Source organism: Catharus ustulatus, chromosome 2, assembly GCF_009819885.2.
Source record: "Catharus ustulatus isolate bCatUst1 chromosome 2, bCatUst1.pri.v2, whole genome shotgun sequence".
Classification (NCBI taxonomy): Eukaryota; Metazoa; Chordata; class Aves; order Passeriformes; family Turdidae; genus Catharus; species Catharus ustulatus.
In genome coordinates this window covers 69,617,849-69,689,937 of record NC_046222.1, presented here as the reverse complement: position 1 = coordinate 69,689,937, position 72,089 = coordinate 69,617,849, and positions in this window count along the sequence as shown.

Sequence of the window (72,089 nt, the reverse complement as noted above, 5' to 3'; positions counted from 1 at the left end):
CCAAGATCCCTAAAATTCCAATGTTTTTAGATTTTCCTTCCTCTTTGTGTGCAGCTCACAAGACGACTCATGGTCAGGAGAAGCCTTTTTCTATCAGACAAAACCTCAAAAGGCTCAGGTTTGGGTAAATGGTCCTTGTTCTTGTGGCTCAGCTCCACCATGAGGGTCCTTTGGGGCTTAGAAAGTGCTCAACAAGATGTTAACTGACTGTACATTAAAATATTACCTTCTACCTCAGTGGGCATTGTTCGCATTTCATTTTCATCTCTTTTGAATACTGAACTGTGCATTGCACTCAAAATATAAAACCCGACATTTGTATACTTTTATGATAATGAGTTTAATGCAAATTTTTTGTTACTGCCTTTCATTTCAGTCACCACATCTGAGTCAACAGACGTCATGCTAACCAATTATTTTTGACAACTGAAATCCAGCCCTGTCAATGAAAAAACATGAGAAAACACATTAGGAAAAAAAGATTTTTTAATCAGAGAAAGTACATATTTCTGTTCCTACATTTAAAATACCTTACTTTAAAAAAAAAACCAACTAGAAGAAAAATAGTTGCAGTAATTTCACGATTATAAGCCACACATGATTATAAGCCACACAAGATTATAAACCACACTTCCTGGTGTCGGCAACTTTTCATTCTTTGTCTGTATATAAACCGCACCTGATTATGATCTGCAAGTTACAATACAGAGTATGATAATATAATATAATATATCTATTCTATCACCAGCTGTTGAGGGTGGGGGCAGTGATCCTGATCTCCACGGGAGATATTCTGCTAATGGGCCATCCATTGAAACCAGGGCGGGCATTGTATCTTTTCACAACCCATCCTTCCTCCAGCGAGTCATTTTCTGCTAATGGCCCATTGAGTCCCACTGTGTGACTGATAAAATTACTTCATCCCATTGGAAGTAGCTCCAGTCAGGGGGAAGAGCCCAACATTTCTTACCAAAATAAAAACAGAGGTTTTGGGACACTAAGGGAACTCCTTTCTCCACTGGACTCCAGAGGAAAACCGGATTTCTCCACATCACCACTGGACCTCCGCAGGGAAACTGCACCTTCTACAGGAGCACTGCTCCAACGGAATCACATCTGTCACTGCAGGAGGATGCAGCCACCATTTAATCGAACTACTACCAACACCCTACCTGACGGGGTGTCAGGTTGTACTCTGACTTTGTCAGGGTTTGGGGTTTGTTTCTTTGTAGTACTGTATCTCTATTTTAATTTCCCTAGAAAAGAACTGTTATTACTAATTCCCATATCTTTGCCTGAAAGCCCCTTGATTTCAAAATCATAATAATTTGGAGGGAGGGGGTTTACATTCTCCATTTCAAAGAGAAACTCTTGCCTTTCTCAACAGACATCGGTCCTCCAAACTAAAAGAGCAACTTTTTGTTCTTTGTCCATATATAAGCCGCACCTGATTATAAACCACACTTTGGATTCAGACCAGAATTTTAGTCAAAATGGTGCAGCTTATAATCGTGAAATTACTGTAAGTCTTCAAGTTGAGCAGAATTCACTGAAGGTTCTTCACTATACATGGTGCATTTTATAGTTTAGTTGTGCTTTACTTTGGATAAATTGAAGTATCCTAAAAATGTCTTCTTGATGCTTATTTCTGCAAACAGAATTCTCTGTGGATAAAGACATATTTTTATCCTTAGATACATCTCATGCACTCAACAAAAGCTAAAATTGCTATTTTGCATAATTCTAGAGATGGGAATACTAGAATCCTTAAAGTCCTTTAATCATTTTCCAACAGCCTATTCAGCTTTTCCTTTGAACTGAAGCAACTCTGCACCCTGTTATACCAGGTCTTGTTGAAAAAGTTTAACATTACTGCTAAACTAAATTCCCCCAATTTTGAAGGATTGGGACCTGATATTCCTTATTCTGTGCTCACTATCAGGTTATGAGGTTTTTGAATAATACTTCAGTAGTCTTCAGTAGCACTACTGTGTGAAGTAGCCAGATGGCCTGTCCTTTCTCTTTCCATTTCAACTACAGGAAGTGTAGTTGAGTAGTAGTTTTGCCTAACCAAAAGAGGGAGCCAACAAGACAGTAACATCTCTTTGGATTGACTGATATTCCCCAACTGACTGCCATGAAAACAGAACATAATTTTCTTTAAAAAGGTGCCAGAAAAGGCATGAATGTTAACCATTCCCAAAGCTAACATTCAGTTCTGTAATAGCAATTTGTTTACATGACTTTGTAATTTTTTTAAAATTCATGTATAGTTGAGAAAACAGACTTTTGTCTCAACCAGAGAACCTTGGTTGCAGAAAAGGTCCCACTGCAAGTTGTTTGATGTTCTTTGAAATGTTTTTTTAGGTCTTCTTTCTGTGGTTGAAGTTCTGACATGACTATGTGAGCATCCTAGGTAGGTATTTTTTACAACAACTCTAAACTTAGATTTTTCTTTCAAAACTAGGTTAATATACCAGAAAGCCTTCTGAATTAAACATCTATAGATGTAGTCAAGAATGAGTTAGAACAATTTATGTTTCTAATGATTTACCTTAATGCACAGCATTACTCTTCTGAAGGTTCTTCAGCTTCCATAAGTGTGAAGGGCTGTACTGAAAGCAGTGGGAATAAATTGTAAATGGGATGCAGGTTTCAGCAGAAAGAAGAGTTGAATCTGAGGCCAAATAGCTAAAATGGAATTATCTGATTCTGGAAACAAACCTCTCCTGTTATTGACACAGATTTTGACAAGAAATGCAGAATATATTAGGAAGATGGAATAACAAGTTGCAGATCTATTACATACTGCTTATTGTTCACTGAGGTATCTACATTAGCCAAAATGCCAACAGAGAGATAAAAAAGACATATATCCTTAAAAATCCAAGATCCAGAAAGTAATTGAGTTTATGTGATTTATAAATCTGCCTACGACTGCCGATGATACCCCATTTAGCTTGAGGATAAGATTCCTACAGTTCTTAGAAATGTCTTTCCATTAAGGTAGGTATTAGTCTTTCACTTAACACCAGGGTGCTAGCTGGTAGAGCTGACGCCTGCCTTTTTAATGACAGCATATAAGCAAGATCAGCCTTGACAAAGTGCATGTACTTGTCCTGTACTTTTTGAGAATTGCTGCAGAAAAAACCAGCAACAATTCAGAGAACAAAACATTTTTTTTGCCTGCGTCTATCCTGTATTCGCCATTCCAGAGGAGTAAGCACATCTGACAGTAAAGGGGTAAAACTTCCAAAAGAACTGTGAGGAAAAGTTTTATGCAGAGCAGACTGAACCTTAGACTATTTTTGCAAAGTCCTAAATCTCCTCACTTCCTTAAGAAGTGGTTTGATTATCATCTTGTTACTGTCCTCCTATCTTGGCCCATAGCCCGACAGAGGGAACGTAGTTTAAGTTTGGCTAGATATTTGGACTTTTCCAGCAAGTTATATGAAGGGAAGATTATTTTATGCTTTTCCATAGGAGGAAACTGCTGTTCTAATCTGTGCTCTAGACAGATAGGTGTGAATATTTACTCCAGTACAATTTCAAGTGCCAGAAAAGGGTCAGTTTGAGGCTTGACGCATGATGTGGGGGCAGAGCTATCTTTGGAAGCCAGAGGAGACTCCTACATGGCACTCTTGAACTTCTGAATCCATGGAGTATTTTAAAAGTCTAAGTGCTTTGTTGGAATATCTACCAAGTTATCCATATGCCCTTCATTGTTTTGCAGAGTGTCATAATTGTAACTTTGCCTAAATTTAATTTATATCAGGGTTATACAGAACAAGCCGGAAGCAAAACTATTTGCAGTTTTAGATGTATTCTCCATTCAAGATTGATTTGATGTAGAAGTTCCAAAGGGTGGCTTAAATAATCTAGTTCAGCAGTGACACCTTTAACTTCCTTTTAAGTAGATGCAATCTGGTCTCTGCTCTCAGTTTGGTGAAAAGAATGAAAAATAGTGAAATCTGTATTTTCACTGCAGTTGTCTTCCCCCTCTAAGTGCTGTTCTAAGTGCTGTCACAGAATCTATTTATATCACACACATAGTACTCACTGCAGAAGTAAAACCTTTTCTCCCATGTTTATTGCATAGTTAAATATTAATCACTTTATGTCCCTGGATTGCTTAGAATTCTCCAAATTTTGAAGATACTTTAGGCTTAGACTTTCTGCCTGGTTTGACTTTTCACAATTATGAACCTGGAGGAATTTTTCAACTCAGTGACATGCATTTCTAAGAAATTCTAAATAAGTAATGCACATTTAAAAAGATGGTCTGAGGAAGACAAAATAAAAAAGCTTACACAAACTGACAGCCTCAGAGAATGAAAAACAAACTAGAAAGTCCCTAATTTGTTTCACACTGCAGTGCAGAGCTCTTTCAGGGACAACTGGTCGCTCTTCCTGTAAGTAGTACTTGTAAACAAAGTTCCAAGAAACAGTAGAAAATCTGCAATCTTCTGGTTATGACTTCAGTTGATTTTTTACACTATTGACATAATTTTGAATCTTCGGATACCAAATTACTATGTATGATTTTTTGTTATTTGCTGTTGTTTGTTCATGTAGGGCTTTATGAAGAATTTAAGTTTTTCACCTGATTGTATTATGCAATATATTTTAGGAAAATGCCTTGTTTTGAACATTTGTTTTCCTGAATATCTAATTTCAAATTAGAGAATTACCAACAAAGAAATCTGCTTCTGCCTCTAGGATATTTCATTTTTTGTGCAAAACACAATATCTTGATAAGCAAATTGTTCTTTACAGAAGAGTTGTGCCATGAATGTGAACTGTGTGATGAAAGAAAACTAGAAATCTGTGTCCTGGGTAAATAGGCTACCCTCAACATGTGAGTTAAATAACCTGGATTGTTCCTTCATTTTCATATGATTTTGCATATGGTCTATTTTTCAATATGTGATCAAACTCAAGATGACCAGATCAAGCTTCAGGTCCACACAGATGAAGAAATCAGGTCCACACAGATGAAGAAATACTTAGTTTTTTCATTTCATTAATATATATTGTAGATATTAACAAAAAGTTAATTGTTTTGTCTAATTATGAATAACAGACATCTGAAAATACCAATAAATACTTTGATCCCTAAAGTCCTCCAGTGCTGAAAATGTGAGTTAATAGGTTTTAGCTCCCTTCAAAAAGAAAACTGAAATTTATAGAATAATAATTTTAACTGTAGATACTGAAAGTCAGAACTGATTAGCTCTTGAATGTCCAATATTTTTGCTGAACTAAGTTATAGGGACTGATATATTTTAACATCTCAGACCAGATTCTCTTCCCTTATCCTCTTAAAATTCAAGCCTAACTATAATGCTGCTTCCCCTACTCTAAGCATGACACAATTTTATCAACAGCTATGCAATTACTTATCTTATTCGCATTTGACTATAATAAAAACCTATTCCTAAAGAAGATAGCTGTCCATTTTCACAAACTAAAAATATTTGTGTCTCATAATTGTGCTAAATAAATAATTCTCACAGAAATGTTTATATGACTTATGAAATCAAGTTCTACTTTAGTTTTGTTTTTCTTAGCCATGGGAGTAGTTGTTAAGTACATAATATATCTTAAAGAAAGAATGCTAATATTTTAAGGATTGTTTCTTGTAGCTTCAAAATCAGGACTAAGGCAGGCAGGGGCATCTGCTGTGTCCAAAGAGGTCAGGTGCTGTAATCTCATGGCAGGAGATTGCTATTTCAGTAAGGAAGGATTTTAAAACTAGACTTCTATTTATATTCTATGAGCTCTGTAGGAACGTCTGCATGCTCAGTATTGATTAGTCTCTGGTTGGATTGTGAAGTGTTTGCCCTATCATATGTCCTTGAGACAGTAACGTAGAAATCCATTTGCCTTACGCTTAACCTTTCACATAGCTGCTGAATTTAGTCACTGTGTGTACAGGACTTTGGAAATAACTATATTCCCATGGCAGTAATGGAAATGAAAGAAAACATTGTACCAAGCTTACAAAGCAGTGCCACTTGCCACGTGTTGTAAAATGTTCAGAATTACACCCCTGTTAAAACCCTTAACTTTTCTAATATACTTCAGTTTTTACTAGCACATTCAAATGAAATTATCTACTTCACTGTTCAAAATAACAACTCCATTCTGGGTTACCATGATACCATGGGATATGTATACTTATGTGCCAGTGTGGTGGTCCAGCAGCAACTGTCATGTGTGGTTTAATTCTTGGATCTGGAGTTAGACAAGGCATCCAACAGACTAAGAAACATATCAGCACAGCTAAAATAAACCTTACCATGAGGGAAAAGATGCAATCCCAATAGATTTGCAAAAAAAAAGAGCCATATACTGGATGATTACAAGAGACTGCTGAGAAGTATCTGAGAGCATAAGAAAACAGCAAATAAATAAGTGACAAAGCTAAAATTCAACAAAGTAAATATCCAACCTTTGATTTAGATACGTATTTTTCATCATCTTCTGGGAAAAAGATTGTTTTGATACTTGGATCTAGCACACATGCCTTTGACTAAATTTGAGCTCATATATTTACAAGTTTTAAAATCATCACTCTTCTAATAATCCCCAAATGCAATGCCATTTATGTTTATTAGCACTATTTGATGCTGACAGCACAGCATTAGGAGTAATTGAGTGGCTTAATAGAAGAAGATGTTCAATGTTATAGTACCTATACATGTACGTGTCTGTGTAGGCTTCACCATTTATCAATCTATATGAAATGCAAGAATGGGAAATTTATGTTTTAAAATATATCTTTCTATATCAACAAAATACTTGAAAGGTTTTTTGATTCTATTTATGAAAGGAAATTGTTCATAAAACCCCTTGGAAAGCCTTCAATATTTATTTATGTTGTTCTATGAACTTTTTAGACAAATAGTGGATCAAAGAAAACAAAACTAGAGGAAGGTTAACTGCATGAAAAAAAAGGGGAACAAAGTCACACTTTAGGCTTACATCCTTTGAGCTTCCCAAACCACAGTATTTGTATCCACAAAACACTTCCTTTTAATCTCATTTGCAGTTTCAATCATTTGCTGGTGGTTCTTCCACATGCTACTGCTACTATAATGAGCCAATATAATTGTAAGAAATAATTATCAACTTTTTCCCTGTCATGATAAGGTTTTCATCGTCATCATACATCTCAAGGCAGCTGTGACTTTTTCTCATCTGTTGGTAAACCTTTTGAGTCTATATGGTTTGTCCAGTTTATGGGAGACAAATACATTTGGATCCATTTCTGTATAAGAATAGCGTAAAACTATGTAAAAGGCTTCAATGTATCTCTGGCAATTCACAGTCAGAGAAGAATTTTGTTAGTGCTAAAAAGCCTTGATCCCCAAAAGTTAGCTTTGTACATTATGACACCTTCCAATATGCTCACAAACACAAAAGAAAAAACTCAAAGCATAATGCTCAAGAGGAGGTGGAAATGGAATCTGTTCAGGCACAACAGATGGTGGAGGTAGCAAAATTCTGGAGTCAACAAAGGGGATAAATTTTACTTAACTTTGCATGTTGTACTATGTTACTACCTACACTGAGATGCCTACTACAAACTCCCTTTAAATTTAATGGAGAAAAATCACACCTTTGGAGTAACAATTGTCTGACCTATTTAGATTTGCACTTTAAGATAGGAAAAACTACATACTGAAATTTTATTTTTTATTCTTTTTACCAGTCCTGATACATACATTTGTGTTGTAAATACTCTGAATCATATTCCAAGTTATTAGAAACTTGGTTTTATTTAGAAGAGTATAAATTAAACCATGTTTGTTATCTAGTTGTGAAGTGTCTTCCTTCACCTTGTGGCAGACCATAAAAGAGAAAGTTCTTCCTCTTCCATCCCCAAAAATGACAACATATATATTTCTCAGTCTTCATAACGACGGGAAGAGTTTTTGCTGTCATGGAGGTAGGCAAGAAAATGATTGGGGTTCAGTCCTTTCACAAAGTTCTAATAAAATTTGTCAGAGGTTTTTCTTCATGTCACATCTTTTATATTCTGTAAAGGCAGAATGGACTAAGACATTATATTATTCTATTATTCTAGTAAAAATTCTACCATTTTTAGCTTTGTAGCTATGGTGAATTAAATTATATCTATGGATATCTCCTGTTAATAAATATTTCAACTGTACAGAAAACTTCCTACTAGGTTCTTAATATCTTTTAATAAATTCTATATTTAAACTTTTAATTTCTCGATACATGTGACAATATTAAAACATCCCTGACTTTGTTGTAGGCGCTTCATGGCATTGGCTGGAGCAAGGCCAGGCAAGTGCGGGGTCCAGAGTGGCAAACAGAGAGTTATTAGCTATAAGCAATAAAGCAGGACCCACACCTGCCATGGTTGCAAGGAACAGGGACTAAGCATTCTCTTGACAGTAACTAATACACGGTGTGAATATCTTGCCTTGCCATTCAAAGTCACCACCTGAAAAATTAATTCGGGAAGACCATCAGGAAGCCTTTATTCTGCTAAGATTTAGTATAGTTAGTATAGTTAGTGCAAGGGGAGTTAAACTGCTGATGACATAATAATTTCTAAATCATAAATTATTCAAAATAACCTCACTTTTAGATAGGAGTTGCATACTTAGAAGGTGTACATGACATTAATTCAGGATTGGTTTGTTTTTTTTTTTAAATTGATGAATGCCTGGTGAAATAGAATGCTTAAAATCTTCTTATTCCATTTACCTGAAATGCTGAAACAGGACCCTTTTCTTCTTCTTATATACAAGCATCTCTGCTGTGTCAGATATTTACTTTGCTACAAAGTTCACAGGAGAAACCTTCCTCTCAGAGGAGAAATCTTCATCCATATTGTTGTAAGAAGACTGAACTTGTCAACTGAACATTATCACTTGTGGAATGACACAAATGAATCCCAAAGGCAGCAAAAAACAGCAAGCAAACAAGCATAACCCCTCACTATCCACTCCCCATCCCCCCACCCCCCCAAAAAAACCCCCCAAATAACCAAAACCAAATCCAATCCCTGTACGATTAATTGCAAATAAATAATTTTAACCAATTTAAGGTTAAATACTTAATACTGTTAGCTTTGCCTTGCAAAGGTCTGCATACATATGTTATATATGTTGTTCATACTCCAGTTAAATTGTAGAACTGAATGTCCACAAGTGAAAATTAAACTGCTACATTTTCAACTGGAAAGCAATAGTAGTTTCTAGTTTAGCCCAGGAGAAGATAAGTTTGTGCTTCAAATTCATAACACCATGTGACTATGTTTTTTGGTTTTGTTTCTGTTTTTTCCTTTGGAAGTAAGAACAAAAATGCAGTCATGGTTGCACATGTTTAGGAATCACATATTGCAAGAGCAGTAGGTTAGTGAAATACTTCACGAAGAGAAAGAAGCAGTAAAGTAAGAAGGAAATTCAAGACATGACATATTTATTATTTTCTAGGTCTACTCAGAAGGAATGGAATGGTACTTCGAACGGACTGATGTATTATATGTAGATTATATGTTTCCTTCAAAATTCAGTTATTGTTGTCTAAGACTTAAATTATTTTTCCTCTTTTATTTCTTTCTAAATTTTAAATAGAAATTGAACCCAATATATTTCATAAGGAAGTTTTCTTTCTTATACAGTACTCCATTTTTTCCAGTATAAATATTAATGGTTAATGAATAAAGAGAGGAATAAAGTGTTTGTATGAGATCTGATTTATCTTGGGGAAAAAAAAAAAAGCTATTTAGTGGTAATTGTGTTCTTTTGTGTTCTTTAAAGAAGAATTCTTCTCATCATATATATTTCTTGGTGTATATCTCTATATGTAAAGTTGGTCATCATTGTTTTTTTTTTTTTTAAAGGATATTTGTCACAATCAATTTTATTTATACAAAATATTTCTACTTGAACTATATTCAGCTCTTAAAACCTTTCAACTTCCCGTAACTAGTTTGTCAGGTAAATATTACACAAATATTTAGTGGCTTTACCTGTAGACAAATGGATTTGGAAATACATATATACTGCAGTCTAGAGGAGTAAAGCTCACATATATGCAAAGATGCACATACATGCACCTATATCTCTATATTTATTGTACATGGAATGAAGAAAAAGGGTGCCAACAAAGATATTTCTTTTACCTAAAAGGAAAGTTTGTGTGATTGACAGAACAAGATGAACATTATGCTGTTTGGTTTAGTTTGATAAAAATCAGAATTTGTAGGATAAAGTTTTGGCTATTTGAGTCTCTAACATATCTTAAAACATATTTCTATTGCTAACATTTTTGTTCTTTATATCATGATTCAATTCTGAAGCTCATAAAAGAAGCATAAAGACCCAGTTTTGATCTTAGTCTGGATTTTCACATAAATCTATTTCCATTATATTTAGTTTGATTTAAATCTCATAGATCCTATGTTTTCTTAAGTGATTAGACTGTGGCAAATGCTGTAAAAATATTTTGATGAAGAACTAATATTGCAATATTGTCTTTAAAAATGCAAAAATCTCTGTGAGGAAAATATTATGCAGAGAAATCCAGAGGCATTTTTATTTATCCATGAAAATCATAAAATAGTCATATGAGAACAAGAACTGTACATACACTTCAAGAATTATTCAGCATGAGAGTTTTATCCGCCATCAGAAATTTTGGTTTAGAAACTGACTCATTTCTGTGGTGTAATGTCTTTCCATAGCTGCCCTTAAATACTTGCGAAATTGTGCTCAATATGTGTTCTGGTTTTGGCTGGGACACAGTTAATATTCTTCACAATGGCTGGTACCCCGGGTTGTGTTTATAGTCATTCTGAAAACATTAATTCAGGGATAATTTAGTCACTTCTGGGTAGTGTTTGCACAGAAGTCCTTTTCCACCATTTAGCCTACCCCATCAGGGAGAAGGCTGGGGGTGCAGAAGAAATTATGAGGGGACACGGCTGGGAGAGCTGATCCCAACTGATCAAAGGGGTATCCCAGGCTATAAGGTGTCATGTTCAGCCTGTAAACTTGAGAGAAGAAGGAGGAAAGGGAGTAATTCGGATTGATGATGTTTGTCTTCCCAAGTCACTTGTACAGGCGACAGAGCCCTGTTTTCCTGGAGATGACTGAACATCTCCCTGCCTATGATAAGTGGGGAATGAATTTCTGAATGTTTTGTCCTTTCATGCACTGCTTTTGCTATTAAAATCTTCTTTATCTCTCAATATATAAATAGTTAACTTTTCTCTTTCTGTTTCCATCCTCCACTCATCAGTGCCAGTGAGGGACTGGCTGTGTTGAGCTGAGCCGCTTCTGGGGTTTAAAAACAAAAAAACTTTAAAGATGAAAATGGTATGTGACATCATTTAGAAGACAGAGTGTACAGAAAATTAAAAAAAAAAAAAAAAAGATGGCTTATCATAATCTCTAAATCAGGAAATAATAACCAGGAAGCAGCAGGAATCTAATCTACCTAACAGAAAAAGAATAATCCCTTCCAGACTTTAGCTTCACCTTAATTCAGGTTTATGTTCCAACACTAGATGCAACAAAGGAGAAAAGGTAATGTTTGTTAATGTCATGTAATGGAAACAATTCCTCAAAGATGGATATGGCCTGGAAAGTAAAGTGAGGCATCAGCGATACTGTGGGCAAGAAAGCAGTAAACACTCTCCTATATACAAAATGGGTGAAGGAGCAGGAAAGTTGCAAACAGGTATTGCAGTAGTAGGACCCCTTCATTGACATGACTAAACCACAAAAATCTAATCAAATGCATCACAAATGTGTGTGATATAATCCATCAAGGATGTAAAAATTGTGCACATCAAGTTGCAAGGTAGAGGAAAATGAAGTTTTAGGGTTGGTATGTGCTGCAGAAAAAAAAATCACACAAAAATGTGGGATTTTTTGTAGAAGAGCGGAGAGCAGTTTTGTGTGTGCTTGAATTTGGAAGTGATTATATCTGTTGCAGAAAAATGTATCAGCAATCACCAGAAGGAAAAGTACTTGTTCATGACTAATCTAGAGAGATCACCTTCTTGGGGAATCAGGAAGATAAAACAGAATACCTAGTAACAGAGGTTGATTAAATAGCTTGAAAGAGATCAACAGGAAGATCTTAAGATTTTTCGCTGATACATTGCAGACATATTTCAGAGGCAACACAGATAAGAAGCTGATATATATTTAATGAAGTAGAAAAAGGCAAGGCCTGAAGTTACGGTTAATAAGGCAACAGTAGGTACTAGAGGATAATCTGTCATACAGGAAGGAGCACAATATTGACACAAATGCTGTCAAAATGCCAACATATATCAGTTTATCAAACATATATTCCGGATGAAACAAATTAAGGTCTTGGTAACACTTTTTGGACATGGAACATAAAGGCTGGCATCATCATCAGAATGTTTGGGTAAAATTTAGGCTTATTGGTCATATGAAAATATTCAAAGACTTTTGTGCTACAGAAGGGTAGGAGGGCAGAAGAAAGTAAAGGTAAAAGGAAGAGAAGAGAGAAAAATTCAAAAGATGCTGAGGGAAGACTGGGCAGTTTTCATTGGGGCCAATAGACTAATATGAGAAGTTACCTAGAAGGTTTCATCACCTGAAATAATATAATTCATCAAGGACACAAAAACTGTGCACATCAAGTTGCAAGGTAGAGGAAAATGAAGTTTTAGGGTTGGCATTCGGTTCTCAAAATGTAGACACTATTGGAGTACCTGACAGCTGCCTCTTCAGAAAGGTACATATTTCCACTAATCCAGTGTCATTTCACATGCTGTTAGATATCAATGTTTATGCAAACTAAATTCCCCCTTAGATTATTTAATCTGGCTGTTCACTGTGATACCTTTTTCATGGGGCTATAAAGAAGAAAGATGAAAAAGGTTTTTATTTCTCTTTTGAGAAATTTGCAAAATGAGTTAGGTGACAAAGTAGTTCTGTTGATGGGAGCTAGACTAAGGTTTTTAAGATAATATTACTTTTAATGTGCCTTCAAACAACAAAGAACTGATATCTGAGCCAATAGTCTTTTATCTCATCCTCTAATAAAAATACTTCCTGATGTCCTTTACATTAAATTATCCATCTCTAAGTCTTTCCTATGATAGAAACAGACTAAAACAGGACATACTGGCTAACTCGAATTTCTGTTGCAATCAGCTCATAATTCGTGGCCACTGGGTGAAGATGGATTTCATGCCTGCAAAATTTCCCTTTAACCATCCATATCACACAACCAAAATAGACTAGAGGGAAGGTTGCTACTGTTATATTAATTTTTTTTCTATTTATTATATTGACAAATAAAGTGACTTCTTTTTCTTCATGTTATTGTTCTGGTTTCAGGAAAGAACAGGGCTAATTTTTTGCAATAGCTGAGAAGGAGCATGGCCAGATCCTAACATGTCTTCGTACCATCTCTTGTCATTGTCAGAGGAAGGGTAAAAGGGACTGGTTTCTGAGAGGAGGGGTGTGCGGTCTGCTTGGGTCTTCATGAGGTGGTCAATATTTGTTGCAGGTTTTCCATGGAAAGAGTTCCTTTGTCTTACTTCTTTTGTTATTAATATTGTTGTTGTTACTTTTTGTTTTCTTATCTCACTGTTATTTCTAGTTGCAATTCCCAGTAATGTTATATCTCAATATAGGGTTGGTTGTGCTTAATTTCTAATTATAACAGTTCAACACTATCAGCCTGTATTCAATAAAAACTTTCACAATCATAAATGTGACAATATTGACATTTATTGAAGTACAGGAAATACAAATTTGGAAATTACCATTGATAAATGTGCTTATTGCATTAGTGCTAAATATTCATGTAAAAAAATAAAATTCAATAGGTGATTCATTAATCTTAACTTTGTAATCAATTAATCTTCATTTCATCTGGGTGTCATTTGACTTAGAGACTCAAATCTTATCAAACAGGCATCCCTGCTTTGGGGAGAAGAGAGGAGCAACCTGTTGACTTGTGTGTGAAATGGTGTTGCAGTCTCATCCTCTGCTATGGAGGATTTCAAATGCCAGATTTCTGTCATGATGGTGAGGGGGCAGGGACTTTACCTGTGAATGAGAGATAGGGAGAATTATGTTTACAAAAGCTCTGGGTCTTGTTCGAGGGTGGAACTAAACTGTGACATGTTGCCATTCCTCCCTCTTTGATCCCCTGTGAGGCTGATAAGATAACCTCTGCCTGACAACCTGTCACTTCCATCAGCAGGCTAGCGCACCCACATGAATTCCTTTCTCATGGAAATTTTCTCAGCACATACCTCATGGCTTTAGACCTCATTTCTACAAAAATGTATAATAAAATAAACTGCCTAAACGGTAACTCACTTCAAGTTTATCCTATGGCTTACAGTGAAAGGGATCCATGAATGCAAGACTGTGAATCGGGAATGCTTACCTTCTGTTTTGTCAGTAAAAATATTGTAACTGGCAAATGATGCTAATGGGTGGTTGGGTCAAACCAAACAGAAGGTGGCATGTTCTCATAATGCACAGTCACAGGGGAGTCCATCGCCCATACAACTTGTATGACAGAAAGCTACAGTGATTTAAAAAGCAACTATTCTATCAGACCAAATAGAAAACCTAAGACAAAGATACCCTCTAAATATTGTATTCAAAAGATTCCTTTGTATTACTTATCTGTGATTGATGCATAAAATATTTCCCTTCGCTTAGTTTGTTTTCATCTCTTGAGTTTTGTTGCTATTGTCTTTACAGTTGTATGCCTCTTCATTATTTTCATCATTGCCACTTTCTCTTTGCCATCCTCAAATTCTTACTCATTTCTAAAATGTTTACTGCTCTCAGTATCTCTGTTCAAACAAAGCAACTTCTGTTCTATCTGCAGGATGCAGTTACAAATTTCCTAATGCCTAAAACAATGGTAAATGAGGATTGTTTGTTTTCCTTATGTGGGCTGGAGCTGTGGTATTTTATCAAGAAACCATTATAAGTTTTTAAGTCATCTAGTGATAGAGGTTTTTCACTATTATTTCAAATGCCTGCACTTGGGTCAGTTTTCTTTCAAGAACTCAAGATCTGTATTAATTTTTAATGGTTTTCCTTGTCTATGTTAAATGTCCTTTAGTTACATTTGAGCAAGCATCATTTTTTTCTTAACAAAACAATGGATCTACCCAAAGCAAAGTTCAGACAATTCTCTGTCAAGGGGGTAGACATTCGTTCTTGGTTTTGAGGTCTAATAGTTTTCAGAGAAGACAGCTTTTCCTTTAGCCCTGTATTAAGGTTTCCCAGAAAATCTCACTGCCAGCATTCCTGAAGTATGTTTTTTTTCATTACCTAAAGCTTTTATAGTGATGATTTTGCAGTTATTTTTTTAACACTGTAACTGGAAGGCACTGTCAGCTGAAACTGGTGTCTCATTTGCATCACTCATTTAGCTTAGTAGATAACTGAGATCTTTATGGAATCCAAATGCATACTACAGGAATGCAGGAGGTGTGCATATGGAACCAGAAGGCTGATGCCAGCAAAGAAAATTCTTCACTGGGGACAAGAAAACATTCTGATGCACAGTATGTATGAGCTGATCAATAATGGCTTTGAATTCTTGCTGAAGAATATTTTGTACGCATCTTGGACTTTCGGTTCAAAAATTTCCTTAGTAACTTAGTGACTGTTTTTCCAGCTATTCTTTCAGCACATGTAGAATCTCTAACTAGATTGAACTCTTGAAAATATCCCTCTTTGGGTGCCCTTTTTGTTTATGTGTATTAACATTCTGATAGCTTTTGTCATCACACATTTGCCCCCATCCCCCAGCATTTTTCTAATTACCCCCAAATCCCAGCAGAGAGCACAATTGCATAGCTGAAACATGTAGTTTACCTTTCATTTGTGGGTAGTACTTATTTCATTCCAATTCACTACATTCCTACCTAGAACTCAAAGAAGTGCAAAAATCACAACAAATCTCTGTGAAATACAGACCATTTGATAATTTTTCAAGTTTCCCCTATCCTGACTAGAGGACCCTCCACATAACATTAAATAAGGAAATCCCAGATCTAATCCCCCAATTATGCAGCTCAACTATCTTGAGGAAGAAAATCCTTATCTTTCTTTCACGTAAAGTAAATAAATTCTTAGTGAAAACTCCATTTTATTTCATTTGGTTTTCTATTCATCCATCTGGATGCAAATGCAAAAAATGTGGTGGAAAATAATATTTTACTGAATAAAAAGAACACTATTTTTTAGCCAACTCTACTATGCATATTTATTTTACATTATTATTTCGTTAACTGTCGGGAAGTGCAAAGCTATGAACAGAAGTGAAACCACAATTACTAATTGCATATGTTTTAGAAGCAGCTTTTCATTATCTGTCATAATTTCATCGCATATTAGAGTTATTTTTTTCTGGATACTGTAGTCATTTTCATCATTAGAGAGTATAAGAAACTCATTAATTACCTTGAACTGCCAAGTTACTTTCTTCCTAAATTACATGTCTATTTCCTATTTTATGTTTAAGACTTTTCAAGATAAAATTTAAGCTTTTTTTTTTTCTTTTTTCTTTTTTTTTTTTCTTCTTAGAAGATGTACTAAAGCAACATGATCAGCTTTATAATTAAATGTTTTGACATGAATAAGCTTATCTGTACTCCTGAAGACAGTGGGTGGAGATCACTGGGTTATACAAGAAGTCTTTATCATCAAGTACTGGAATATGAGTGCAGGAGAAGTTATAAATACTAAAATAGCTTTTTAGCATAATTAACAATTTAAATGCTTTTGTAGAGATTTGAAATAATGATGGAAAAGAGAATTTAGTATTTCATTTTTGCTAATCACAAAACCGAGCTCTTGCCCACCAGACAACAATGAACACCACTACCATTAGTACTTGATCTCTTTGTGCCGACAAATATAAAATAGCATCAGGGTAAGGGAAGGGTCATCAACAAAAGAATTTCTAGCTTTGAATCAACCCTTTTAGCTATTCTAAACTTATATCTGGTGTCTGCCTTGACAGAATTATAGTAATCCTGTAAGCTGAGTAAAATGAACAGTGCTTTCACAACTGGTCTAGGTAACTCCAGACATTCATCTATTCTTACGGTTGAATTGTGAGTTATCAAGTCATATTTCAGAGCTGACCAGTTTGCAGTCTCATACAGTTGGGTCTTTCTGGTTCACACTTCCACATTTCCCGGTCAGGTCACTGTACAAGACAGTTTTTCTGTTGCTCAGATTTCTGCTTGTGGAAATGGACTTTTCTGCTCCAGTTTTGTACCAGTGATTTTCATAAAATGCTACTGAAACCCATATATAGCATTACTCCTATATGAGAGATCTGGAATGAATTAAATGTTTGTGCCAAAGAAGCTTTCAGCTATGAGTTTTTGAAACAGTTCTGTTCTCTGCTATTCTTTCTAAAGGGTAGGTGTGGGAGAAACTAAATTTTTCTCATTTCCTTCAGAAAGACATTTTGCTTTTATAAAACTTATATGCAACTGTTCATGATCTGGATATTCATAATTTTTAAAGCACTCTCTGTATTTTTTTGATTTCATGTTCAAGTGGTTTTTTTTTAGCCATTGTATATGCAATGCTTCCTAATGAGACCTCAGATGCCATTCTGAAATAACGCAGTGGGCCACAAATTGCATTCTTCAACAAGGAAAGAGCATTGAGGTAAACATGTAAAGGACTTTTTCCCAGAATAATAAACATATTAGTTTGCATCTGAGGCTTTTTCAACATATTAAGAAGATCTTGATTGCAATATTGAAGCTCTGCAATGGTCCTTTTTGTGACTTTATTCTTATGTACCTAGGAGACTCAGTTGTATTTTCAAGAAATAGATACAGTATCCTTTTCCACTACTCAAACAAAAGTTGTAAATTTCAGCAATAATATAAAAAGGTATGATTTTATGCATTTTCACATCTCTTTAGTATGAGTTCTGGCTACGGATTCTATTTCACTATGGGGAGGATCTTATAATTCCCTAGCCATAACATCATCTACTTTAAACAGCATAGTTTCAGTGATTTAGCAAAAAAAAAAATAGGTTTACAGTTATGGAAAAACAGTCTTTTACAGAAAGTTCAACTTTATTAGTATTACTGTTAATTGTAAGTACCTAAGCTGATTTTATAAATATGATTGAGCAAGTTTTCAGTGATAGGGTAGTAAAAGCTATTTTGGCACGGCAGTGTGGTTTGGACTTGAGTGATTAGGACTTGAAGGTGGATTGAAAAGTGAAATGAGCCCCTTGGCTTGGGGGCTTATTATTAGCATCACAAAATCCATCTGAATGGCAGACACCAGCAATATACAGTGAGGGATGCTGCTGGGCCCAGTACTTTTTAATATCTTTATAAATGACCAGATGATGGGACAGAGTGCACTCTCAAGAATTTTGCAGATGATGCAAAACTGAGAGGAATGATACCACCAGATGGCTGTGTTGCCATTCAGAGTGACCTTGACAAGCTATAGAAGTGGGTTGATGGGCATTTTACAAAGCACAACAAGGGAAATATTAAGTCCCATGACAGGGCAAGAATAATCCAATGCACCAACACAGATTGTGAGGCCTGCTGACTGGAAAGTAGCTTGACAAAAAACGGCCTGGGGTCTTGCTGGACAAGAAGTGGCCCATATGCCACTTGAAAAATGAAAAAAAAAACCCAACAACAAGAAAAGGGCAAGATCAAGATGTCTTGACATCTAGTTACCTCAACTATACATTTTGACTCCCCATGTGTTCTTTGACATTGGTTGCTCTGATTATAAACTGCAAAACCAATATTAGTATTTATTAGGGAAAAATGTATTTGTGCAAAAGCTTTGACAAAGAAAAACATTCAAAGTTACCATTTTTAACAGTAATAAAATTCTAAAATACATATGGAGACCAGAAAATTCTTTGTAATTATGAAAAGTGTGAAATACAAAGAACACAACCTAAAAAAGTTTTGAGTTAATCAGCTAGAAACTAGAAGAATGTACTTTATTTTTAAGAAGAAAAAAACAGAATATATAAAAGAGAGCAATTTTTAGAACTCTCCTGTGTGAGAAGGAATAACTTTTTGCAGGAATTTTCTTTTATACTCATCTTTCTTTAGAAGTACTAAATAGGAAATCTGTAAGTAGGCTGTGAACAGCTTCAGTCACTGCACTACATAGTTTATCAGCTACATTACAAACACATGAATTCTCGTAATACTGGTTAGCCCAGCATGATAGTTTCTTGTGGTTAATGCCAAGCCAATTTTATCAGTACAGCTCCTCAGAAATTTGGCCATGTAAGAGAAAATGTATCTTTATCTTTGTAATAGAAATAAGATGTCATATGGCTGAGCAAATGCAGTGAGCTCGGTGAGTAACCACTGAAATTAAAAGTCAAGCTATCAAATGCAAACTGTCACATGGCTTAGGGTAATTAAAATTCTCTTTTCCCCTACTTCCAGAGGGGATTTATGTTTATTTTTTTGACAAGAAAAATGTCTTGAGATATTTCTTATTTTCAAGGAAATGTACTTCCTATGCTGCATTTTGGTAAAAATTACATGCGAGGGTTTTGCTTCAGATTTTTAAAGAAAAATATGTTGCCTCGAATGCCTCTCCAAAAATATTTCCTTACATTTCCAAGTTAGTACAAATGAATCTTCCTTTTGAGTTATATGGTAATTAAACAAACCTTTTTGTTTGTCTTTTTGGTTTTTTTTTTCGGGGAAGAGGGATTATCTTGGTTGGTTGGTTGGTTTTTGGTTTTTTGATTGTTTTTGTTTTTGTTTTTTGGGTTTTTTTTGTGGTAGATGTTTGCGAATAACTAATATCTCCTGACTTTGGTCATAAAAACCACGTTTTTCTAGGGTAGTTCGGGCTAGTTCTTGGCATACCATCTGCAGTATCTGGGGTATAAAAGCACCTCCAGAAGGAAGCAATCTCATATTACAAAAAGGCATACAAGAAGAATCTCATCCAGACCATATGTAACTTAGCCATTTTCTTTTATACTAAGTCTATTTATTTGTCTATCTACACACATATAGTGAAATTGACTATCACTACTCATTAGGGATCAAGGAACTCTGCTAGAAACTATTACAGAATCACAGGAAGATTGAGATCGGCAGGAGCTCTGGAGATCATTATGTCACCTGGAGTAGACTGGTCAGAATAGTATTTGTTGAGGTTTTGAATGGCTCCAAGTATGGAAATTCCACAACCTGTCTGGGCAACCTGCTCCAGCGTTTGACCTCCTTCACAGTAAAAAAAAAATTTCTTATGTTTGAGTGCAGTTTCTTGTCTTGTGATCTGCATTTCTGTGAGCACGACTGAGAGTATTCTGACTTTATCTTTCTGAATCCCCCTCCCGTGAGGTATTTACACACAACGATAAAAGGCACCTGAGCCTTCTTTTTCTGAGGTTAGAGTGTCTCAGCTGTCTCAGCACCTCCTTGCTTAGATACTTCAGATGATGGCAGATACTTCAATCCCTTAATCATTTTACTGGCTCTAATTCTAGTGCAAAATACAATCACAATAAAAACAGTTTCTGGTCAAAGCTTCCAGGAGGAATATCTACCAGAAAGCTACATTAATATGTGTTCAGCTAAGCTGAGAACAGAGATAGGTGTTGTGGGTCTTACCTGTTCAGCTACCCATCAACCTGCAATGTCATAGTTCAGGCAATATGCACACACACAAAGTCACTGCTAAGCAAACAAAAAAGGAAAAATGTATTTAAGCTTAATTAAGTATAGAGATCTAGAAATAAGCTACTTCTTACTCTGAAATAATGCCAGATATCACACGAGGAAATTTCAGATCTCCCATTTCTAATCTTATGCTATTATATGAGTTAATTGTTTACCTGTTTGTTTCCTGAAGATGTTTAAAATTACCAGTTCCAATGGATATATTCTGTTAGAGATCCTTTAGCAAATCAAAACAAACAGTAAAACAATTGAAGTTATATTGACAATTAAAACTATTCCCCAAAATATTTTTTTTTATGCATTGTACTGTTTTGGGGATTGTAAAATGTGCTTTCATTGTGTCTCATTCAGAAGTGTCATGAGAAAATATGCTTTACTAACATGATATAAGGTATATTAATTTACTTTTTTATTTCTTGTAGTAACTGGAAATAGTTTTGAAACTTATCTGATAGGACAGCAAGTGGTGTTTCAGTCAATTTTAGAAGAAATCTAAATGTATATTAAAGATGAGATGTGAAGAGAAGAACAGCAAATTTATTTTATAGAATTCTTTTTTTCCCAAAATAGTAAAATAAATTAAGGATTTCACTTGGAAGTCCTTATAAATTTTGGTTAATCTGACTAATACATCATTGGATGTTTCAGTCTTCCAAGGCTTCAGTTCCTTTCCTTCAGATCAGAAGGAAGTATTGGATCTTCTTGCTTCTTGGATTAATGGGGATATATCAGGTGTTATTTTATTTCGTTTGTGCTCTCTTCTGGTACAACACCTGTATCTCCTACACATTAGGAAGAGAAAAGAGACATATATGATTTATATTGACTGAAATGGATAGCAAGTTCAGCATTCACTTTGTTTATCTATTAACTAAACATTTAGATTAAATTAGTTGTCTAAATTCTGTGTATCCATGACAGATATGTTCTTCTATGGGGCAGACGACATGCTGTGTGGCAATCAGTGAGAAGATTTGTAGATTCCCTCCTTGCAACTTGGATCAACATTTAGTTCACTAAGGTCAGGCTGAGAGGGACCTAGCTATTATATCTGTAGCTACTATACTACATCTTTTTAATGAGAATCAACTTTTACACCATTTTAAACACTGCACACCTTTTTTTCCTGTATTCCACTAATTCTTTACATTCTCATCAGCTGTTTTAAACCCATGCCAATTTCCTTTTATGTAGGAGTTACACAGCTATTTTAAGGAATCATTTTAGTCATCACTTTACTGGTTTCAATAATTAGGCTACCTTTTAAAATAATTTATTGTATTTCTTTGCTATGGTTTCTCAGATAATAATAATTAAATATCTTAGTTTGAAAGGGACTTCTGGACTTCTAAAAGTCTGTTTCATAGACTTATATACAAAGATATAGAGATTCTTTTGAGTACAGTGGAAAATCTTTCTGGAATCAAACCACACGAGGACCAAAAAAAAATTCAAATGGTATTTTACTCTACCTTCTCATATGGTGCAAAAAAGGGCAGCATAAAGAATGTTGTATCTTTGATTTGCTGATCTTGTCTCTTATTAAAGGTATTACCCATCAGAGAGGTAGGCATAAGAATCTTGGGTTCCAGTTTTCCATTGTTCCCAAATGTGTAGTGAGTTTATTGCATTCACCAGTATCATGAGATGTACCTTCAGTATCTTAAAATATTAATTTAATAATTTAAACACAATGAATAGTTTCTAAATCATAGTAGGTAAGGACATTTATTTCAATGAACAGACTTTTTGCTTTTCAATTTATAAGACCTAAAAATATTACACATGAAACAAACTTTGCATGTTTTAGAAACAGACTTTTTCCACATATCTAAAATACATTTTATTGTTACTGAGAGTTTGACTAAGGAATTTAAACTTTGAAATTATTTTTGGTGGGTTTTTTTTGTTTTGTTTGTTGGTTTTGTTTTGTGGGTTTTGTTTTGGTTTGGTTTAGTTGGGTTTTTTTGTTTTGCAAGTTAGATGGAAACAGAGTCAAACTAAATAATTTGGTATTACATTCAGCTTCAGCCTCTGTTTTTTGGCAGATGCCCCATAGCCATCAATGCAGCAACTGGCTGAAGGTGATTTAATGGCATGTATGTCAATAAGAATCTCAAAAGAGATCCCAGAGTATGAAGCAATAAATGTCTTCTACAGCTACAATAAACACGACATCTTGCTGAACACCACACAAACTGCCCTGAGATCTCAACCATTGGAATTATCAGATGAAGTTCTAAAAAACAAAACAATTTCTTGGGTCAGGAAACATTTGTTTTAAGAGATCCCTGCTTACAAAGGCAATAAAATCTGGTCATTTGAGACTGAGAAAAGTTTTCACCACCTGTAAATCAAAGCCTTCTCTCTGACAAGACTTTTGGCTACTGTCCAAAATGAATTTTGGCTACTTGAAATTCTGAAAGTCAAGGTCTGTATTCTTACTTGAAAAATGGAAGATTTACCTGACCTTTAAATTATGCAGTTTGGATAAATGATATATTTCAAACTAAAAAGATTAGACAATGTTAAAGAGGATTCCACTTCTTCGTATTTGCCCCTATAAAACAATTTTCTCACTCTTCAATACTTGAACTGTGAATTATTGCTTGAAATTGATTAATATGTTCACCACTCTCATTATCTATTTGATTCTTCCCCAGAATAAGAATTAATTTTATCATAATGTATGCATACCATTGCAGGATCATTTATATGCCTCAGGCAGAAAGATGATATAATTTTGGTCAATTCAGATTATTATTCAACTATCAATTGATATAATTGGGAATGCTATACATTTATATGTGATCAAATAGGCCAAGAATACTGTCAGCTGTTCCATTCATTACACTGAAACGATCAAATGGACAGTTCAAAAGCAAAAAAGAAAAACCAAAACAAAAAACTTCAATAAAATTCCAACCCAAACAAACAAACAAATAATCTCTGCCGAACAATTTAATCTGTTACTCCAAAAGACATGAGTTCACAGAACTAACATTTTTGAAAAACAGATATACTGAGGTAAATGGTAGATTAGGTAAAGAGATACATTTTTCCTTTTTTCTTCCACCTTCTGTTTCTGCAGTGGATAATGGAACTTACACAGAAGTACACCAACTACCTAACAATTTGTGTGAAAATACAGGATAGGGGACAGATCCACCAGCATATTTTGCTGGAGCTGAGACTGTGGCAAAGTAATTAGGAAGTCAGTAACATTTTCTAGAAGGAAGGAGCCTCTTCCTTATGTGTGCAAGGAAATAGATGAAGGTACATATGTATATTAATATCACATACCTTTCACGTCAGTTCTGTGCTGCACAGCTTTTGTGAAGAGAGTGTACAGATCTTCTTGATGTGGGGACTGGCAAGAAATACATATTTTATAAATGAAGTCTGGTTATTTAATCATGATTTAGAGTGTTAGCACTTCATGATAAAGCAGAATGTAGCAAAATGGTAATCCTCCAGAGCTGTTCAGCATTCAAAGAGATGAAACTTAAAATACAGAGAGAGACTGAAGAAGTGCGTGCTTAGAGATTGCCATTGCATTCAGGTAAAATAAGCAAAAAATATTTTGTGATCCAGGAACCTGGGATTTCCTAGGTTTCAGGATGTGTAGTTTTCCCAAGCACAGTACAAGCCAGGTTACTCTGATTTAAGTATCTGTTTTTGTAATTAAGTTGTTTTAGCTTTTTTCCTCTTTGCAAATATGAAACCTCATACATACTTATCCCCTTCTAAGCTGTGGAAGAGTTTTTTTTTCCTTGTGTGGTCTTTTTCTGATGTAGTTTAGGGGCTATTGTGATTAGACGTAATATAGATATGTTAGATGGCAATAGATGTTAACATATTTAGTAGCACTAAGGGTGAATATGGCTTCATGATTGACATATTAGATTGTAATTATACTCTAAGATTGTACTCTAAGAACTCTTTGGAGAAATGGCATGAATTAACAATTTAATACTAATTTACTGTTCCTTTTCTTATATCCCACTACACATACAGTTCTCCCTGTCACAATTTCCAGATCATTTTCATGTTTCTTAACATGTCATTAATTTTTAGAAGATACAACCTCGTGGAGAAGCTGTAGCTTTCTTTCTGATACCTTTTGTGGAAACTGCTTATCACAAAGCTGTGTATTTCTTATATTAAATACCTTGGACTTTGGTCTAGATGGCATTCTATTTACATGGTCTCTCTAAAACTTTCAATTCCACTTCCCAATTGTAATATTTCACACTTCCAGTCAACTACTCTAAACCACTTGTGAATTCAGGCTAGTTGCTATGTAAATCTAACTAATCCTAATTTTGTGCTCCTAGCTTTCAAAATATTATATATTCACCTACAGGGGAATAGAAATTCCAGATGAGATAGAGGGAGAGCAATTCAGGCATCTTTTTGTATTAGTGGATAACCCACAGGATAAGCCCACCTAATCCTCCTGTGCTGTACGTTCCTGACTCCTGACTGCATTCCTATTATCAATATTCGTATTTCTTCAGCATCTCTTTTCTTAATGCTTTCAATTCTATCAGTCTGTACTCATTTACGCCTTTTCAATAATTTTTGCAAATCTGTTGAATGCTTAGAAGTATGCAAGTCAGTTGCATCTAGGACTTAATCTGCACAGTTTTGTTGCCAGACCAATGTGAATTCTGCTTCTCAAACTTTGAAGCCCTTGCTGTTGTTTCTTCTGCATCTTTTTATTGAATCTAGCGAAAATAAAGCCAACCCTCAATTTTGCCTCTAGTTCAAATATTCAAAGTTTAGAACATCATATTACAAAAGTAGTTTCAAGATTAAATTGCATCTTAATTCTGCCTATGATTTTCCATTTGCTTTGGGTCTTCTTTATGCCTTCTTTAAATGCTGGGTAATGGGATGGCTTTTACAGAATTTCAGTAAATAACTTTTTGAGACAGTCCTTTCAGTCCTTTTAGCAGGAAGCAGCACCAAGGTAGACTTTTGAATATTACTTTGTAGGAAATGATCATGGTGGATCCTTTTCACAAGAGATCACCAGATACTAACAGATTTTCATACACTCTTTCATTCCTTGTTATGCTAAAGATTTCAAGGCAACTATATTCTTAGAGTAAGTATAAATGACAAGGAAGTCTTAATAATTTTAAATTTTATATTCAATGTAAATAAATTATGCAGAAAAATATTCTATATAGAATAAATACCTTATTCATTCAAGCTCTAGAAAGGCTTAAGGAAATCATTATGTCTCACTGTCAAATTATGGTATCTCTTCTTTTACATCACCTTATCTCATTGGATACTAACTGATGTTTTCCAGTTTTACCCCAAAGTATGAAAAGTCAGTTTTAACCCAGCCAATTCAAAACTAAAGCATTATTATGCCCAAGAAAAACTAGTCTGAAGAAGGCACTTGAACATAGCTCTGCATGAGTTGCCATTTAACTTAAGAGTTATTCTTTCATACCCACAAAGGTGCCAAATAGATGGGTATAGGCAGAAAATGACCTTTTCCTTTGTGCTCAAAATAGACTGTGCACAGAATGATGAATGAGGAGGAAAAAAAGCCTAAAAAAATACCAACCCATATCAAGACTTGAGTTTTTTGTTATCAGAATTTAATGCATACTATTTATTGGAAATTCTTATTAAAAACAGCAACAATAATTAAGTGTGTATAAGACACTTTAGAAAAAAACAATAAATAAATAGAAGTTTGATTAATCAGGAAATAAAAATTTTCCCTGAATAAGTTTAATTATGTTAAGAAGTATTGTCTTTTTTTAAATTGCCTTCTTAACTGAAAAACATCTTTAGAGTAGACATTCTAAAATATAAATCATTTTCATAAGTCAGGTAATGTACACAATTTTGAGTTATCCGTTAGAGCTGAGGATGTGTCTGTGAGGGATGAATCTCATTGCTTCTACTTTGAACTTCTGGTGTAGGTGAATTAAAATCCATCCTTTAAATGAAATAAGTGGTTAATACATGATGATGCCTTCTCCAATAAGTTTGTGCACATAAACCAAAGATTTTTACACAAAATCAAGGAATCTTAGATCCAGTTACCAGCTTCCTCATGAAAAGTTCGTTCTCTAAATGAGGAAAAGAGCTTCAATGCTGAGTAATAGTTCAATCTCTTCCTCATCTCTAAAGAAAATAATGCTTTAGATAAAAGAAAGGTGTATCTTATGTCTTATTTGTGTCTTGAGTCTGTATCAATTCACAAATAGGCCCAGGTTTTCTTTTCACCAAGCTCTGGTAAAAGGTGATCAACTAATCAGAGAAGATATAGACTAAGGTGCTGTCTCTTGTGTTGATCATAAACTTGATATACAAATGTAGGCTTGTAGTAGGGAAACTACTTTAAATAAATAAGACAGAAAAAAATAACTAAAATTAAAAGTAATATGTTGACATATTTTTGTTAATGTCTTTTCTGTCTTCCTCCCTAACAACCAAATTTTCTGGGGTTGTCAAAATTTCCGTTCTGAAGGCACCAGTCAGCTTTTTTTATCTGGGGTCATATGGTAAGGAATACCCCTTTGGATTAATTTAGGTCGGCTGGGCTAATTGTGTCCTCTCCCAGTGTTTCCCTAGCTCTTGACCCCTTGATGTGGGGTGAATGTTGAGAGAGAGTGCTGATGCTGTTCCAGTGCTGCTCAGCAGTGGCCAAAGTTCTGATCTGTTATTAGCATCTTTCCTGCTATTAATGCAAAGCACAATTCTGTGAGAGCTGCTGTGGGAAAATGAACTCTGTCTCATCGAGGCTCAATACACTATTCTAAATCCAAATCACAGTACTATACCATCTACTAAGAAGAAAATTAAGTCTATGCCAGCCAAAACCAGGACAAAGGACTTTGTGAAGAAGAATGGTAAAGCAAAGGAGGAGGCAGGGCTCATAGAAACAATAGAGACAATTACAAGAGAGCAATCTTGTTGGTCAAAGTAATGGGCTACCAAGAAACTGCAGGTACTACTTCAAAGAGAGCCAACCTGCTCTTTGCAGATGGCAAAGATGCAAATGCGAGGATCCTGGATATTCATTTGGGGAGTTCAGAGGTGTGTCAATTGAATTACAGGCAGATAGACCAATATGCTTAGAAAGGGAACCTGAGGAATGAAAAGGGGAATAGACAGAAAGGGGCACAAAAACCAGGCAGTCTGTATGATTCTCTGATCATCACAATCTCTGCTGTTTTCTTGTATGACATTTTAATGATCCCTCTGCAGAAGACTACTGTCTGTCCCGTGAGTGACAGTGCTGCAAGGACTCCATGCCAGCTACGGAGGTGAGGACTGGGGTGAGTAAGGCAAATGGAAAGGACTCCCTGCCCTGGCAGAAGCAGGACTGTGGAACACAGCCCCAGTGTACCCGGTGCTGACTGCTAGATGCAATGTCTGTACCTTTCTGAGAGAGACTAAAATGTAGATGGCTTAAACATTGCAAAAATCATAGAAGGAACTTTTCCCACTTAAGCAAGCTGCAAAGAAGTAGTTGCTCATCTGTGACCACCAAAGACCAGTCCTCCCCAAATATACCCGCTAACTGGAATACAGACTGTGGTGGGAATTTGAGATAAGGCGAAGGAGGTCCAATCATCCCAGGTCTAGGGAGAAGAATGTATCCAAAAGTGATACTGGAAGAGAGAGTGGAAGGCTGATGGCTCAAACAAACAGAAAAAAACTGCCAAGGTGCAAAGTGGCCTCCCAGGTGCAGGTGGAGAGCCCACCTGACACCTCAGGCCAACAGCTAAAGTTGAACCAAATACAGAAAGAGGCAAGCCCTTCAAAGTGGTAGGTTACTGTCTCTTTGTTCTTAGCTATGTGAATTCAGCTGTGATGACTTCCCTGGGAAGTACTGGGACATTCACACACAGCCTGAAGGTATCCAACTCTGCTGATGTCCATGATGGGCAGTAATGGACTCAACTGCAAAGACCTAATAGGCAACTGGAACCACATGGACTCTTAACTCATAGTGCTACATCATCCAGGGTAAAACTCCTTGCCCCAGGGGAGATTGGTCATTCCCACCTGAGTTAATATAATTCATGAAATCTTTGAATTTCATGGACTTTTCCTGACAGATTAAGATCATTTCCCCAACCATGGGACATCAAAATTGCAACAATCAGGTAAAATTTCTGAATCCAGCAGGTAGGAATTATATCATTCTACTTTAATTCTTTCTTACACTTTCTTAAGATCATATTTTTATATTGCTATAGATAATAACAAAAAAAAATGGCTACATACCTGCTTTTTATTGTTGTTGTGCAATCAGATTGTTCCAAAAACAAACCTTATGTATATATCTATATTTACAAACACTAATTATTCAGCGTCATTTATTCTAATCTCTACACAGGATCTATTAGTAAGAAACTGTTTTACCCTTGCCTTCTCGGGGAGACTGTAACACAAACCCAGCTGGGTGTGTGTCGGTTCTGTGTGTGAATTCACTGGCAAACTAAGCAGGCCCATGTGAGAAGTAGGAAGTTCTGGATTTGGGCAGGGGTACCAGGTGCGTGGAGGTTTTATCTCAGAAGGACTCACAAGAGTAGTGTGCCTGTAGGAATAGTGCTGCACGTATCCAGTGAGCACACAGCTGGAGCAGCTGACTATTGGGGACCTGTGGGGCAGGAAAAGGTGGCTGGGTAGAGGTGCCAGGTGGGCAGAGGGAATGTGTTGGTGCTTGGGAAATCCTTAAATGTGTGTGTTTGTGACCCTGGGGTGAGTAGTGTGCGTTCTGCACCAATGATTTTTGCCTCTGCCAGCCCAAGAGGATTAGGGAAGTGGTTGTGTGTGCATGTGTCTGGTGTGAGTCTTGAGTGTGGGGGTTTCTGAGGGCAGAGTCTTGTCTGATGCTGATTATTAGACCAACCGTGTCCGTGTCCTGTGTGGATCTGCTTGTGGCTGTGCATATTTCTGGGGAGCACACTTTGCTACATGCTGACCTTGTTAATGGGAAAGTGGCAGAAACATCCATCAGACCAAGCAGAGGTCCCATGGAAGGGACCCACAAAGACAATCAAATCCAGCACTTCAGTGAATGGTCTGTACAGGGATTGAATCTGCAATCTGGGGTGATTTTAGAACCATGCTCTAGCTAAAAGAGCTAATCTCAGTAATCAAATATCCACTAACATTAGATATACTATATTTGTCCTACAACAAATAGCTAATCATAGTGTTAGTAAAAACTCTATCAAGAAAAATGGAGCTATCAAATTCACTGAGAATTTGTCTACACTTAAACCTTAAATCTTCTTAGACACAACTGACCATATTTTTTGCTGGGGGAAGAGACTCCTAAACATAATGTAAAACTGTACACTTGCTTACTATAATGCCATCCCAACACAAGGAAGGAATCTAACCCACCCTCTCTTCTGACACAAGACTGAAAGAGCTAAAACAGTCCAGAATACAGGTATCTGGTAATTCCTTTAATAGCCTTTCTTGATGTATGCCTATCTCATATATCTGATGGCAGGTTTGGGGTTTTTTTTTAATTAAACAGTATCATCTTTATTCATGATGAAAAAATTTTCAGTCTATTTAAAATATTTTAATTAATTTATATTCTTTTTTTAGAATGTATAGAAATCTTTACAATTTTGCTGAATTCTTATTTAAATATCTCTGTAACTTACCAGTATATATTCTGGACATAATTATGCACATATCTATTTCTTTTATACTATTCACATGGATCACACCTGAGTAGTCCACCAAGACTAGCAATTAAAAAGTGATACATATCCTTTGGGAAAAGGTTTTCATCTCTGTAAGTGCTAGAGTTATATTTGTTTACTCTACACCATTTCTCTGTAATTTGCTTATGAGATTTCATGTGGCTATATGCCTTTGCAAAGTAAAGAAAAAAAAATCTTCTTTAGCCTCTCTTCTGCTTCCTTGGTCAGTTATCTAGGGCAAAGAGGAAATTAGATTTGTTTGACATTATTTGATCTTGATAAATCTCTAAGCAGTTTCTTACAATCTTATTATCCTCCTGGTGTTTACAAATGGATTGTTTAATAATCTGTCCTAGCATCTTTTCAGATACCAAAAATGGCTGTAATTCCCAGTAGTAAATCCCCCATATGCACTTAATTTTTAAAAACACAGATACTGTATTTGCTATTTTACTGTCTCTCAAGATTTCATTCTTTCTTTGTAAATTTTCCGTAATACTTGTCAATGACTCAGAAATGGTTTTGAGTGTCTTCTTTAAATATGGCAAATTTCATCAGAACATGCTATCTCAAATACCTTTATCTACATAATCTTTAGTCTTTCTTCATTCCAGCACATTTTTTACTTGTTAATCATTTCATCACAGTCAACCCTTTTTTCAAGAATGCTCTTGAAAAGAAATTGCCCTTGACAGTATTTTCTTTTTCATCTTCTACTTGTTTTTCTCATTAGTCACAATATCCTTTCTTGACAATTATTAAGAAATGAATTTATTTTTTTATCTGATACTTGCTGTGTTAAAATTTTGGGTTTTTTTCCCTTTGCATATCTGACATTTTCCCCCTCTAAATTCCTACTCTCTTTTTAATCTTATATTGATTTATAAACTTTTGTTTCCATTTTAACTGGTAAGATTTATTTTTAATGACAAGTCTACCAATATTTTTCATGCTGCTATGTACATATATATGTACTTGTTCACATATAGTTGCCTTTCTTCCACAGTCATTCTTTAATACTACATTCTGGAAATTATCAGTTGCCCTGCAGTTCCATTTCTTACTTGTATTTTGGCTAGAAAATCCTTTCTGTACTTCCATATCAGCCTGTTTCCAGAGTGTGATGAAATGTTTTTTTTTTGAAATTCATTGCCATGGTTTTGCTACTGTCAATCCTTTAGTACCTCACAATCACGGACTCTACCACTTCATTTTCATTTTCGGCCTAATTCTCTTCCGTATTCAGAGTCTGGACCAGTACCTTCAGTTAGTCAGATTGTCAAGACCAAATTGCCAAAAATACATGACTCAGGACCCCGAAACTTGTAATATTTTTATGGAAAAGACAGTTTGACTTCTGTCTTTTCAGCCCCTTGAGTATCTTTAGGTTAATTTTTCATGCATTTCTTTGCAGTCATAAGGCTAACAACCTGTTTACTCAGAAACAGAAACAAGATTTCAATTATTTTTCTTATGTTCATCTCTTAAATTGCAGGTTTTAACACTGATTACCACAAGACCTCACAAAATAAGAATTTTCTACATTAGGTCTATTGACCACTTGTGAAAAGGTAGTATTTTATGAGAATTTGTATCGCCTACTGCTGTGTCTTCAATATTTGATTATTGAAAAACTCCATTTTATTATGTGTTTTTCATTTCTCACATTGAAAAAATGTTGAATCTACTCTTCCCTCACAAGTGGTTTTTACTACATTATGTATCCTAAGGCTTTCAATAAACTCGAAGTGTGAAAGCAGAAATGCTGGCATTGACCTTTAACGTAGCATAAAACTCAATGCAATGAAATGAAATAAACTACACAGAATAGTGGAAGAGTCTAATTTCTTATTGTGTATAATTTCACAAAAATCTGGTTTGTGGTCTAATGAATAAAAGTATTTCTTTGTTACAGTATGATGGTATAAAAGTAACTGTTCCTTAATTGGTCTTACAAGACTTTTTCTTTTTAAATTTATATAATATCAGTAATACTGGTAATATTATGGGTTGATAATATTTTGTGAAATAGGGAATTTGACTTAGTCTATAAAAACTCTAACCAATAACTTCTGATGAGTTTATTATTCACATTATGTAACATGTTTTTGCTTTGATTTAAATTAATAATCAAGCATTTCAAGGCTCTCATCCAATAATGAATCTAAAAATTTCTCTCTTTTCTGGTTTTGCATTCATAAAGAACTTTTAATTACAGCTTTCACTCAGAATATACAACTAAAGAAGGTACTTGCTTGCACACAGCAATATAGAACCATGTCCTGACTGACAGTTCCTTGGGTCTTGCTTATCTCCTGGCAGTTCCTTCTTCAAGTGCTGCTTCCCTGCTGAGTCCATCCTCTTCTAGTGAGAATCAAAGACATATCAAGCTGAGTTATGGAATGCCTCCTGTTTTCAAAAGCCAGGTCAGGCAAATAGAATCAGAAAGGAGCAATGTGATTCACATTATACTTTGGGGCCTGAATATCACTTCTGTGTATGCTATGGAGCATCAACAGCTCTTTTTTCTATGAAAATGTTCTCATAAAAATATTTAATTTGTGTAAACTCAGTTTAGTTTATTAGAATTTATTAAGATTAAAATAAGTGTGGGTTTCAGTTTAGTATATTTTTCAGTCATTTCTGTTAAAGCAATTATTTTTCTAGGAAAAAACCAGCACAGTTGCAAATGTTCTTGCAAAAAAAAAAAAAAAATCCTGCAAAATTAGAGCATGAAAAATGAAATTCTTTTTCATACAGTGGCTGACACATTGGAGAAACCTCTAGGTGCAGCAAATAGTGTGAAGAGAGGCTAGAGTGATACAATATCACAAAACTGAGATACTCTGAAGCAGTACTTTCTGTCTGAGGATACCAGTAAAATGTTAGGGGTTTTCTTGGACAGATGCATAATTAGAAGCATATTTAGAAACCATTATTTTGATTTTTTTTTCTGAAATACAGAAAATACAACAAATGTAATCCAACGGTAAATGTAGGGGTTGATTAGAATTATACTGATATGATGCAGTGTCACAATATCAACTTGAAGAAGTGTCAGTATCCAACTGATACTACACAGACTCTGTGATTCAATAAAATTGTATTGGATAATTTTTTAAAATGCAGAAAAATCAGCCATCAGATATAATGAGCTGTGAAGTTGCCATGAACAATACATCACAGGAGAAGAAACTTTAGGAATTACTAAAAGTTAAGACATTCTAATGGCCAGAGACACAAAATATTACACATCTGCCAGTAAAAATGGAGAGTTATTGCTGCATGGAATATGTAGCACAAGATGTGAACTAAAATGTTATCAGTTTTTGCTTTTTTCAGTTCTTGTTGTCATTTACAATCCACATACCCTTTAACAGAAGATTATATGACTTTAGAAATGTATGTGGATTTAGCACTAAAATTCCAGTTGAAACAAATCATGCCTGTAGCAGGCCCAGCTAAGATGTGAGGACAGAGTATATTCTAAGTAGAGCACTAAAGTTAGACTCCTCAGTAACTGGATTCATTACACTCTTTCTGTGTGGCTGATCTACTGATAGCATCCTTCTGCTGCGCAAGATGTCTCTGCTGACATCCAATCAAAGTGTCAGATATTTTCTTGAGCAGATTTAGTAGTCTGACATTTCTTTTTCTGACTCTTGGTCACAGCCATCTGAACCCCAGAACTGCAGCTAGAAGAGGAGTTAGAAACAAACAAAAAAAAATCTACACTCCCATAAAAGGCAGAAATAACTGTATAGAATTTTGCTATTGAATTTTGATGCTTTTTGTGAGTGACAGGAAGTAAAAGAACCAAGTGACATTTTCACCAGGTGTTTTTGATATGATGATGTGGACTTGGTAAAAGATAATGCCACATTCTACTACTTCATGTCAGCAATAGACTTTTATTCTCTGGTTCATCAGGTATTTAAATGTTATCCTTCTGTCTTACCCTAACAATATCTGTCACTGAAGGAGACCAGTCACTCTTGAAAATTTTGGAACAAATTAACTCCTTCTGCAGCTTCATAGTTCATGCATTAGATATTTCACTCAATTTATAGCAGCACATCAACAACAATAGGAGTTATTGATTTGAATAATGAAATTAATATGCCTTTTCACATAAACTTTCATTTTCATCTTTGTTTTAATTTCTAAGAATGTAGTGTTACAGTATACAATGAGCAAAATTTCGGTATATCTGTGTACTTTAACTTATTTATTAATGATGATATTTAAGCTTTTTTTTTCCCCCATGTGATTTTTTGTAAAGGAGAGCTCTTAACAGGTTCACAAGTCCATTGTGCATTACATTTCAGGGTCCTAGCTACAGAATGCCTTTCTTCACTTTAGAAAGATGAACTCAATTTAATTCGTACTGACATGTTTTTAGGTCACAGGGACACTATGGCAATTGCTGTAAAAATCCAAGTTATTCTGAACTCTTGATGGAAGTTCAGGTAGTTACCTATTTATTTTATGGAAACAGTATTGAATGGGCAGTTATCTGGGTTCATAGGAACAATAAAGTCTGAGTTCACTCACAGTTTCTATTGTACTTATTAAAGCACTGTGAATTATAATCCACCTTTGAGGATAATTTATATCTATGGCTTTCTTCAGCAATCTCTTTTTCCCTTCTTTCAGTCAGTAGACATGACATTTCCTTCAGCAGCTGTTGCCCTAGTTATTGCATCAGGAAGTGGTAGAACCACATATTTGCAACCAGAGCTGCTTTTCCAGCTTTTGGGTGACCTTAATATTAATGAATTTTGGTGATTACTGCAGGAATGGACCAGATCATCATGGTGTATGAATTATTTCCTTTTGAGATATAGGCCCCTCTATCCATCCTTCAAGAGACCTGAGATTTTATAACTATTGTAATGTATTGACATATAAATGGAGACTCCTATAGCTCCTTTCTAGATATCTCCCTATATCCATGTGCTTAATTTTTTACAGCGATCAATACAATCTCAGACCATTGATTCTAAAGAGCACTTCTTTCAACAATATGCAGTTGAAAACAATAGTTTAAAACAAATACACAAATTTAAAGGGAATGTAATGGGATGTAGCTTTGTTTCCATCTTTGTGATGAGTTTTGATGAATTATCACATTTTCATAATGGATCCTAGACAAATGAAAAGACAATTTAACATTATTACAGAAACAAGACATTAAAGACAAACAAGGTATGTGTCTTCTTTCTTTTTGAAAAGCTCAGGAAAGTTAAATTAGTGCCTGTACATTAAAATTTAGATTCTGGGTCAAAAATCCTCAAGAATATAAAGAATGACATAAAACTCTGTGGCCTTTAAGGAGAAGTTAAGCTTAATGGCTAAAATTCAAAATCTTTAGAAAGAAAATTGCAGTAAACCAGGATCTTCCTTACATGTCCCTTTCTGCTTTACTGTCTGAAGGTAATCCTAGTCAACATTTTCAATTAATAAAACCATGTTTTTGATACAAGTCTGCAGTATAATTCATTTCAATATGACAAGTGATTTCATAGGAAGAAGTTACTACAAGCTATATTAAATAACTATGGTCAGAGGAAGATGGTCTCTTCTGCTCTGGTCGTGAACTTAGTGACCACAATCATTAATATAGGACTATTTTTTCAGGTACTTGGGTAACTTTGTGGAAGTAGTTAGAATTTCAGATGAGATTAATATCTTGGCTGTTGATATCTAAGTAGTTGACCAGGCACACAGATGATCTGAAGGAATTTGTTTAAAAAAGAGCACCATGATTTACACCTCTTGAATGCTTTCACTAACATTTAATAAAAGCTGAAAAGTTGAAATTCTGAATGCAATTGAAGCCAAGAGGTTGTTCTCCTGTCCAGTCACTATCTTTTGTCTTCCCAAGCAGGGGCTTCCAAAACTGACTGAGGAGGAAAAAAAAAACAGTCTAAATGGCTCTAAAAATGTGTATTATTGTACAGATTTCCTTGGCATTGTAGAGCAATGCACCTTGAGACAAGAGCTAACCTGGAGGAGGAGCAGCAATGTTGCAGTTGCAAAGTCTTAGTGCTGGAGCTGATTTCAGAGATCAGTTACAGGAATTCAATATGGAACTCCTCAGAACTGTAATAAAATTCACCTAAATAAATAAACCAAACCTCTGTGGCCCAATTGGGATCTCAAATCTGAATTGGCTCCAGTATTATGGTACTACTGTTCTTATTGCTGCTGTTTTCTGTCCTTCCTCTTCTTTGCCTTTTAGTACAAAAAGAAACAGCATTGAACTGTAGTAATTCTGTTATATTATAAAGCGAGAATACCCCACCATAATTATCTGCTACTGCTCAAATGGAAGCAATTTTTTTCTTTTTCTTTTCCTTTTTCAGTTTTTTTTTTTTTTTAAATCAAGCACACTCCATAAACACTAAATACTACCTTACTTCAAAAAAAAAAACCTCACAGTGTTTTCTCCATGGAAATTCCCAAGTGATTCTAAGTAGTTACAGTGATTTATTGCTCTTGTTTTCTTGTTTTTCCAACTTGTTTCTGGTTGAATTTGTCTGCCTTCACTTTCCATCTATTATTTTATTTTTTTCTCCTGAGCTTGTGTCTCCAGCTTCTATACCAAAAAGGTAGCTGGCCTACAGTCAAGTAGACAGCCTAAGCCTAACTCTGTTGACTGTCTGTTGCGAAACCCCTTCCCCTATGAATGACTGACGTTGTTCATTCCTGCTTTGTGGTCTGGACAGAAAGGGGGGCTGACAAAACATCATAATGTAAACCTTTATTCACTCAGTAAGAAAGATTAGGAACAACGCATCCATAAGGTGACTCACCGAACCACTGACAGGAAAAAAACAGGATCATAACTGATGTCCTGTCTCTGATGGACTATCAGTGACACTTAGCGTGTGGGTGGTCTGGCAGCACCAGCTAAATGTGCTAAAGCCTTCTGAATGTGGGGGAGAACCATGACCCATCTAGTCTGCACAGTGGCACACTTACCATACAGAGCTGCACCTTGTGCGAGTAACGGGGGAATTCCTGCCTGCACTGCTGGTACCAGGCAAGGGGCAGGATGTCAGGAAATTGGGTGATCCACTAGCAGTCTGAACTTTGCAATTTTCCTCAGACCATACACTTTTTCAAAATAACAATAGTCTAATAAGAAACAATGAAATTCAGCTTCACTTGCTGAAGTTTGATTGCCAAGTGCTTAAAATAGATTAAGAGCTATTTCTTTATTGAAAATACTTTTTAAAATGTAGTTTTTTTAATGAATATCATGATATTGATGAAGTGAATATTAGTTTTTCACCTTCAAGAAATATTTTCAACTTTCTTTAAAAAACAGTAATGTAAATAGCTATCTTCAGGGCTCTTAAGTTCCTTTTTAAATTTTTTTTTAATATAAACTTTTATACAAACTCAAATTATCCTGTCTAGTTTTGAATCTTAATAAAGGCAAATACTGAAATTCAGTGTAGATTAAAAGAGTGAGCCTATGTAAACCCCTCAAAAAACCATAGCCATCAAGATACAAAGAAATGGTTTAGCACAGTGCCCTTAGCCTAAATTTAAATTTGAAATAAAAATATCAACCAGACAAAAAAAGGTATCTTCCTGTTTTCATGTCTGAAGATATCTTGATTGTTTTTAACTTAATTTATTTTGTGGTAGATTCAATTCAAATTGATTTCAGATTCCATTTTCTCTATGCCAAAAATAATTGCTTTTGCTCATCATATACCAAGCCTCAGGTTTGCATCTGAAGATTTATTTCTATCCAGGAAAGAGAAATGTTTATTAGCCAAAGTTTATTTTTCATAAGAGATACTAAAAAGCAGAAATATTTATACAAAACTGAAATATTTGATTCTATGTAAATAAATAATGATTCCAGTGGCAAAGCTGCTCATAAGTTTTCCACACAAAAGGACCAAACTTTGCAAAATAAAATAGGAAAATTAAAGACACAAACATTTGACTACAATTGTCACTGCATGGGTAGCATAAAAGAAAAGGTTTGAAAGTATCAGGAAAGTGTGTCATCCTTAATCAGTAAGGTCTAAACAGTATTTTAAGGGTGCAATCTCCTATGATCTCCTCTGTCTTTTTGCACCCTGGGATATTCTCAGTAATAGGATCTCCCTCAAAGCCTTTTTAGCACCATAGGATTTCTTTCTGTCCCACTAGAAGTTCTCTCTGATCATGGATGGCCTTGGATCATAGTAGGAATGACAGATCTTGAAAAGGGATGAATTAATGAGCAAGCAAACTTTTAAGAATTCAGGCCTTTATACCTTAATGGCACAAACTACTAGTTTTAAAATTGTCCCCCGAATACTAGTAGTTTTTGTGTAATTTCTTTGTGCTGCAGCCCAAGGATCTATGCAAACTCAAAGCTTTATGCTGATAAATTATTGCATTCAGTTCTCATAAGAAAACATATCTCTCTTTAGAACTTCATAATGCCTCATGAAATCTCTCGAGGCTTTACAGTTCCATTCTCTCAAGCCCCAAAGGAGTTTGCTGTTATCAATAGCTATCCCTCCCATTTGCTTTTAATATTTCTCATTTAAAAGTACAGGCTTTTTTGGCACTTGAACGCCACAGTTTGCAGCTTGTCAGTAAAAATACCATTTGTTGTTGTTCAGAAGTCATAGTCAACCAAGTATCCAATACTCATAAACCCACAGATCCTGTGAAATGACTCTGTAATAGACAGCTTGAGGATTTATCGTTGTCTCATAACTCTTGTTTGAGATACTATCCTAATAACCACTTATACATAATCAGATGGAATTTATGCAACCTTATCCAGTAAATGGGCCATGTGAATGTTTCTCTATTATGGCCTCTGTAGCTTGTAGACTACAAAACAGTTCATAGTAATTCTATGCGAAAACAAATTATTGTTCTAAGAATAGAAATCTCAATGGCCTTGACATAAGTCATTTCAAAATACAGTTAGAGCTTAGATCTAAAGAAATGCTTGAGGGATAGAAAATTTGTTTGTTGAACTGTTTTCTCACTAAATTAGTCATTCAGCTCTTTGTTCTGGGAAAAAAAAAAAAAAGAAATTAGTGTGATAAAATGATTGGGGCTCCTAAATTTATGCTCCTCAAATAAATCCTTTACTATGTTGCTTTCACGGCTGCCCAGAAAGAATATTTTTAATTTGCATCTCAATATCAAATGAAAAATGTTTTGTCACACTGTTTAGAGGGCAGTGAAATATATCACATTTTTAAAAATTACTTTAGGGAATTAGAAACCGTGTCATGTACCTATGAGGGTAAAATGGATATTTGTAGTCCTTGTGTTGTTTTGTTTAATTTTTCATAGTGTAAGGTATTTAGTAACAATTAAATGGATTTTTTTTCTGCAAATCTTATGTCCATCCTACTTAATGATTGAGATATGAAATTGCAATAGCACCTAAACAAAGAAATTTGCAGGAATCAACATGTGTTTTTTTAAAAAAAGGCAAAATAAATAAAATTGTGTGACAGGAGGACATTTTATCTCCATTACTAGACAGGCATTGAATACAAACTTTCTGATTCCAAATTGTCTGTAATTTTAGTGCTCCATCCATTGCTTGTGATTCTGTGCTGAGAAGAAACTGGCTGGTTATACTCACGTTTGTATCATTCTGTCTTTTCCTCAGTTTGGCCTAAACTTTAATTTTTGCTGTAATATGATATTTATCTGTAGAGTTATCAAAGATTAGAATCTTAATATATTTCATATGATGACTGAGAAAGCATATATCATACCATGTATCTTCAATAGCATAAGGCAGGAACTTGACAAGAATTATTGTTCAATATTAAACTATACAACTTCAATGAGACAAAAAAAAAGGCTTTTAGTCTGTTCAGTCTGCTACTAAATAACTGCAGTTACAATCCTAAATGTTTCTTCGCCTTGTGAAGAACAGCATGGGACCAAAGCCAGCAAGAAAATATTAAATTTGAGAAAGATTTGTCAGTGAGGTTTTTTCTATTACATCATTGCTATCTGCTGTATGTAATTTTGTGTCAGTAGCCAGTTTATTACATTTGTGTGTACATAATTATTTTAAAAAGATGCATATTAATATTGACATATATTTAAATTTTGACAATCACATTACATGAATTTTCTGAAGTTACACTCTATCACAGAAAAAAAATACTGAAACAAACCCTTAGATGATTTATGATGTTGGATTTCCTAGATTAACTTTCAGCCACTCTCTCACTATTTCCATTATTTAAAATTATATAAACTAAGGTAAATATTGTCATGTATGCTTGCCAGAAATATCAAGAAACTGTACTACTTTCATAGGGGAGACTATACTTTACTCTTAACCTGCACTAAAAACAAAAACTATAAAGAAACTAAACTCATAGAGTACAGATATACCAGATACACCAGTATATAATTCCCTACCTACACTTAATATTGTGTAGTTGTTTTGCTTTAATATTACTATGTTGTTTTGGACACAGTGGAAGCTAAAGTAAGCTAGCTGTACTTGCCAGTGCTAGAATTGTCATCTGCAGTGTTGTGATATTATGAACGAGCTGTGCAGCATCATTTACGTGCTTAGTTATTGCTCCATATTTATGTCTCTACAGGTCTTTCCATTTCCTTAACTTCTGATAAAAGATTTTAGTTCAGTTTCAAAATACAGGTAGCACTTTGGTTCCAGTTGAACAAAACAGATTCATTCTGATACTTGCCTCTCTGACATACCTGCATAAGGCACACGGTCCAATGTTTAATCAGGAGTCTCGTGTTCACGCATCTGAGCAACAGGTACAACTTCTGTCAGAGAGAGACAGAAAGAAAAAGAAAACATTTTTCCCTATTAACTTCACTATCCTACCTAAGAATGTTTTGGGAAATCATGTTTGCAGTCACACTTCTCACGCTGTGAGAGGGAGGATGTACTGACAATGCTACTATGGGTTGGGGACTGTAACATCATTACCTTTTGCTGCAAATGAGGAAATAAACAAATGCAACAGTGTATATACTATGATGCAAAATGGTGAAATTATTACTTATCAAAGTAGATTTTTCAATTGTAATCAATACATAGGTGTCTGGCTCTCCTTCCTCCTGACACTTTTTCTTTGCTCAGCCATGATCTCCTCCATTGGCTTCAGGGGAACAGCCTTCCTCACCGCCGTCTTCTCCACGGGCTACAGGGGAGTAAATCTCTGCCTCAGTGCCTGGACCACCTCATCCCCCTCCTTCTCTGACCTTTCTGTCTGCAGGTTTATTTCTCACGAATTTGGCCCTCATTCCCCTCTTTGCTGTGCAGCATTATTCCCTTTCTGGAACATGCTTTCCCCAAGGCATCACTGCTTTGGCTGTGGGGCTCAGACATACCCCTAGTGGGTCTGTCAGAGCCAGTGATTGTGTCTGCAGAGAGACCCCTGCAGACCCCCCTACCACTGACTGGGCACCTACACCCAGTATACTATGTTATAGAACAGACAATGTAATTAAAACACACAAATTTCAATTTTAAGATTTATGACTTACAAAATTCAGAATTCTAGCAAATTCATTTTAAATTAGGATAAAGGAACTATTTATATGTGTGTAGTATTTTAAAAAAAATGTGAGGGATTTATTCTTTCTGTTTTTAATTTTTTTTCAAATTTTATTTTCCTGATTAGTATTTGATCTTCATCAAATTACTTTACCTTATCCTATTGTGTTAATTTCATTAATAAGGTAAAGTAAAATACTTCTCCAGCATATAAAAAATACACCACTGAAACATTTGGAAAATCCAGAATAGTAAAAGAACAAAATATTAAAGTAGCAACATCACCATTCAAGAACCAGCTATAGATCTTTGTGCTATATTTCTGTATGTGTGTGTGTGTTTATAATTATTTAAAGTCACATTCTGAATAAGTAAGTGGTAAGCTTTATTGGTGAAAATCACCAGAGGACAATACTCTTAGTGGAAAACTGAAAGAGTGAGAACTAATTTCTAAAAATCTGATACTTGAAACATGAAGAATCCAGGTAAGATTATGAAATGCATAAATAATTCATTAAGTCAGAATATTTGATTCCATGTTTTGACCTGGGCCACCTACACTGAAGATATAGCTTAACCGAGTTACTTGCACCACACTTTTACTGCCCAGGGATCCTTGAGGCAAACCACTCTTGGCACAATTTAGGCTAAATTCTCAGCTTTTATAATTCTTTATAACTTCAAGAAACCATAGCAAAACACTGAAGTTACAGAACATTACATGGTTCCAGCTGCATATTCTTTCTCCCAGTAGGATACTAAGTGCCTGAAGTAACAAGTGTTACCATAGCCTACCCTAAGTTCCCTGTCAGGCTTTTCTGCAAGTAGCATATTATAGGGCACCAAAGTCTGCAAGACTGGAGGCATTATCCCCCATTATTGGCACAATACAAAGCAGCTAGGAAGAGAAACCGGGGCATGTTTATCTCTTTTTTGAAACTGAAAATCAGGCATTTATCATATCCTCAGAGCCTTGAAGATGTATTTTTTATGATGATTTTGTCGTCTTCCTTTCATTTGTTGAGTATTCATTGTTATGTCCAAAAGATGATCATACCTCTTCTTGTTCTTCAGTTACTTGGTGGTTTTTTAAGCTTTTCACACATGCAAAGTAGAACACAACGATAAAAAGGTGTTGTGTATTTGAGGGTAAATTACATATTTAAGGTAAGAGAAAAGTATCCTTGATGTGGACTGATTCAAAGAAATAAACTATGGAAGTATAAAATAGAAATTACATATAGAACCAGTTTTAGCACAGATTAAAGGGGAAAATAAAGATCCAATAATCTGGACTGTGGATAAAGGCACCCTCCCATACCACTATTAAGACAAGCATTCATAAAAGGGCTCAGTAAAATAAACTGTTTCTTCCTTTACTTGAGTACAGTAATTTCACGACCATAAGGTGCACCAGACTATAAGGCGCTCCTTTTTTTTGTAGCGAGGATCCGCCTTCAGCACCCCCCGCGCGATTGCTGGCTGAGGCCCCGACTCCACCCCGTTGCCGCGGCCCCGCAGGTCCCCAGGCCCCCTTGCACCTGGCAGCCACAGCGCCGTGGGCCCACTCCCCCTCACAGCCCGGCATAGCCCAGCTGCCGCTCCCCCTCATAGCCTGGCACAGCCGCGGGGCCACTCCCCATCACAACCCAGCACAGCCCTGCAGCTGCTCCCCCTCACAGCCCGGCACATTTGTGGGGCTGCTCCCCCTCGCGGCTTGCACTTCCGGGGTGGCAAATTTCCGAACTTTGTACATTATATGAGGCGGACCATGAACTTCTGCATTCAGGCCAAAATTTTAGTCAAAAGGGTGCTCTTTATACTCCTGAAATTACTGTAAATGATGGTTCATATGCTATATATAAAATAACTTACACTATATATTTTATTTTAGTCAATGCAGCTAATGAGAGATTTAATTAAAATGACTAGATGTTTTTTTCTTTTCATAAACGTATTTGTCATTTATATTGCTACAACTGGGATTTATATCTCAATTGTAAAAAAGTCCCAGCAGACATGAGTTCTAATTACCTTGAAGTTTTACACAAAATTTTGAAAGAAACCCTTATTTACAGTGAAATTATGCATTGTCCACACAGAGAAGGTATATAGATCAGTAATATTTTTAAGATTCGGAGTTACATATTTCTTCTCCAGACTCTACAAGTCTACCTATGACCAACTAATTTGATTTAATTCACCATAATCAGGGCCTATTGTGCATTTGAATAAACTAATTTGTTACAAAGGAGATGCAAAAGATTTTTAATAGATTCACCTGTAATTCTGCAAAAGTGTAAATAATTAATAACTAGTTCCATAATGCAAAATTTCCAACTGAATGGAATAACATATCTAAAGGCTTTAAAAGCATACTTACATACTTTGATACGTTGGTGTTACAACGTGCATGGGCAATGTCAACAGTTTGCAAGGGTAAAAGAATCCTATTTCTTGTGAGTTAGTACTAAGGATATTTTTACCTGAAAGATTATTTATGGGACTCCAAAGATAAGGATATAACTTGAAAGAAAGAAATTTCTTTTGTGTTTGCATATACACACCTGGGTGTGTATATATAATATATATCTGCATGTATGCATGTATATATCCATATATTTGTGTTTTGGAGGGTTTGTTTGTTTTCATAATGCCATCTGGCAATATTAAAGAAACCCATTTTAAGGTTTAACAAAAACCTCACTTTCTGAAAAACAAGCATTATAAATAGAAATATATTTGATTTATTTCATTATCTGCTTTCCTTCTCCAAAACAGTAATGAAATAAAGCTTTTTGGAGGTAAAACAGCTGAAGAAAGCAGTCTGTAAATTTTGATTTATTTATTTCTATTTTAAACAACACAGTTACTGTACTTGGAGCACATTAAAACTCTGATAAAATTTAAAATAAAGATTATGTATCTTTCCAGATTTTGAAAGCTACAATTCACACTTTTATACTGCTTAATAAATGCTTTCCAGAAGATGCTCAATATTTTTCTCAATTTAGTTATCCCAATAGTCTTAATTTGTGAAGAAATTTAGTCCAGGATTTTATTTGTTTAGTTTATTTTCCTTATGTGCAGTTAATTTTGATTCTTGCATCATTTTTTCTTTCTTTTTTTTTGAAAGAATGCATACTACAATTATTTAATAAGCCTAGCAAAAATAAATACAGGAAGTCATTAATAGTTGACCTGGTCAAAGTTCAGGAAAGTTATATTTGTATAAAACCAATTTACCCTTTTTATTAATTCTTACCCTTTCTGTTAATTCACGCTTACAGATCATAAAATGTATTATCTGTCTCTTCAGCATACATTTACTAATGTACTGTTTCTTTTTAAACTTCCTTATGCTTACAATCTTTACTTTTCTGAAACTTGATTTTAGTAATAAAAGTTTTTCCACTGTCGTAGGCTCTCACTTTTCCAGTTCTACAATATCTGAACTCCGCTGTCAAATATGTATTGAACAATAAACACCACTTTTACTACTATTCATTATCTCTAGATCTGTGGAGAAATATTAGCTGTGACAGAACCTTTCAGTCTGAGAATTCAGCTGAAGAGGAGATTTAGGGTGACTACAGACAAGTGACATGTCTGAAAGACCATGGAAGGTAATAGAAACTGCGTGTGGGGAGAACAAAATAAATTAGAATATTGACACAAAGTAGAGTTGAGAAGCAAATTACTGGGAAAGAGAAGATTGACAATATAGCCGTAGCTTGAAATGAGTGTAAGGACTTTTCTAAGGTGGTGTTTAAAAGAACAGCAATGGACAGCCTGGAGAATTGAAAGTGAAAAAAGAACTATTACAACCAAAAAGGCTGAATAGATAAATAGACAGAATTAGAAGGGTAGGATGGAAAGAAATATTGAAATCAGATGATGCTCTAAGTTCAAATATAAAAAGACCTGAAGGATGCAGGGAGAAGATGCTTAGCAGATCGTTGCCAAGAAATGTATTCTCAGTACTGATAAAAAAGAAATGGGACAAGTGGTTGTACAATAACATTACCACCGTGTCAGCTTGTTAGTAAGTAGCCAGGAAAAAATGGCTTCAACAAAGGCAACCTCTCCTACATAACATTTTTTTAAAACAATTAATGCTACTTTATCAGTGAAAATATTACCTACTTGGATACTTCTGTTAAAATACAAAGATATAGACTATTAATTGACTCTTTAAATAAATGAAATTAAAGTAATGCAAGTGTCTATGGTATGTTATCATATTGTTACAATTCTTATCTCTCATATTTTACTTTAATTCAATACTTTTTTGATAGAGGAGAGTTTCTGCACAGTATAAAATGAGATATATTACTAGCTTTATTTCTGAGATGGTAATCCTGGTTCTAAACTTGTCACAAGTGAAAACATACACAAGAGGCAAGAAGAATGACGAAACTATTATTAAAAGTTTGCCATTGCCTTTTTTTTCCAAAAGAAAATTGTACAGATAATTTGTCTTTGTCTTCTGAAATTTTATAACACTCATGATGCAGTTTTTCTTCATCACTTCAGTTATACTTGCTTTGATACTGAATAAACTGCAACTCCTAACTACTAAATCCCATAAATCTGCTGATAATTCATATAACTGATAATGCACCTTTTTTTAACAGAGAAACAAAGAGTGATCCAGGTAAGTGATTATTTGTCAACCTGCCAGGATAACCTTATCTTACATGTTTTGTGCATACCAATAATCTCAATGTATTTCAAATAGTTAGATAAATGTCTTTTAATTCACAAGGATTTGCTACTTTTTTTTCCCTCAAGTTCATTACTTTTTCAGCTCTGGTTTATCAGGCATCTCAGAAATGCTTTCTGTGTGATTACTTTGCAGTTATATTTTCTTATAACTATCTGCTTTTTTTCCTCAGCTTTAATGAAAATGCACATTATACTAAAGTTTTACTTATAGGCTTGTAATTTTATCTTCACATTTTTCATTTCTGTGTCTGCCAAAGCTTGCTTTTTGCTTTGAGATGAATACTTTAAAATACTATTCCAGCTGATATTTTGCAGATTGTACTTGTCCTAAGAGCACCATATTCCTCAAGCAGTCTTATTATGCTGAATAGTTTGGTAGGATAGTATTTTTTTCAGCGTAAGTGGGAACAGCAGATTCTCAACTTAAATTGAAAATACCAGGCAATGATGGAAAAGACTGAGATTTTGAAACACTGGATTCTAATTTGTCAATACTGGAGATCACCAGTTATCAACTCATCTTTTTTAAGTTTTAGATTTTTTTTTGATACTGTCATGTGAATGAAGTAAATTGAAGTAAATAAAGTTTTTAATGCATGTGAAAGATGGAGATGTTATAGCCGAAATATGTTAATGTAGACTCTTTATAATATATGCTACATAGTAAAATATGAATATATTATAATTTATAATATTTATCAAAATATAATAGTACACATAGACTCATATAATTATACAGCATATTTAATAAATTTTTCAGTAAAACTTATAAATGCATATTTTTGAATTATAAATATATAAATATTGAAGACAGACTGGAATATTACAGCTGACTTAATGACCATTTTAAAACAGGGTAAATAGGAGGACTCTGGGAACTAATGAGCAGTCAACCTCAACTCCATGCCCAGAAAGATCATGCAGCAGGTTGTCCTGGAAGATACGTTAAGATGGAAGATAGGGTAGTGCTTACATACAGCCCACATCGCTCCACTGAAGGCAGATTCTGCCTGCTTAATTTCATGGCATTCTGTGGTGGACAAGGGAAGAGTTACAGATGTTGTCTACTTGTACTTATGTAAGCACTTCGGTAGAATCTCCCATAACATTCTTACTTGTACATTGCAGAGATATGGATTTGATAGATGGACTCTTGGTTTAATAAGGATTTGGATGGATGGCCACACCTAAAGAATTGCAGCTAATGGTTCAAAGTTTAAATGTAACCCACAAATGGGTACTGTCCCTCCTGTCAGTTCTGAGATCAGTATTTTTTAATATCTTCATTAATGACATAAATAATGGGATAGACTTCACCACCAACAAGTCTGCAGATGATACCAAGCTGAGTGATGCATTTGATTTGCAAGAAGAAGGGGTTTCCACCCAGACTGACTCCTTGAGAAGTGGAACTATATGAAGCTTATGAACATCAACAGGCCAAATTCAAGGTCCTACACATGGGTCATGGCAATCCCCAGCATGAGCACAGGCTAGGGCATTAACTGATTCAAAGCAGCCCTGCAAAGAAGAAATATTGGACATGATCCAACCATGTGAACATGGTGCCCATGAAACCAGTCATATCCTGAGCTGTATAAAAAGTTATTCAGCTAGAAGATTGAGGGAAGTGATTTTCCCTACTCTATTCCACTCTTAATCAACCTCACCTGGAGTATAGTATCCACCTCTAGGGTCCCATACACAGGAAAGATATGTACAGTAATTTCACGATTATAAACCGCACTGAGTATAAGTTGCACTCCCAGGTGTCAGCAACTTTTCATTCTTTGTCCATACATAAGCCGCACCTGATTATAAGGCGCACATTACAATACAGAGTGTGATAAAAGGTATCTATTCTACCACCATCTGTTGAGGGTGGGGACAGTGATCCTTATCTCTGTGGGAGATATCCTGCTAATGAGCCATCCATTGAAACCAGGCAGGGCATTGTTCTTTATCTTTTCACAACCCATCCTTTCTTCAACCAGTCATTTTCTGCTAATGGCCCGTTGTGACCCACTGGGTGACTGATAAAATTACTGCATCCCATTGGAAGTTGCTCCAGACAGGGGGAAGAACCCAACATTTCTTACCAAGATAAAAATAGAGGTTTTGGGACACTAAGGGAGCCCCTTTCTCCACTGGACTCCAGAGGAAAACTGGATTTCTCCACATCATCACTGGACCTTTAGAGGGAAACTGCACCTTCTACAGGAGCACTGCTCCAACTGAATTACGTCTGTCACTGCAGGAGGACTGCAACCACCATTTAATCAAACTGCTACTAACACCCTGCCTGATGGGGTGTCAGGTTGTACTCTGACTTTGTCAGGGTTTGGAGTTTGTTTCTTTGTAGTACTGTATTTCTATTTTGATTTCCCTAGAAAAGAACTGTTATTCCTAATTCCCATATCTTTGCCTGAAAGCCCCTTGATTTCAAAATGATAATAATTTGGAGGGAGGGGGTTTACATTCTCCATTTCAAAGAGAGGCTCCTGCCTTTCTCAGCAGACACCTGTCCTCCAAACTAAAACAGCAACTTTTTGTTCTTTGTCCATATATAAGCCGCACCTGATTATAAGCTGCACTTCTGGGTTTGGACCAAAATTTTAGTCAAAATGGTGCGGCTTATAATCGTGACATTACTGTACCGGTTATAGAGGTCTAGATGAGGACCATAGAAAAGATCAGGGGGCTGGAACACATTTCCTAAAAAGAAATACTGGGAGAATTTCAGTCTATAAAGGCAGCCTATAGGAAAGATGGAGAAAAGGCTTTTTACCAAGGGTATATAATGATAGCACAAAAGGGAATGTTTTCAAACTGAAAGAAGACAGGCTTATGTTAGACAAAAGGAAAAACATTTTTATGATGAGAATGGTGAGTGACTGGACCAGGCTGCCCAAAGAAATTGTCTACAGTCCATCATTGAAAATGTTCAATGTCAGGTTAGAGGGAAATTTGAGCAACTGGTTCTATTGGAAGGTGTTACTGCTTGTGACAGGGGAGTTGCAACATGATCTTTCAAGGCCCATTCCAACCCAAACCATACTATAATTTTATATTTATATCTATATTCTATCTATATCTATTCTAATTCTACCTATCTATTTATTCTTGCATAATTTATATGTATATATATGCAATATGGGTATATATACATGTAGGCAATTGGTATCTAAATTGCAAGTTCCCCTTTGGATGTTTAGGTACAAAGGTCATAGTCATAAAAATCCACTTCTCAGCAGCTATCTAAAGCCAGAGGTATTCATCTTTCTAGCTATGTCTCTTTTTAAACACTAATCTTCCATGAGATATTATACTCTGTTTCTGCATATATCCAGAAACAATTTTATATTAATCCGATTGAATAGTCTTTTCCCTTTTCATGAAATTTTGAAGCTGGTCTATAAAACAGCCTTCTTCCTTATGTGAGTTACTGGAAAGGTTTGAAAATTATAATGTATTTGACTACCACAGAAAAATTAGAGAAATATTGCTCTTGAAGCAAGCGTAGATCCTTCACCCTATACCAAATACACTAAGTAATAGGGGATTTCTGTAGATTCAACCATTCCCAAAAACGAATGTTTCATGACATATAATGATTACTTAGGAAAATAAATGTCATCGTTCTGAACACCCAACCTTCCTATTTCCTTCTTTAGCTTTTATTGATGACCACACAATGATGTAGTCTTGGATATCTGTTTGTTCACTTAAGATCGTCTCTCTCAATGGTGTCCCCTCCCAGATTCTTGTGCACCCTCAGTCTACTCACTGCTGGGGGAGGGTGAGAAACAGAACAGGCCTTGACACTGATTAAATGCTGCTCAGCAGTAACAGAAGTCTTGGTATGCTACCAACACTTTGGTCACAGGTCTGAACTGTAGGCTCACACAATCTTCTACAAAGGAAAGTAACTTTATTCCACCCCAAAACAGTATACAAAAACAATCCACAGAGGTCAAGATCTGGATCTATCCCTTTTCTGAATTTTCTAACTCTTGGAATACAGAAGGATGCTCACTCGTCTACAGAAATTTTGATTGAAGTATGGCATATATGCAAGACAGTGTCTTCCATTTTGTGCTGTACTGTGAATCCAGAAGGACATGAGAGATTGAGGTGGAGCTCCTGCAGAGACAAGAGATTGACAATATGTGAGGGAAGCATCTTGGTATTTCCCAGCTCCTACTGAGCTTTATCAGATACTTAACTTTTTTTTGGGGGGGAGTGGTGGATTAAAAAAACAAAAAACAGGAATCAACAAAAGAAAACATATTATTAACATATTTATCCTTTAGAAAGTGTTAAAAGCTTGTGATGGAAACTTTGGAAATCCCCCAGAGGTACAAGGAAGTGAAAAGAAACCTTGCTGAAATGTAGGAAAATAGTACTTGATAATGTCAACCCTAATTTTATATTCATGTTTGCAGATGGGTAGAATATCCTAAATATAAAGAATTCAACTTTTAGCAGGCTATGTCCTGACTTCTTCTTTTGTCCCCCTGCTCCAAATACTAGCGAATGTCTTTGAAAGAGTATTGAAGTCTTAATATGTTACTGTGGAAGTCCTTGTTGCAAAAGGCTGATAAACTTTGAATCAAAATTAAATCACAGAAAGAAGTTTCTCAGGACATATCAGAAGGTTGTTCACTATCAGAGACTGATGAGAAATGGAGTTACTGGAGGAAAGAAAAATGAAACAAAAGAAGTCCTCGAAGAAACAGCTACAGACCTCTTTCCTATATGGAGTGCAAACTCATAGCACAGGATGTTCTCTGCTTTTCAACAGTCTAAAGCACTGAAGATCTCAAGTATCACTTAACACCATAAATGGGAAAGTGAGATTTATTCCCATTACAGTCAGAGCTGGATAGAGTACTTTAATTAACTTCAGTTGCCATCATGTTCTTATTACACACCTGTGACTCCTTTCTTGTGTATATTTATTCTATATTCTCTGTCATGTTGCTCTTTGATAATTATCTTTCTGAAGTGGTTTACACACTTAGAGTTACCAAAGCAGGGCATACACACTCTTTCTCTGGAAAGGTGCAGGAACACTTATTTGCCTTTCCTGTCTCCAGAGATCTAAAATGAAAGGCTAGAGTTCCCCCATTCATTGTACTGTGCTTTATATGGAGTGTAAAAGTATTGGACTATAGATAAAATAGCAACCATTTTTCAATATTTTTGCAGGTGTATCTTCTCATTTCTTAAAGTGCAAGTGAAGAATGTGCAAGTGCACATTACTTAAAGTGCAAGTGAGGACCGGACTGTGTTTTCAATTTCCACTGTCAATAAGAGACAGTCTATAACTGTGGATGCAGAGTCATGTAAATGCTTAAAAGTAGGTACTTTGGGTTTCCTGCTAAAAACTGTCTCTATCTCTGAAGAGGGCTGAAGTACAGCAAGGTCTGATCAGGGACATTTGACACAGATTGCCAGAGACCACAAGATTCCCCCAGCCATATAACTTCTTGTCTTCAGAAAATAATTATGAAGCTACTGCTTTCGAAAAAATAATATTATAAACAAATAGAGACGGGAGGAAGAAAAGTGTCCTGTAATTCTCCCCCTCTACAATTCTATTGCCCAGTATTTCTATGAATTTTTAAGGACTTGTCCTCTTTAGATCAATAAGTATCCATTCATAGAACCATGGAACCATAGAATCATAGAATCACAGAATCATAGAATCATAGAATCATAGAATAGCTTGGGTGGGAAGGCGCCTTAAAGGTCATTGAGTTCCAACCCACCTGCTGTAAGCAGGGACATTTTTCACTAGACCAGGTTTCTCAGAACCCCATCCCATTTGGCCTTGAGCACTTCTAGGGGTGGGGCTGACACAACCTCTCTGGGCAATCTGTGAGGTGACCACCTTCATTCTATAACAGGATGATGTTATTTCTACACTACCTATTGTCATTTTCCTATTGCCTTCTGCATCACATGCTTGACTTCCAACATTTGGCAATTGCTTGCTCCTCTGCCCTTAGCAGGTCATCACGATCACTTTAAAAAGTGACTAACACTGGTGGGCCTCATCACCTGCAAAAAAACGTTGTCCTGGGGGACCTTACTCACTAATTGACTGATCAGTCTGAAGTCTTCGCTCTTCATGTCCAGAGTTGAGGTTTTGCTGATATTTTTCCTTCTGTCAAGACACGATTTTATTCAAATGTTTTTGTGGATGCTGTGGCCCAGGGGGTCACCAATTTCTATGTTCCTTACAAGATACACTCTGTTGACAAGCAGTAGACCAAGACCAAGTAGACCTAGTCAATTTCCCCAGGATCTGTTCCATAAAATTGTCATCCTGGTTTTTTTTGGGATTCTGGCACTCTATGATGGCTTCAGCTAATTTCTGGCAAGTTGAAGTCCCCCATAAGGACAGGGAAGTTGACTTGCAAGTGTACCGCAGTTCCTCAAAGAACAATTGATGTCATTGTTATGGCTGCGAGACTCCCACAGTGACATCTTCATTATTTCTTTACCCCTTGATTCTTACCCAAAGACTCTCAACTGTGCCATTGCCAACTGTGAGCTCCATACATTCTAAACCTTCTATTACATACAGTGATACTCCTCTGCCTGTCACTCCTGTAGAGCCTGGAACAACCTAGTAGGGCGCTCCTGCACTCATCCCACCAGATTTCACATATGCAATGATGTCCAGTCTCTGGGACTGGGCCAAAGCTTTGAGTTCCCGCTTTTTGTTCCTCTTGCTTCCTGCATAAGTGTAGAAACACTTCAGGTGTGGTGCATTAGCACCAGTAGATTCAGGGACCTCATTAGTGTTAGTTTCCTCAGGTTTTGGCACATCATCCCACTGTTCATTGCTAGTGAGCTGTGTTTTATCCCTTTTCCCCATCCAAATTAGCTTCCAGCTGTCAGCAAGCCCCACCAGCTCCTGTGCTAGAACTCCTTTTTCCCCTCTGAGATAGATGCATCCCGTCAGGCATCAGTAGAACAAGTATTGAGTAGATCCTCTCATGACTAACAAACCCAAAAGCTTTCCACTGACAACAACCTCAGAGTCATGCATCAACCTGATGGGTCTGCCTATTCCTATCAATATTATTTGTTGTTATAGAAGTACTGAGGTAATCACTGCCTGTACTGCTGATCCTTCTACCAATCATCCCAGAGCCCTGAAGTCTCTATGATTTCTCTTGGACTTTTTTTGTTTACTTCATCACTGCCAGTTTGAAGGTTAACAGATGCTATCAAGAGGACCTTTCTAGGCTGGGGAATTTCCCAGTTATGTCCTTTATCCATGTCCCCCTCTGGGAGACAGTAGACCTTCCTGAACGTTTGGTCTGATCTGCACATTGAGTCATCCATCCTCCTTATTACAACTACTCCTTTTTTCCTCTTAAAAGAGGAGGTTGTGGTGCAGGGTACAGGTGGTGTTGTTTTAGGAGGCCCCATTACAGCAGAAGGACCTTTGCCCACCTCATCAGCTGTCTGGCATTCCAGAGCATCATGCCTGCTATAGAAGACACAAGTCCTACAAGTCAAATTCTGAGAAGAAGGAGGAATCTTCCTCCTGGTGCATGCAGGGTCAAGCTTCCAGTCTTCATCTGTAACAAATCCTTGGCTAACAGTCCTTTGAATAATTAGGACTGAGTTCTGCAGGGTTCTGAGTCCATTTGCTTCTGCACTATAATGGAGATTTGAGACTCCCAAGAGTCTTGAGACTGTAGCATCTCTGAAAATAATCGGTCTATATCTTGCTCATTTTCTGAAATACTACTCAGCCTGTTCATTTCTTCCTATAGTTCCTTCAGCTGGTGACACAGCTCCTCAGCCACAGCACATCTTCTGCAGAAGAACTGCTCGCTGACCCCAGCCTTAGGAAAAGGCATCAGGTACTCTGTGACCTGGACAGCTCTATCTACTGCAGGCAGGTCTGACTGGCTGGAGGTGTTGGTCACAGCTGTTTCAGTGACCCTTGCAGCTATATGGGATTGAGTTTTAGGATGTGTCAACACCATAACTGAGGAAGACTAATCTAGTATGCCTGTAAAGACAGGGGCTAAAAGGAGCTCTTTGCACTTCCTTACCAGCTGCTGAATCTGTTGCTGCCTCTATTGGCTGCTCTCCAAGAGTCAGAGATGAGCCCCTTCTGCTCATCCTGCCTGCACAATCTTGCCTGTACACTCTCAATGATGTGCCACATGCCTGTTTGCCATGCTCCAGGTTGCTCACAATCCCTGGAATAATTTAAATCACCCCCAGTTGCTCCTGGCACCACCCGTTCCTCGCCTGGTTGCGTGCCAAGGGCTTCCAGGTCTTGATGAAGCTCAGGGCTGCTGGACCAGTTCCTGAACTTGGGAACTCCCCCTGTACAGCTCGACTGAAACCACTTGAACTTCACCGAGTGGTTAAACTATACCTTTTAAAGAGGAAACTACAGTAAATTCACGAATACAAGCCGCACTGAGTATAAGCCGCATCTATGGGTATTGGTAAATATTTCGTTCTTTGTCCATAAATAAGCCGCACCTGAATATAAGCCGCTCTGTGGTTCGCAGCGAGGACCCGCGTGTAACAAAGTTGACGAATAGTAACAGAACCGCCACATGGCGGGGGGTTTACTGGCTCAGCTAAGGCTGTGCAGGCTCGGCCCGCTAGGGGCTGCTGATGGGGTCAGGTGGCCCAGCCTGGCGCTGCCACTCGGGGCTGGCTGCTGCCTCTGGGTTCGCTCGCCCCAGCCCCGCTCCCGCCACGGCGCCGGCCGGGCACAGAGACAGCGTCCCGCTCACGGCGCGACGCCGGCCGGGCACGGAGCACCCCCTGCTCCTGCCACGGCAGCGGAGGGCAAGGGCAGAGCCCCCCCATTCCTCCCCGAGCTGCGGCAATGGTGGCGCAGGGCTCCCGTCAGCTTCCTGAGCCGCGGCAATGGCGGCACGGGCCCCCTCTCTCCTCCCCTGGGCCGCGGCAATGGCAGTACGGGCTACCCCCTCCTCCCCGGGCCGCAGCAACGGCGGCGTGGGCTCCCCCGTCTCTCCCCTGGGCTGTGGCAGAGGAGGGAAGAGAGCTCTCCCGCCTCTCTCCCCGCCCCCCATGCTGCCTGCAGGGAACCAGGGCAACAGAGTAACACTGTAACAATCGCGGAATACCAGCTTTTACTGGCAGGTGCTTGGCTCGGCGCCCTGGCTGGCACGTCTGGGGTTGTAAATGTCAGAAAATTATTCACATATTAGCAGCCCCCGAGTATTAGCCACACTTCCGGGTTTCCACCAAAATTTTTGTCAAATTGCTGCAACTTGTATTCATGAAATTACTGTAAATAAAATTTCCTTTCTGCTCCTCTAGGACAGAAAGATATTTCTACCACTATTTATACTCATCAGAAATTAAACTCAGTGCATAGTGGTCAACGTTGTGTTTGACAGTGACAATGAGCTCAGAAAATGTTTAAGGAAAACACAGAGGTAAAATTGAGAAGCTGCTCTGTTATTAAACCTCTGTGAAATTGACCATGACATAGAAAGGCCTGAACAGTCCTAGCTACCAATTTAGCAACATTTTTTTCTAGAGCATGCAAAGATTATGATTACACCTAATCTGTGTAACTTTGTCTCATCTTTTGTGACTACTTAACAACTGTTTTAGCACTACATAAACAATATTTTGCAGTCTTTTTTTTTTTTTTTCAAATATTTTCATTCAAATTGTGTAATGTTAGTATAATCCTAGCTTAAACACTGGTGGCAAGAAAGCAAGATCTACTTTAATCATTTCCTTGCATGAGGAAGTGAAAAGTCCATGCTTCCAGTATTTTAAGTTCAGAAAGCAAACAAATGTCGAGTCTAATCCAGTAAAAGAAATGCTTTTAGTATCTGTTTATGGTAATATTTTAAAAAATAATTAACAAATGGTAGCCACTTACTGAGTTGGTCTCCCTGCGGAATCCTCATTCTGGGTCACAGTAGTAAAGAAAGCTCTGAAATACATGAGATGTAAACATTCACAAATTTAAAACAAACAAAAAATTAAAAACCAAAAATTTCACAATATAAAAGATAATATTCTTGAATATTTATTCCATCTATGAGGAAACATCTCATTAATTTTCCAATACATATTATTATATAAAAATATTTTATAAATCTGCTAAAAAGTCTATTAAAAAAGAATGGATAAGAATTTTTATAAAGTGACAAGTGTAAAGTTTGACAGTAGCTAAGACACATGCTCCTTCTCATCACCTTTTACATGCTTTTCTTTTTCAACAGAATTCCAGACCTGATTTATTTGGGGATTTTATTTTTTCCCTGACTGCTGAAAGCAATAAAAAAGTGCTGAAATATATCTTTTGTATGTGTGTTTTTTTTTTCATGGGTTTTATTGTTTGTTTGTTTGGATGGTTAGTTTGTTGGCTTTTTTATTTGTTGTTGTTATTTTTGTTTTGGGGGGATTTTGTTTGGGGTTTTTTGCTTGTTTGTTTTGTTTCAGTTTTGTTTTTTTTTTAGCTTGAAGAAAAAGTTCATTCAGCTTCGATTAGAACATTTCTTATTTGACGGTTGATATTTTCTAGGGTTTTTTTACTTGTTTGTGTTTGAATTTTGTTTTTAACAGATATTTATCTATTCTTACTCTTCTCAGACAAACGAAGTAGCCGCTGTAAGAGACAGACTTTTTTCCCTCAATTTGACACACAACTGTAAATATGAGTGGGCATATCTAATAGAGCTCTTAAAATATTTCCATCTCTTCTGATCAGCAAAAAAAGTGCTAAGGGAACCAAGTAGGAAAATAATTTAATTCTTCACTGACATTTTTAAAGTTCATACAGCTCAGGAGAGATTCCTAAGGATTGAAAAGCATCAAAGAGAACTTCATTATTTTCCTTTAAATGGTCATGAGGGAAAACAGTGAGTTTATAATTTGCTGGGGGAAAATGCAGGAACTCTCATATGAAATGTCCAAAGTAAAGCAAATCCACATAGCTTGATTAAGGGTAGTCAACACAGATTCAGACAGGAGAGGTCATGCTTAACTAACCTGCTGGAGTTCTTTGAAGATATTACCGCCACAACAGATAAGGACAATTCAGAAGATGGTAGTATATTTAGACTTTCAAAAGCACTTAGCAAGATCCCACATCAGAGATTAATGACTAAAACTAAAGAGTCATAAAATGGAAGATAAAATGGAAGAGTAATGTAAATGTTTCCCTTGACACAAACTGGTTTTCAGCTTGCAAGTAGCTTAGATTGGGGCAGGACAATAGGTCATTTTTTAGTACTTCTGTACACAGTTTCTATTGGTCTATTAAGTACTGCAGCTGGGAGCAAAATTTGAGAATGGAGGTGATAGTATAAATGGAACAGAAGAAATGAGAAAAAGTGAGACACAGTTAAGCCATATGTATGTGTATATACATATACATACATATATATATATATATGTATGAAATATAAATATTTCAAATCATTTAATGTAGGGTGCATACGACCCCTAACAAAATACAGTTAGCAGCGGAAAAGGTACATAATTGTTTACTCAAATTTTCTTTTATGTCCCAGGAAATTATAATGAAAATGTAACATATTTTTTTCTAGTTGCAATGCTCAAATAAGAATAAGTATAGATTTTTCTCAAGTTGTTTGGCTTGAATAGCAAATTGAGGTATAGGCTTGCTGCAGAAAGTTTGAGCACTTCAGTGAAACATGCTACCTGCTGAGTTAAAACCCAGCTACTTTCTTATTTTCCATAGTTGTTTTAATCAGTGTGGACTAGTACTGCTAGCAACAAAGCCTAACAAAACTTTACTTGCAAAAAGGGAAGGTTCCGGGAAGGTTCCGGGAAAGTTCCGGGAAGGTTCCGGGAAGGGAAGGTTCCGGGAAGGTTCCGGGAAGGTTCCGGGAAGGTTCCGGGAAGGGAAGGGAAGGGAAGGTTCCGGGAAGGGAAGGGAAGGTTCCGGGAAGGGAAGTTCCGGGAAGGGAAGTTCCGGGAAGGGAAGGGAAGGGAAGGGAAGGGAAGGGAAGGGAAGGGAAGGGAAGGGAGGAGGGGAGGGGAGGGGAGGGGAGGGGAGGGGAGGGGAGGGGAGGGGAGGGGGGGAGGGAAGGGAAGGGAAGGGAAGGGAAGGGAAGGGAAGGGAAGGGAAGGGAAGGGAAGGGAAGGGAAGGGAAGGGAAGGGAAGGGAAGGGAAGGGAAGGGAAGGGAAGGGAAGGGAAGGGAAGGGAAGGGAAGGGAAGGGAAGGGAAGGGAAGGGAAGGGAAGGGAAGGGAAGGGAAGGGAAGGGAAGGGAAGGGAAGGGAAGGGAAGGGAAGGGAAGGGAAGGGAAGGGAAGGGAAGGGAAGGGAAGGGAAGGGAAGGTTCAGGGAAGGGAAGGGAAGGTTCAGGGAAGGTTCAGGGAAGGTTCCGGGAAGGGAAGGTTCCGGGAAGGTTCCGGGAAGGTTCCGGGAAGGTTCCGGGAAGGGGAGGGGAGGGAAGGTTCCGGGAAGGTTCCGGGAAGGTTCCGGGAAGGGAAGGGGAGGGAAGGGAAGGGAAGGGAAGGGAAGGGAAGGGAAGGGAAGGGAAGGGAAGGGAAGGGAAGGGAAGGGAAGGGAAGGGAAGGGAAGGGAAGGGAAGGGAAGGGAAGGGAAGGGAAGGGAAGGGAAGGGAAGGGAAGGGAAGGGAAGGGAAGGGAAGGGAAGGTTCCGGGAAGGGAAGGGAAGGGAAGGGAAGGGAAGGGAAGGGAAGGGAAGGGAAGGGAAGGGAAGGGAAGGGAAGGGAAGGGAAGGGAAGGAAGGTTCCGGGAAGGGAAGGTTCCGGGAAGGGAAGGTTCCGGGAAGGTTCCGGGAAGGTTCCGGGAAGGTTCCGGGAAGGTTCCGGGAAGGGAAGGGAAGGGAAGGGAAGGGAAGGGAAGGGAAGGGAAGGGAAGGGAAGGGAAGGGAAGGGAAGGGAAGGGAAGGGAAGGGAAGGGAAGGGAAGGGAAGGGAAGGGAAGGGAAGGGAAGGGAAGGGAAGGGAAGGGAAGGGAAGGGGTCTACGTATCTGAGAAAATCCAGATCGAAGTAATCCTCATTTATCTTGAAATTTTCCAGTAACTCTTGAAGCACTGAAGGATAAACTGAATGCCAGTTAAATGGTACTGGTTGTCAAAAGCAAAATACCAATAAAGATTCTCAAATAAATGGAGTGTGGAGTTCCCGCATCATCCCAGATAAGAAAACTAAGATAGCAAGTCTAAATAATTAGAAGCGTGAGATGAATTTCTTTATGTTTTCTAAATTATATCATTATGTACCTTACCAAACTGTTATCATTACTTCTTTTTTCTTTTTCTTTTTCTTTTCTGTTTTTTTTTTTTTTTTTTTTTGTTTATAACTAGTTGTGTAGTAACTTAATTTATAAAAAAATGTACTCAAATTAATCTACTATACCTAACTGCGTATTGTTTGCAATCAAAGGTGATATTAGAGTTGCAATAATCTTTTTGCTATTGCGGTACTACAGACTATTATGAACAGAATAAATTTTTCAGTTTTGCAGTTCTGTCAGTAGGTGGTACTAGTAGTTTCTAAATTTGATAATAAATGTCTTCAACTTGAGTATTGTACTTTTCTGTCACAGTAAGTAACGTGTTTCTACTCTACTGAAAATAACTTACTTATATTTGATGCACTTGCACTCAAGGGCAGATTTTAATTCAGTTATTATTTCTTTCAGTGGTGGTATCTGTAAAGTATCCTTTAAAATGCAGTTTAGAATTTGTGGGACAAATTATTACGTCTGCTATTTAGATTTCAATTGAAAGGTAATATTAAAATATATTTTATAATAAGTTTCCCCTGTTTTACAGTATTTGAATCTTCAAGATAGAGTTCAGAATTCAGCTGTAAAATTTTTTAGCAACATTTGATGTCGAGATGCAGAGGCAAGTCATTCAAGTAGTCCCACTTCTTCTTTTAATTCAATATACAGGCTTCTAAGTCTTGAAAAATTATCTGTTGTTTTGCCGTGTAGGTCTTTCTAGCATATATGTGTACCTGAAGTAAAATTCCATTCTTTTCCCCTACTTAGGGGACAGTCAGACCCAAATATCTACAAAGATAAAATAACAATGCCTACAGAAAATATCAATGCAAGGCAAGGAAATGTCTATATTAGCCAGAACACTTGAAGTGTGCCAATAGTAGCACTTCTGTCTTTCCTAGTGGGTGACAATAGATGCAACAAAAAAGTTACTTTGTTGCAGGCTGGTCGCCCTTAATGGACAGAGTCAAATACCTCTGTGAAGCAAAATAAATTAAACAGAATTTGAAGTTTCTGCTGAGAAGTTAAATGATTTAAAGAAATAGTGTGGAGACATTGTTAATTTGGGTGGCATTGAAATCTGTTTTCCCTTGGAAATGTCAAAGATTAAGAAAAAGAAAAAAATCAAACCCCAGGAATTACATATTGCAATGACATGCTGCCGTAACCTTCAAATGTTTGACTCATAGAATTGTGGCCACCATGTCAATTGCTCTGTCATTGTCATATTCATACAAACAATAATAGTTAGAATGACAGAAAGTGATGTTATTAGCATGTACCCATAGCTGTGTGGTCAAAATTCACGATGACAATATGTAGAGCCTATGGATTCCTAAGTGGAAAGATGAAAAGAAGCTTATGTATTTCTTTTACAGTATCTGTAATGTCTTCATCAGGAGATTTACTTTTTATGTCAGACAGCTTTTCTTAATGGCTTATGCCAGTTCTTGGTTATATATAGTGCCTTTTTACTGATAAAATCAAAGAGATTGTGTTCAAGTTGTCTGTTTCTACAGGTTTTTGATAATATCTGGAAAGGATATGCCCTAAATTTTGTGTATTCTTTTGAACATCATGATCTATGATGGGTTATTCGCTTGTTTGCAAAACATTTTTGGTCTGTAAACTAAGATCTTTTTGTTAGCTTTACTCTAGTTTTCATCATTGCTGATTATTGAAACAAAGGAATGTCCAATTCTCTCAAGGAACCTTGTGTGACTTTATCTTCTCACCTATTCACCTGTAGGCATTTGACAGAGGTAACTGTTGTGGTTTACATTCATGTGGTAACCACTCTTCTGACTTTATTCATGAATGGTTGATGGCCTGAGTAACAATTTTTAGAGGATTCTAGGTATAAGCATGTGATAAAGTTTCACTGATGAATCAGGTAATGCATGTAAATGTTGAGATGAGTCTGGCCATTGTAGCCTCTCTTCTTGTCAAACTGAACATTCTTCAGAATTTCACAGTGTGTGGGGATTCTTATGCTTATACTAAAAATATATTTGGAAGTAGCAGATAGGAGAATGTTTTACTATAATGTTCACATTAATTTTTTGCATTTGATTTTCAAGATTCTTGATTGATTGTCACCAAGTAGTATAATAAGTAATAAAGATGTTAAAGGAGAAATTCCCTAGTATTTAATTTCAGAGAAGTAATTGACTCACTCAGAAACTGAAAGGTCAGTGTGGTGTGATGCTCTAAGGATTTAAGTATGACAGTCACATTTAAATAGTGAATTTGGTCCTTTCTATGACAAGATTTGGGCAATGTGATATGGAAACATGCAAAATTGAACATCTGAAGGAACATGGATCAAGATCCTTCTGTACGTAAGTGCCTCTCAGGGGTATTCAGGCAGCAAGAATTAGTAGTCTCTGTGCTGTACAGTTAGAAAAGGAACAAGAATTTTGAATACTTTCAGGGCACTGAGGACATCAACAGTCCTGACTGACCCTGCACAATACCTTCAGGGCTGCCCATACCCTGTCCATGGTCCAGGTCCCCATGCCAACCCCCCACAGCCCAGCCCAGCTCCAGCCTGTTCCCATCCCACATTCCCAGGCAGGTGCCTGGGTCTTCCCTGGTCACTTTGGCTGTCCTGCCCCCGGATGGTGAGTGGGACAGGTCCCAACCCTCACCAGCTCTTCAATCCTAGGTAGACCCTGGCTTCTGCAGAGCTCCAGGAAGCACTGACTGGTTGCAATAGTCTCCAGCCTGGGACTTAAGCAGAACCATTCTGAAGTGAAACTCAATTTTTCAGCAAATGATTTCACTCCAAGTTTTTAATATCCAGTAAAATATAATTTGTTTAAACTGTAATTTGTCATGGAAAAACTAACTAATTCTTCTCTTTCATGGCTAAATTACTAAAGATCTCCATAATTTTAGGGCTTTTTGAGGCATTGAGGTTGATGTGATATCTGGATCCTATTTCTAAGTCTCATGCTATTCCAAAGTCAAGCCAAATCTGACTTAATGAATCACTGCTTAAAGATAGCTGGCAGCAACAGAAATTCAGGCAGCAAGATTCATTTAACACATTGATCCATAATAGCAATGCAGACTGAATCATGTTGACTATTATATTACATGAGAAAATTCAATTATATGTTTGGTTCCTTACTGTTTTCCTACCATAAATGGATATATCTCTATCTATATACACATGTGCATAAATGTATATAACATCTGTATGTCTGCTTATATATTTTCATTTACAGACATCTATGCACTGATATAAAGTAGCTTACTACATGTAGTGATATATGAGTATATATCTCTAGATAATAGCTATAAACCAAAAATGGTTTTGTTCCAAATAAGCAGGAAATTGTCTCCATGTTTACACCTATATATATAGATCTGCGTGCAGAAGAGTAATTAAAAATACTGTGTGTGGATTGCTACTAATTTAAGAGGATACTCAGTGCCCCTGAATCTGCTGCAAAAGGACTGTTATTTCAAGCAGATTTTAGGGGAATTTCTAGCATCACTAAATATTGATGTCTTATTTAGAAGGGGGTATAGTGTTGGTACTATTTTTTAAAGATATATTCTTTTTGTTGAAAGGTAAAGGGTTAATTTCTAAATTGATTTGAATATTTATATCTTTTTTGTGTAAGTTTAGACAGCATACTAAAAAATCAGAACACTAACAAATTTATGATGAATATGAATGCCTTGAAAATCTAAACCTATCATTTTTTGGAGACTAGTCACAAGTACATTAAAACAAACCTACTATATTGTAGAAAACCTTTGTCAAAATGCACACAAATAAATTTAAGGTATCAAGAATGTCATTGAGAATAAAGTCCCACCTTGAGTAGTAAGATTCAATTCAATTCAATTCAATTCAATTCAATTCAATTCAATTCAATTCAATTCAATTCAATTCTTTGCTTAATCTTTAAGGAATACTTCTCATTGGTCTAAATCTAGATTTACTTTAAATATTTTAAAAAATACAGCCTTAGTATTTAAAAAGCCTTTTGCATTAAGAAAGTAAAAGGCATTTATACTTAAAATATTTTTAGTAGAGTTTGTCATTTATACTTACTCTAGTTCTGGTCTATGAATTTTTTCTCTATAGATTGTGACACCAAAATTTTATGTTCACTTATTTTGTTTCTTAAAAAGATTTTCTCTTTCCCATCCTCTCTAAAATAAGACCATCAATCTCTTACCTTGTTTTCTAATAATATATTCCTTGTTTTTCCTTTTCAACCTGAGACTAATATTGTTTCAATTGTTTAAGACTGCATTTTAGAAAAATATAGTATATATGTATTGAGAAATAACGTAAGTTCCAGAAAAATAAAGTCACTTTGGCTCTCAGAAGGAAAGGAATGATGTCTCAGGAGTTGATGTTGTCACCACACTGCTTAATATCTGTGTGGGTAACATGGACAGTGGAATTGAATGTCCCCTTATACAGTTTGCCAATGACACCAAACCATGTGCTGAACGTGTAGGAGGAAGGGCATGCTATCCAGAGGGACCTGGACAGACTTGAGAGGTGGCATGATGCATACCTCATCAAGTTCACTCAGACCAAGTGCAAGGGCACCTGGACAATCCCAAGCACAAGTACAGGATGTGCAGAGAATGGATTGAAAACAGCTCTGAGATGGTCTTGGGTGTGGGCCAGAAGCTCAACACATCCTTGTGTTTGCAGAAACATTGAAGCATTGAAATCCAACTGTCTTAGCCTGCCAGAAAAGATGATCAGCAGGGTGAGGGAGAGAATTCTCTCCCTATAAGCCACTCTGGTTTAGACTCCCCTTAAGACTACTGCATTCAGCTCTAGAGCTTCCAACATAAGGAGCTGGACCTCTTGAAGTGAGTCCAGAGGGGAACCATGAGGATGTTAGAGGGCTGGAGCACCTCTGTAAAGATAGGCTGAGAGAGCTGGGTTTGCTCAGACAGAGAAGGCTCTAGTGAGACCTTCCAGTACCTTCCAGTACCTAACCAGGAAAGCTGGAGAGGGTCTTTTAATAAAAGACATAGTGATAGGGGGAATGACTTTAAAATTAAAGAGAGTGGATTTAGGTTAAATATGAGGAAGAAATTAATTACTGTGAGGATGGCAAAACACTGGAATGGGTTGATAGAAAAGCTGTGGATGCCCCATCCCTTTACTTATGTAGGTAATACCCTTAGTTGAAAGACATCTGATAATGAAAAACTGAAGCCAGAATTTCATTGATAAATGCAAGAAAAAAACCCTTAAATTATTTTTGGTTTGGTTTGCTCTTTTTTTCGGTGTTGATTACAATATTTTTTAATGTTTCTCAAAATACTATCTAGCTTCATGTACTTCCACTATACTACAAATCTCCTATGCTGTTCTATCATAATGTAGAGTACATTTAAAGTCAGAAAAGTGTGTAAACATCTGCTCAACTTTTAAGAATAGGAGAGGTCTATATAACTTGGATTAGTGAACTCAGGCGAATTTAATAAAATTTCAATAGGATGTTTTAGTGCATAAGAATTACTTAACGGCACAGTTTTTCAATTTCTTATTTAAATAAACTCTTCAAAATCTTGGACATGGAACTTAGTTGTGAAAAATGGTTTTATTTCAATTTAAAGTTTTTTAAACTTACTCAGAATAAGTTCCATGGTATTAGAATTATATTTTTTCTACCTAACTAAAAGCAGGCCATCAATATGTTATTGCAAATACCCAAGAGTTTATATTCACTGCCAGTCACAATTAAAAATATTTTACTTTTGTACTGAATTTTGGTAAATGGCTAAAACATCCTTGCAAAAAAAAAAAAAAAAAAAAGTGTTCTGCCTTTGAAAAAATCAGGAGAGAACATGGCAAGCAGATCTGAAGAACAGCACTGGCAGAGCTTAGGAATGCAATTTCATTTACATCATCATTATAAATTAAATATTTAAAAAACATTAGAATCCCTTTATCATTCCCAAAAAGTCACCCAAGATCAATGCACTGAAAGTACAAAAAACCTCAGCCAAATATGAGAATACTTTATCTCTGACCTGCACTATAGAAATTTTATGAGATAAACATGTCCCATAATCTTGGCTCCGGCAGCAGAGAGTCTACTGCTGTCAATGACTACTAACTTGAAGAGGACACGATGAAAATCTAATTATATAATATAAAAAGGTTTTTTTGCTTTTGTTCTTTTTAAGGACAGAACTGCCAATTTGGGTCTTATCATCTTAACACTATTTAGATCCCAAAGCCGAAGTCCACTTTTAAGTCAATACTTCTGCAAACATCACGTATGATGCTTCTCTACCCGGCCAAGGCAAAATATGAGGTTTAGGTGGGTTGATTTCTTTTTTTTTTTCCTCTGAAAAATATCACATCCAAATCTAGAGTTTTTTACATTTCTGATAATAGTTATATGTTTTTACTGAAATTATTAATTTTCATAGGCTTTACTAGAATACATATATGTAAGTACAACTGTGATCTTTGTTATTTCCACAAGTAAGATTGCAGCCATGAACTTCAGGAGAGCTAATTTTAGCTTCTTCGGGGATATTCTCTGAAAAATCCATGGGAAGAGTCTCTGAAGGGATATTGGAGAGGTCCAAGAATGCTAATCCCTTCCAACCTGACCTGTTCTGTAATTCTGTGGTTATTTTAGGACAATTTCTCTCTCTTTACAGGATCAGCAGTGTCTTTCCATAGGTACCATAAACACTTGGACACTGTTTAGAAGTCTGTAAGTGCAGTAATCCATGTGTAGTCAAAGTTACTGTAAAATTTAGACAGCCACAAAGATAATTGTCTCAAAAACATGAGTGACAAATTTTGAGGGCTTTAGTTGGGAAAGAATTAATTTTCTCCATAGCAGCTGGTAGAGGTCTTACGGTTTAGGTTTGTGCTGAAAATGCTGTTGACAATTCAGGGATGTTTTAGCTATCGCCGAGCAGGGTTTACAAGATCAAGATCTTTTCTACTTCTCATGTCACCTCATCAGAGAGGAAGTACACAAATGACTGGGAGAGGACACATCCAGGACAGCTGACCACAACAGACCCAAGGGATATTCCTGATCATATGGTGTCATGTCGTATATAAAAGATGGGGGAAGAAGAAAGGAGATGGTGTTTGGAGTGATGGTGTTTGTCTCCTGTCACTATGACACATGATGGAACCTACTTTCCTGGAGATGGCTACACTTGAGCCTGACCACGGGAAGAAGTGAACTGAATTCCTTGTTTTGTTTTGCTTGCGTACGCAGCTTTTTTTGGGTTACCCCTTAAACTGCCTTAATCCCACTTTTACTCTTTTGATTCTTTTTCCTATCCAGTCAGGGCACTGTGTGAGAGAGTGAGTGAGTGAGTGAGTGAGTGAGTGAGTGAGTGAGTGAGTGAGTGAGTGTGTGTGTCTGTGTGGGGCTTTTATTTTCCAGCTGGAGTTAAGCCAGGACAGAAAATAAGCATAAATTAATAATAAAATCAGAAATTCATTAGAATAGGTAGTCCAATTACTATACATCAAATGTTAAACTCTTTTCAGGATGCATACCTGTGCTGCCTATGGTAAAGGGAGAAGAACAAAAAGTAAAGAAATTTTCTTCATTTTTCTTGCTAGGAGATATTAGAGAAGAACAAGTGAAGCATAAAGTATTCATGCTGTAGGAGCCACATACTGTGGCAAGGCACAGAGAGTTCTTAATTGATTGAAGTAAGAAGCAAGCTAAAATGGTTAAAAAGCACAGCTTTTTCCATTTAGCTGATGGGTTTTTTGCCTTTTTCAAGGCACCTGAATTTTGTTTAAGTACATAACAGAAAACTGCCAGCATCTCATTTCACGCTGCATTTATAAATGACTTCTTTAAGGCCAGAAATAAGTACCTACTTGTTAGCAGAAATCTCATTTAGCTGTCAGTAAAAAAGTATCTTAAGAGCATCTAATAAAGTAATAATATTGAAAACAGTGCTTAGAGCTTCTGCATGTGAAATAGGATTGAATCACAAAGGCACGATGCTTAGCAATCAGTCAGTACCGTTTCAGAACTAAAGAAAAAAGACTATTATGAAATTCGTAGACTATAATGAAATGATGGAGAGTAAACATTTTCTCATCAGTTATTTGTGTTTTGGCAGATTTCTTCATATTATTTATTAATGGCATGCCCTTAAGCAGTTAAAATGTTGTCTAATGTTTTTATTATTGTTGGTTATTCAACAACACTGCATAATTTGCATTATTTTAGTTATCTCATATATCTCATTATTTATTTATTTTCATTATTGTTTTAAGGCATCAAAATATTTTTTCCAGTGCAGAAAAATTTAAATGAATTTTGTTACAACAAACAGAACAGGACCAGAGTTGAAAGTTTATGTTTTCATGGCACAAGAGCATGATTTTGCATCCAGGTCCGTCATATTTCTGTGGAATTAGAGTGATGTCCACTTTCCGATTTTGTGAAATAAAAACTTTCTTATTTTGTCCTGTTTTCAATACAGATGGATACTTTTCATATTTTTTCCTCCTATCTTTTCTTGAGTATGTTAGTCTTCCTTGTACCTTCTCCCCTTATCTCTTTTATAATGTGTAACAAAAACATGGTTTCGGTTTCATAGCTCTTCAAAATTTTTCTTATATCGCATACTATTATTGGGATTTCACTTCCTGTTCCCAGCTGACTCATCATGGTCAGTCTCCATCATCTCCTAGTCAAATTATAAAATATGAATCTATTATATTTCTCTAGTTATTTACTTGAACTCATGAAAAACTATTTTATTATCCTTTTTCAAATTTCGACCTAAAACCCTCTTTGTTTTGATGTTTGTAATAAACTTGTCAGCATTCAGGTTTCTAATAAGCTAATGACATTGACTTTCATCTATTCTTTTATCATTTACTTATTTTATTACTTACTTTATTTTATTATTTACTTATTATCCTCCTGTTTCTATTTTTGACACAGTCCCAGGTATAGTGCTATCAGGTTTTGGTTTATACTTATGAAGGATTTTACATTAGTGGTTGTGGGCTTGTTTGGTCGGTTGGTTGGTAATTTTTTGCTTTTTTTTGTAGACTGAACTTTATTTCAAGGAGGGCAAGCATTGTGTTTTAACCCCAGAGACAGCAACAAATCCCTAAGCAGCCATTCACTCACTCCCTCACCAGTGGGTTTGGGGAAAGAATCAGAAGGGTAAAAGTGAGAAAACTCGTGGTTTGAGATATAGACAGCTTAATAGGGAAAGCAAAAACCCCACATAAAAGGAAAAACAACAAGGAATTAATTAACCTTCCCTTGGGCAAGCAGATGTTCAGCAATCTTCAGGAGAGCAGCACATACCTGTTGCTTGGGAAGACAAATACCATCAGTCCAAATGCCCTCTCTTTCTTCCTTCTTTGGTCGCTTTGTGTCACCTCTCCCAGCTGTTTCTTCTCCCAGCCTCCCAAGTACCCACAACGTCCTCACCATCATGGCAGTACAAAAAGCAGACTCTTTGTGAGCCATGCTCTGCAATAGCAAAAACGTTTCCATATAATCAGCTCTGTGTGAAGCACAAATCTAAAATACAGCCCTGTACCAGCCATTGTGAAGAAACCCTACCCCAGCCAAAACCAGCACAGCAAGTCTAGTCCATAATAAGTTTTCACACTTTCTGTTTCATTACTACCCTGCTAAATTGTTATCATTTGAAGACAACTCATTAGCTATAAAAGGTTATCCACATAGCAAGTCTGCCTTGCCAAGAAAAAGTCTGAAATACACGACTTTTCATCTAGAAAAGTATTGCATTATGTGCAATATGTGTGTCAACAACTCATTTTATGTAAGAAAAAACTAAAAAAGAAATATATTACTGTAGGTAAAATGCCACTTATATGTTTTTCATTATCATGTGACCTCTGATGAAAACTGAGCTGAAATATTAAACATGTTAATAAGCTTCTTGGAAAAATGTGGATATGAGTGTTTTCACAATATTTTGACGACCTTATCTTTCATAATCATAGGAATAGCTTTGCACTACTGTACTATTTTACCATCTCCTTTCCTAGAAATTTTTGAAGCTGTAAAAGGTCCAAGCAAATCTTTTGTGTAGCTACAGCATGTATGGGTCTGTATTTCTTTGAAGTTTAGATACGAGATGCCTCATGTTCTTTCTGAGCCTTATTTCTTTTGTTCTTCTTTGACAGTATTACACAGCAAAAGTCCAGGGGACATGGGGAGAGACAGCGGGTCTGATTGTATTGTTAGACATAGATCCTTGTACTGAGAAAAACTTAAGAGATCCTGAGAAATAGGAAAGGAGGAAGATGCCTAGATTTTATATGGGTAGCCGAACCTTCAAGTTGTTTGGCAGACCACAATATCTCTTGTTATATTAGCTGAGATCCCTTGTTCAATCTAATGTAATGTAATAAATTAAATACAGAACCTTAGAATCAGAGAACAGATTGGGTTGGAGTGGACCTTGAAAGATGATCAGGCACAAACTTTTGTGAGAAAGGAATCTTACTTTAGATTATCACCCTGTCCAATGACATCTTGAAAACCTACAATGATGGGGACTCTACCACGTCCCTAGGGAATTTTTTTCACAGTGAATTGTTGTTCTCACTGAAAAAATCCTGTCTTATTTATAGATAAAACCTCTCCTGGTGCAATTTGTACCAGCTGCCCCTTGTAGTCTCTGTGGCTCTTTGTGAAGATGAGAGTCTCCATTGTCTTTGTAGTACTTTTAAATACTGGAATACCTTGATGAGGTCCTCCTTGAACATTCTTTTCTCCATAAGAAAAGACCTAACTCGTTCAGCCTTTACCCATAGAGCAGAGTCTCTAGACCTTTGATTACCTTGGTGGAAACATATCAAACTATTCACCCAACTAAACTATTCCCATCTATATACTTTCTGATCTCCATAGGATTCTTATTTGATCACCAAAATAAAAGAGATGAATATCACCCCAGGACCAATTCAAAGACTACAATTCTCATATTCTAAACTGTCTTTTTAAAGTACTTCTTCCTTGCTGTGTGCATGTACAAGGGAGATTCAGTCCAAATCATCTTGATTGCCTAGATCCTCTCTCACTCATTTCCATGTTCTTCTATTAAATGCCTGTAAATATTTTGATACCTCATTGTTATGCTGAAGACCCATCATAAAGCTAATCTACGATTCAGGTGTCTCAGAAATTGCTGCCTGAGAAGAGAGGAAGGAACAGGAAGTTCATTAACAAGCATAAAAAGTAAAGAATATAGTAAAAACAGTAAATAATGGGGCTGCCAAAGCAGCTCTTGTATCTGGAGCTCTCTAGCAATGAAAAAGATATGACAAGAGATTTAAGAGATGATAATCCCCTTTTTTTCAGAAGTTGCTGAGCATAAAGTTGCTTGATAGATACTTCTAAACACATGTACATAAATACTTATATATGTGTACAGGAATATATGTGCATACGTATGTATGTATATATACACAGAGCAAGGAGCTATGACATTTTATTAAAGAGAATTTCAAAAGATTACACTTGTTTCAATAAATCAATTCCATATATGCATTATTTTATAAGAAATAGAAAAATGACTGAAACATTAGAACAAATAAATGTCTTAATCTGAGCAGATAATTTTTGAGAATTGTGGAATTCATGGCCTAATTTGTCTCAACACAACTATCCTGAGTGTCAAAATATTGATTATCTAGTCTAAATGAGCTACCTTGGATATTCTTCTAGTAAATGGAGACAGGTACTTTGAGGCAGATGTCACGACTCACATTTTAGGAATTTATATGAATGCCATCCCCTCTTCAAAATTTTTTGCAGGATATTGGGATTTTAAAAGCATTGTTTCAAGTCCAAGATATTATCTATGTCACGTAATAGGAAATACTAAATCTGTTACTTGAAAACCCCCATCCAGAATTCAATTAAAATATTTAATACTACAAAGTAGTATTATTTAAAGCTTAAAAAAAAATACAGGATATTGCACTAAATTCCATTTAAATTGCTATGAGTTAAAAGCCTAACCAACAAGAAGTTCAGATACAGAAAAAATAAACTATGATAACAAAGTGGAATAACTTGTGAGATCTGAAGAACAAAACGAAATTAAAAGAT